General features: G+C 38.9%; 1 long non-coding RNA gene across 1 annotated transcript; it reads right to left on the minus strand.

The window, feature by feature from the left end:
• Positions 1-23075: 23075 nt before the first annotated feature.
• LOC139593125 (uncharacterized) lies at positions 23076-56623 on the minus strand. Its single transcript, XR_011680203.1, has 6 exons — positions 56499-56623; positions 42512-42610; positions 39143-39239; positions 32850-32955; positions 31055-31096; positions 23076-29166 (listed from the first exon to the last, which is right to left on the minus strand). It is a non-coding gene; the product is annotated as an uncharacterized lncRNA (long non-coding RNA).
• Positions 56624-72089: the final 15466 nt, after the last annotated feature.

Genomic DNA, 72089 nt, shown 5'->3' on the forward strand with positions numbered 1-72089 from the left:
GGTTGTTTGATAAAATAACACAACAAGCTCAAGTTAATCAAAGAAAGAAAATCAAGCTGACCACTGTCACTACTCTCAGCAAACTGGAACATGCTGAGAAACTCACTTCTCTAAAAATGAGCCCACAGGACTTTTCATGTCTGCAAAGATGCATTTTTAAAAATTACATCTGGATAAAACCTGCATCATTGGAGGCATCTGAGCTACTTCTTGTTCTGTTACTTTTCTCCTAAATATTGGCTGCAAAATACTTCATTAGCAGACAGGAAAAAAAAGACCTGTGACAAATTTAATATTAAGGAACACATTCATAATAATTATTTTCTTCATAAAAGTTGGTATGCCTGTTTTAACTGACTTTTCTGTTTTTCAATATTTTCTTGCTTCTGCCTACATCTGCAACAAATTTGGCACATAATGTTCACAGCTTTGTATAAGGCTCGGGTGCCTTGTATTCACACTGATGGAGTATATGATTGTGTACAGATGCTTGTTTTCCTTTTCCAACTAATTTTTCTTTCCTATCCAGACTACTTCTGGCAGTGTTTAAAGTAGAAGAGGGGCTGAGAGGTGAAGCAAGCTAAAAAGGGCAGGGTCTTGGGAAGAATTACATGGTGTGTATGTGAAATAAATATTTACAAAGGCAGCAATTTGCTGATCAAAAAGAAATTAAAACTGCCCAGTTCTATTTACATACCTGGGGAGAGTCTGCAGGATTCAGTCACCTGAGCAGCTGACAGAGCTTGGATTTCACCATGTCCTAGTGCAGGGCACTTCAGCTCCCCCTGTTAATAAATAATTTTAATTTTGACTGCACTTTTACGTTATTGATGGGATAAGGAATTTATGAAATTCAGATGAGCTGGACAGAGCACCAGTCACACCAGCTGCTGGATAGGTTTGGGACAGGAAGCAGCCAAAATCCCCATCCTGGCAGCATCCCTCTGTCACACCTCTGTGTCACACGATAACTTGTGGAAATGCTGAAAGAATGAATAATGTTATGAGTTAGGATTTAATGCCAGAGAACTTATGCTAGCAGGCAATTTTGGAGAGCAGGGTGCTGAGAGCTGTGTTGTGTTTTCAGCATTGCAACAACTTGTCTCAGCCCTCCACAAAAGAGGCACAAATTTTTCCACTCATCACTTTGCTTAGAACAAGGCCCTGAACAGAGAAAATGTGAAATCCCAGAACTGCAATCCTCTTCCTGGGTCCTACCCAATCTGGAAGTTTAGATTAATCAAGCTCAAATTTCCAGAACCTCATAGTTCTGAGGTGCCCTGAATCTTAATGGATTAGATCATGTGAGGATTGCCAGAACTTCAGAAGCTCCTGGTGCTCTTAAACGAAAAACTTAAACAACACAGTCCAAAACAAAACCCAAGTGGGGAACGCCAGGCAAACCCCACAAATCAGGCTTTTACAATACTGTCTGGATGTTTCCCATCTGCAAAAATGACAGCAAAATCCTATCCCAAGGCAAGATTACCATCAGATATTTACTCAGACTGTGGATGAAGGAGGCTGTCTCCAAACTTTTATGAAATTAGTTTTCCAAGGAGAAAGGGAGTGAGGCACATTGTGTGTTGCTCAGCTTGCTATTTCACAAACCTCCTTGCTTTTTGAATAATTTTTTCAGAATAATTTTCCTTCCTGCATTCTCAATTTTGCTCTGCTCAGCTTTCATGGAAAGTTGCTACCTTAGTCAGAGCATGGAAAAAATTATCAGCACTGTATTTTTATTGCCTTTTTTTTTTTTTTAATTTACACAAACTACACATCTGGCTGAAGCTTTCATTTCAATTATTAGGTCTCCACAGCTTCCTGTAAAGAGAACAAAATTCTTATTCAGGCCAGAACTTGTCCAGCAGAGTTCAAACTCTAAAAAACAATTCCAGCCAAGGTCAAGGAATACAAAGTGAGTCTAGGAAGGCAGGTTGCAAGGAAGTCAGTAGATCTGAAGGTGATGGATGACATCTATAGGTACCTGTCCTCTGGTTACTCTTGGAAGAACAAGTTTATATCACAGTTGTCAAAGATGAAGCCTTAGTTTAAGGAGTTCATGCTAATCAGGCAGTGACTGACATTCTCCTTGGGTCTCCTTCCAGAGAAACTCCACCTGAATCCGAGACACCGAGGAATCTCAAATGAGGTGAAATTTGTTTGGTGCTTTTCACAGACATTTGTTCTGTAACAGCTAATTTTGTGCTCATCATTTTATACCAGCAGGCCACCCCTTTGCCACAAGCCTGTTTAGGCTTTGCCACTGTTTTCACAGAGAATCAGACACCCACAGGAGCTCTCAGATCTCCTTGGGAGCCATCAGTTCTTTGTGCTGTCATTTCCTGAATCAACAGATCCCTGCTCCTCACAGCCTTCTCCTGAAACCTGGATCTGCTCTGCAGAAGGACATGGGCCGAATGTGATGCATGGATCTAACAAATGTGATCTAACCTACATGGATAATTACCTCTGTTGAATAAGTAAATAAAGGATAATTGAACTGGGGACCAAAGTATCTCCATACTTACCACACCATTTCACTTTCCAGTTGTGATTAGCATCAACACCATGACAGGGAAACCTCATGTTCTTTGATTTTGTTTTTCTCCAAAATAGATCCTAGCATAAGTTACAAGATATTTAAATAGAATATTACTCTATTTTGGCAAAAATCTATTTGCACACATAAAAAACCAACCTTGATAAACATATTCAGTATTCTGTTTTAAATGGAATAATTTATTTCCAAGGCACAAAGTGATGGACCAGATTTATGCAGAGTCATACATTCTCACACCTTCCCTGTCCTACAAATACAAACAGGTTTGGCTGCCCTGGGGTCCTTCCCAGCTTTTGGAGTCCTGAGGTGCTTTTACAAGACTGAATGTTCCTATTGACTCTGTTCCTGCAGCTCCTGGATATTTCTAGGAAGCCATGACTTCAGCTTCTTGTGCTGCCCTGATTTAATCCAGATAATATTTCCACTCGCTTATGAGGTGGAATTACTTAAAGTTTTGTTTTCAGAAAGGGTGGTTTGTGGTTTTTTTCTTCTTGTTTTAAATATGGGTTTGGTCATCAAAAAAAAACCCACACTCTCACTGAATTAAATTACTTCTGATTTAGGAAGAAGTGAACACACACAAGGAAAGACACACATCTGGAAAATACAGGAAATGCAATTCAAGCGCTCTGAGTAGGTGGTTCAAGTTACTTTTCCCAGGTAATTATTCTCCTGCTCCCTTTCTACTCACAGACATTCAAGCACTTCATAGACTTAGAATAGAAACAGAAGTCTTTTCAGCCTGTAAATAAGCATGCAAACCTTCAATTTTCTATGTGTGCTGAGAAAGGATGTCTGCTTTCATTGCAAAGGAAGGCAACTTCTACCTGGTTTGCCTAAAAACAAATTTATGTCTTCTGGTGCTATGAGTTACATAGAGCCCAATTTTAACAATCTGTCTCCTAAGAGTTTTCAATATGCCAACTTTTCACAGCATTTTCATTGCCTTTGAATTTCTGTATCCTTAAGAAATTTACCTAATCCATTACAAATTTCAGTTGTAATAGCTATGCTACTGCAGAGAGAGTGGGTACATGTGCATACTTTTGGCAATTTGCAGTGTAAATTGCCATTTTTCAGTAAATGCAACTCTGTTTTTCTACCAGTGAAAATATCTTCATTCAGATTTTCAGTCTCTGTATTTGCTGAAATACTGAGGATTAATGGTATCTCACCCTACAGAGTTCCCAAGTTCCAAGGCATGCATCAGGAAGAATAATCATGTTTGCCTTTAGCTTGAATTAAACATTTCAGTTCACTCTTAAAAATGTCAAGTAATTAGAAAGTAGTCCCAGAAATCAAGCTGCATTTCAAAGTAATCCAACAGCTGAGGTGTGGCAGAGGCAAAATTTTGTACCATGGAGCTTTGCTCTGCATCATTACTTGAACCCTGAGCCTCAAACATATCCTAGAGCAGGATTGCGTGAATCTTAGCCCAGGCACCAGCAAAGGAAGCTTGTCCTTGTTAAGGAAGGCTTTCAATCTTTGTTACAGTCACAATTAAGATATGGTGATTAATTAAGATAACCCAGGGGTGAAATTTTGCCTTTGCTGATTCATCTTGCCCCAAGCACCAGCAGAAAATGAGTTTCTCCATCCAATTTTGCTTCCCCCACAAATGTATCCCTAAATATTCTCTTACAGCCTTCCCAAAGGCAGGGATCCCTTTCCCTTTTCAGTAGCCTGGGGATAGAACTTTCTGTCATTTCTTTGCCATTGGCAGGGAGTTGGCTCAGAAATTAGGCTGGAATATTCCCCTTCCCCCTCTGGGAACTGAATTTGAGTTCCCCTGCTTCTGCAGGGAGCAAGGAAATCAAGAAGGGATTTTCTCTCAGTGCCTCAGATAAACATCAGACAGGAACTCCTAGTCTCAGCATCTGGCCTTTCCAAAAGGAGCCAACCATAAGGTCAAAAAACCCTAAATCATCACTCAGCAGTGCCTTCCAGAGTGCTGGCCATGCTCATAAATTTCACAAGCAAAGGGAAGAGACAGGTTAAGAACTCACCACAGTCTCAAATCCACATTTATCCTGAAGCCCCAGTTTCTCATTTTTTGTTGGCCTCCTGGTTTCTGAATTTGACTCTTTTCAATCACGACAATGTGATCCTAAATAATTCACTAGCAAGAATGAAGCTGCTTGGAAATAAGAACATGCCTGCAATTTCTTTCACAACTTGTCTCAAGACCACCATTTCTATTAGCAATAGCTGTATTTCAGGAGTTTTTATCTTATTTTTGTGGCTTCCTGAAGTTGCCATTGATTAAAATACAAAGCATAAATCAATAGTGAATATAACCATGCAGGATTCTTAGGATGTCATGGGAATGGGTTTTCTCTCAGCAATTTTTTTAGGAGCTTACAGATCCCCAACAGCTCAACATCTGCTGGTCCTGCAGCTCCACAAAGGAAGTACCAACCTTATGCCAACAAAAAACATCACTGCTGAATCAAATACCTGGTTTAATCCACCCCACCAAGGAACAGCAGAGCTGTGCATCTAAAACTATTCTCTTAGTGTGAACAGGAGATTCTCAATACCTTTCATGTACATCTCACTCACCAAAATATTCACAGGCAGGCCAATTTTAAACTCACAACTTCCTAAAAGGTTTCAGGAAACTGGAGAAGACTGTGATTGGTATTTGCTTTAGCATTCATAAATGCCAGAACACACCTAATCTTCATTCCTAATAGTTGGGAAATGCCTTTGCAGATCTAGCTTGGATCTGTGCATTGAAAACTTTCCATTGAAAATCTTGCTATTTTAACACTGACCTCTGATTGTATATAAATGAAAGCATTAAAAATAATTTAAAAAATGAGAATGCTTAAAAATAAATGCAGAAGGGTAATAATCTTTAAATAAATTATTGAAATTGTATTACCTTTCTCAAAATCAAATCTTATTGATTGTCTGTAAAAATAGCTGTATTTGAAGCTGACTGTGCTAGCTAAGATATTGCTGAATGCAGAACTATTTTACTGAAGACTCCATTTGATCCAATTTATGGTCACACAGAGACCAACACTTGAAACCCCACTCACTTCACAGGGGCTAGAATTCAACTTGGTTAAAATGTGCATATGATCCCTTAGACTTTTTACACACATATTTTTCCAGAAATTCCTTTTAGCATTCAGCAGCGAGTGCTATGATTTGTGCAAAAGAATTAACTGGAATTTTAAGACTGATTTTTTTTAACCTTTTCAGTGAAGGTAGGATGCCAGATTGATTTTATCTGTCTTTCAACTCTGCTCTCTGTGCATTTGCACATTTTTCTTTTGATTTTCCTAACATCTGAAAATGAGCTGCAAGAGGCTGTTTTCTATACATGAAGCAGCAGAAATTTCTTCCCTGGCCAAAGACACCCCAGCCACTGCTGGCGGCACTTCAGAATCTGATCAGCCTGGGTGTCTCCACAGGCCAGGAGTGACTGATATCACCCTGGGAGAGCTGCCCTTGTCATGCAGCAGCTCCTTATTCCCACTATGCCTTGCCATCAGCTCTGTCCCCATCCCACCAGGTGTATTTGCCTGTCTACAACAAACTCGAGCTGGGCTTTTCCCACCCCAGCCTTTCATTCAAGCTTCCCTTTAATTCCAGTAGTGGCCATTAGAAATGTCACTTTGTGCTCCCTGGCTCTCTGCCGAGGATAACTCCTGCTCTGCTCAGTGCAGATGATATTAAAGGTGCAATCTCTCATGACTCTGGTGAAAGCAATCCCTGCTGGAAACCCCCAGTTTGCTCAGAGCTGCCAACAACCCATAATGGGAGGCATGCTGAGAGAGGGAACACACAAAAACAAAGGGGCAGCCCCTGCCAGCAATTAAAACACCCCAGGCTGGGCATGGCTGGCAGGCCAGAACAAAGGCTGGCTGCCACTGTGGTGGGGCCAGGCTTGGAAAGTGCCATCCCAGAGCACGGCATGCTTCCCTCTGGGGTTTATCTTCTGAATGGAAACCACTGTGCCTCCATCCCTCATTTTAAGAATGGGAGAAAATTGCCCCTTCCATGGCAGACCTACTGATCTAATTGCCATTTATAAGAAAGCCAAGTGACAGTCACTGATGCAACATTAAGACATCCTGAATGTAATTCCTTCCCACAGCCAGGGAGGAAAGAACAACAGAAACAAAAAGTGCCAGCGAGATCATTTAATTTGCATCCCTGCTTATTGACATTTCCATAGCAACTTCATTAGGAAGTCATTCATTTTAATTCTCCTGCTTGTTTTGTTCACAAATTCCTGCTCAGTCCTCTTTCTAGTGATGGTAATTTGCAGGAAAGTTTGTTTTGTTTTTTTTTTGTGGTATAAGTCAAAGAAGTCACTCAGAAACAGACTGACATGGTTTAGGGAGCTACATTTTTCACTAAAAAAAAAAAAAATAGAAAATAAGGAATGTGTTTGGTTTACCTTGGGGGAATATTATGCAGATCATGATTCATGGAGGCATTTAAGCACATGCTTCACTCCATCCAAGGCAGGGCTTTAACTCACTTGACTTTCACCTGAATAGGCACCAACATGAGCCAAAAAAGGTTCTTGAATCAGGGCTTTAAAACATCTGTCAATCATCACTTACTCTACAGGTCTATGAAGTATTAATGCACCGAGGCCAACACAATAAAAAAATGAAGCCAATAATGTACAAACTGTTATGGGCAACTAAAGTAATTCAAAACATATGGGTTTCCTCATGATCATAAAGTCACTCTTAGTTTTTGTGTAGAGAGTATACATCAAGGCCTTTCCTCTCTCCTGTTATTTGAGTATCTTGGTAATCATCCCACCTGAAAATGTCACATAAAATCCATAGGCCTTTTTAAGCCCCTTGGGCTAAAGTCAACATTTGATCTTGGAAAGGAAACCTAAATCATCTTCTCTGGAAAGTCTTTCACTTGTATTTATAATTTTTTTTTCATGATTGTACTAAACAGCTAAAAAGTATAATGGAATCACTGAAAATTTCCTATAAAGAAGAAATCATAAGGACTGCCCTGCAGAGAAATAAGCAGCAATGCAACTAATGCAGTTTCTCTCTTTGAATTTCTCCGACAGTCTTAGGTGAGGAAACCCAAATTCTTTCCCCAAATGATTTAGCTGGGAACAGACTCAAATTAACAGATGGCAAAAGCCAATCTCATTACAGGACAAAACAGATAAAAGCAGAAGTCCAGTATGTGAAGGATAAGAAGAAAGCATAAATGAAGATATTGAAATGGCCCTGCCAACCACCTACTGCATGCAGTCCAGAGAAATATCTGCAGATCCATATTTTATATAGAAACCAGCAGACACCTGATTTTATAGCAAAGTCCCATAGCTTTAAGTCTGTCTGTCACATTTGAATGTAAGTTCTTAAACCAGCTAAAGAGGAAAAGGAAATGTAAGACATTTATTGATCTAACACAGCATGAGAATACAGGATATTGTGAGAATTGTTGTTGCTTTTGAGATATGCAATCAAGTAAAAAAATCCATTCAGGTAGCTGCTATAAATGTGGAGTTTTCTGCTCACCCATTTTTCCACACCTTGTGCTTTCTCAAGTACAGCATTTGAACAGGACGAGTTCTTAACCTAAAGTATCACAAAACTGTAAATCAAAGACTTCTGAAGAGTTGCAGTGAGATTTCTCCTGAATCAGAGATGGCTTCAAATTGAAGAATTCACATCCAGACCAAACTAACTTATTCTTACTAAATAAAATCTCTTTACTTATGCACAGCCATTTAATTCCTCTTTGCTTTAGGTGCTGCTCCAACGAGAAAATCTTAGGAAAAGAGATTTCTCCCACTCCTAAGATGTACAGCACATGTTGCTTTGTGCTGAATGTGTGAACATGGCACTACTGAGGTCTTTCAAATAGCACATGCTAACACCTGAGGATTTCTTGGAGCACAGCTTAACAGAAAACTCAGGAATACCATTCCATCAGAGTTCCCCACCTCCTCCACTTTCCCTGAAAATGCTACTGTTAAAAGATTGCTTTAATATCTCTGCTTTGATTTATTTACACTCTCCCATCCCTCATAACTGCCTTGTTATGATTCATCCTGCCTTCCCAACATTCCATCAGTCATACCAGCTCAGGGTGCAGCTGCATTTCAAGCAGAGATTTGCACAGAGGGCACCAAATTTCTCAGCACCAGAATCCAGGACATGCCCCACACGCGCATTCCACTCCTGCTGCAAGGTCACCAGGAGCAGGGGGGCTGCTTCTCTAACAAAGAAGAGGGGGAAAAATTAAAAATCCAGGCTGCCCTGGGACAAGGCCACTTGTTTTCTCCACTGTGACAGAGTCTGACATTTATGTGATGTCAGTATAAACTGCATGACATTATTCTGTGACACACCATGGCACGCAGCAAGAATTTATGTCCTTGTCTGACATAATCTATGGGCTTGGTTTTAAGCTGGGAAAAATAGACACTGCTGATCCTTGTTTGGATGTGGTGCCCCTGGAGAAGGTATTTCCTGCCTTGTAGCACTTTTATCACTAATTGTGACAGTTGCTGTTCAAAGGGCAGCTTGCATTCAGAAAAAATCATCCCAATTGTATCTCTGATACCACATTTTGGTCATTATAAGTGAAAAAAAGCTAATTTTTCTGTAGAAATCATTAGCCTGGAAGAACAAGGAGAAAAAAAAACAGATGAATGATCAAATGAAAATTGAAAAGAGTTAGTTTTGTCTCCAAGGAAGTCTAGGTGTCAACAATGCAAGTGAATAAAGGCTTCCAAGAACTGCATTTATGCAGTTTTTAGAACTTTCTGTTGCAAAATGGAAAAAATCGCCAAACAAATAAAAATCTACTTAGAATAAATAAAACTTTAGCTGTTATGGAATTAAAATTTCATTATGAAATTTTTAATCTTTAATAAACTTACATACTATAAAAACAGTAAGAAAAAATGAAGAAAAAGTACTATAGAAATATTAAAAATCTTGAAGCTTACTTGTTTTAGCCATTATCCTGCAGAAAATAAAATATCTTAGTTAAATTTTCTGCAAAATGCTTTGCTTTTCACAAGATTTCATTTCCTAGTAGAAGGCACTTCAAATAAAAATTTTCAAGTACTGCATGGAATTTATAGGGTTTGACAAACAGTACTTGTCTTGTACTTCAGGTTTCTGTGTCATCAAGAGCCACCATGACACAGATGAGCAATAAAATAAACAGTGTTACTTCAGAATTGATTTTGGTTTTACAAAGATTTACAGATTGTTAGTAATTTTCCAACAAATCCATCTTTCACAGAGAAGTTTGAAACATTGAGACTTCTAAGCAGTGCCAGCTGCTTTGAAAAACACATTTTGTGATCCTTTAAATTTAAAGGCTAATAAAATACAGATTCTGGGAGACGGAGAGCAGGCAGGGAGCTTCTGCCTTCTCTCTAAGCATGGATTATTGTAAAAAAAAAAAGGTGTTAGGATGGATCTCACAGCAGTGGGAAAGAAGAAAAGAGAGGGTAGGCAAACAACTGGGACAGTGTTGGGTCAAAATCCTTGAGTGACACCCTGAAGGAACATGGTGGCATTTCCCTGGGAGCCTGGTGCAGGACGGTGCGCTGCTGATCAGGATGTTCATTAACTAATTACTTCAAAAGTGTAAGAAAAATAATTAGTGAAGCTTATAGAAAAAAAAAAAAAAAGGAAAGAAAAGCTGCAACAAATTCTTTAATGGTGATGATAATTCAAATTGCCCCAAAAAACGGGAAGCAGATTTTTTCATTGTTAGAAATTTTCCCATTTGAACGTGATAGTTTTTTAATTTGAAAATATTCTAATTCAAACAAGATTCATTTAAGTCATAAGATACTTGATTTGTGAAACAACCAAACAAAAACAAGTAATGTCACCTTATTAATTAGCTAAATTAGTATTTCCTTTTAACTTTGCCTTTCTTTCTTCTTGGAGCTGGAGAACCAAGGCCCTGGCCCCTGCGTTTTCCACAAGAGCACACTGTACCAAAGATAAACCCCCCCCAGTTCTGTTGGGAAGAAAAGCTGAGTATTTATTTTGATTTTCTGGCTCCTGCTTATATGTTCTCAGCACTCAGGACTGGGAGGCAGTGCAGTCCATAGTACAGGGATGAGGGGATCCTTTATGTCATCCTGAGTGACAAGAATTTCTGTTATCCAGGTTGGACCTTTTGATCTCACCACAGCTCTTGTGTAAACCTCAGGACTTCCTTCACACAGACAAAATCAGAAAAACAAAATAAACCCCAGTTCCATCTCTATTTTGTTTCCAGTGAACTCTGTCTGTTTAAAGAAGAGATGACTGTTTTCCCAGAAAAGAATAAATATTCTGCTTGGAATTTATTTACTTTTAGGTGATATTGGCAGAGAGATTTTGCCCTTCAATTGAAATTTCCATATGAAAGACTGAAACAATTAAAGAGTTCTTTACCTTTATCTTATTCCTACCTTGAATTGAAGAAATGTGTCTGTGAAGACACATTCTTAGTAAAAATCTGAGTTAAATACTGGAAAGACACCAAAGTTACCCAAACACCCTCTCTTTAGATGTCTGTGCTTCTCAGACTCATCAAGCTGTTTCCTCCTGTATTTCCTGGCAAAATACACCAAGGCAGAAATTAAATTGCCTCTCTTCCACTTGGAAAGCAAAAACCCACAAAAGTTTCTATTTTAATAGAAACCCTGTCCCTGTTCTGCCCAAACTTCAATGAGAAGCCCCCTGACACACGATCCAACCGTGGTTAAACACATCGGGGCAGGATGGCCCATGCCAGAGCCTGGAGTCACCAAGAGGAACCTGATTCCCTTTGTCCCTGGGTGCCACGGAGAGCTGATGTCATGGAATGCCTCTGAGGAGGAATAATACCATCAGCACTGTTTATTTAATTAGCAACCAGGGTAAAACCCTCCTAATGCAGCTTGATCAAGGGTCAGCTCCAGGGGCCTTTATCCGAGCCTGGGTAGCCTTCAGTGGCTGAGGCTTAATAATAATCTCTAGACTTCAATTTCCTACTAATAAAGGGTAATATAATGTAGGGTAAGCCCTCTTATTTGTTCAGATCTTTTTAACCACTGAGGAGCTAATATGCAACAACTGAACAAACAGTGGCCACACAGGTTTCATTTTTAGAAGCACAGATGACCTCTGATGAAAGAAATGATCAGTCAAGCTCTGAGGCAAGGATGGAAAGCCAGCTAGAAAATGCATTCTCTTTTTTTTTTTTTCTTTTTGCTGTGCACCAAAAGAAATGTTACTTTTAAATAATCATTTATGATATCAAGTGAAATTGCTTGACAATAACTGAGGAGTTATTACACCACAAAACTTTTAATGAATTTGTGTTCTAGGGTCCTAATGAACATCACAAGTGTATTTTACTAACTAGAGTCTGTGGAAATCTCTGCAGTTGTTACATTTCATTTGTGATGCAGCTGCTGAAGCCTGAACATTGTCTCTGTACAATTCTAATACCACCTAAGCTTCACTGTGTTGTTTACTGCCACACACACTATCCCAAATATCTGCCAAAGTTTAATCTGCCTCGGGAAACTCCTGCCTATGCAGCTCAAATACAAAAGATTTTTCCCACTACAGAAAAACATGATTAAACCATGATTTTGCTCCTTTTTTTTTCCTTTTTTTTTTTTTTTTTTTAAATTCCAAACTCTAGATACTGCAGTAGCCTCCAGATGTCAGGGCCAATTTCAGCACAAATGCAAGAGAGCAGAGACATGTCCAACAAGCCAACTTGCTGGAGGGGGGAAGTATTTCTCTTTAATCCAGGATTTTTAAGAATGTGTTCCAATTTTTTTTCTTCTTGAAACTTGTGGGGTTTTGTTTCCAGTGCACCCACAGGTGTCTGAGTTTAGCTTGCAGTTCTTCGCTTGCCCACCATTCTCTGGATGCCTCCTTCCTCACCTTTCTTCTTAATTTGCCACCTTCTAACTTACCTGGGTGGTTGCTCTGAGGTCACCCTCAGGGGTGACCCTGAATTCCCACTTCAGAATTTTAATCCACTGTGTCTTTTTCTCTGGGGTGAGTGATCAATACTGAGAGTCAGATTTATGTCCCTCTAAATGTATCAGTTGTGAAATAACCATTGCTGTATTATCAGGAAAGAGGTGCAATAAAAACAATGCTATTATGGTTTTATTCCTCTCTGATCAAAATAAATTTGAAGACAAAGTTGTTAAAATCAAATATTGAAAATAATTGTAAATATGCTGTAGTATTTTATCTACACGATTCTTTTTACCTGTGCATAGAAAGAAAGAGAAGCAAATTAAAGAATATGGGCTCCAGTGAAGAGGAAATGTAAATCCTATTAATGCTTATAGGAATTACACATACACATTTAAAGGGCAGTATAGAAGACCTTTAAATTGATTACCTAACAAATGGCTGTAAAATGAGAATAATTTTTTTTCAAACACTACATGACTCTATTTCAAACTACACATTTCATGGATTTTACAGCCCAGGAAGCAGAGTTTGTAAAGGTTATAAAAATGTGAAAAATATAGAACAATGGACAATAGCACAAAAACTTAGTGTTTACCAAAATAATAATAATAATCATCACTAAAAACTATGGTTAATTCAACATCAATAAAATAGGTGACAATATGGTTGTAATCAACCAGGCAGGGGAACTGTACTGGATAAAGAGGGAAGCTCTGGTGGTAGTAAAGTAACTTAAAAGCACCTACTTAACAGGCCAAAGAAATTACACAGCAGCAAAGCTATGGAACATATCTGGGAAACCTTTTGAGAAGTCCAATATTGGTGCAAACAGCAAAAATCCTGCAGCATGTGAGAGAGAGGGAGAAGGGCACAAAGGGGTGAAATTATATCAAATCTCTCATTTAACAAAAATATGATCTGAAGGCACCTGATGAAATTCAGTGACTCTGACAACCTCATGCTTATTTTTTCCTGAAAACATCCTCTAATGGTGCAGAATTCTCAGCATTCTATTCTCATTCTTCCCTTGCAGCAACATAAGAAGGATTATTTAGCATATTGGCAGGAGCAAATGCCTTGCCAATTCCTTCCAGAAAAGTTTGATTCCAATGAATCCTGACACAGTGAGAATTTAGATTATTTCAGATAAGGTTACTGACAAGGTATTTAAGGGTACATACTCTCTTCAAACCTCTTGATAGCACAGCAGTTTGCTTTCTGTTCATGCATTTCATAAAAGTTTTTTGTTATCAGCACCACCCACCTCTCATCCCAACCCTTCTCTTTCATATCTTCTATTCCTCCATGCTATGAATTTCTGGTCCTCATTCTGACTGGTTTCTACAAAGGCATTATCAATATTTTTTCCTCTCATCTTCAGATTGACACCATTTCTCGTTAGTGACCTGCAGTTGGATTCCCACCCTCCCATCCCCCTCTGATGGCAAGCAGGAAACTTTCCCCAGACAGATCCTCAGCCAGCAATGATGGAATAAAACTGTTACATCACCTCCCATCCTTCCAGAGCTCCTAAGCCCTTTCTGCTTCATTTTTCACTGTCATTGGCATGGCATAGACAGTGACTTGCTAGATTGGAAGAGGTTGCATTGCACATTAATAAAGAACTAGCTAAAGTAATTAGCTAAGGACTGATTGCATCCTATGTCCTCAAATGCTGTAATCAGCCTTCAAAAGCAGGCACAAACAGCATCAAATCATTGCAATACTTGGGAAAAGAAAAAAAATCTCTAATAAAATAACCCAACTAAAACCCACAGGCAGTCTTTTCTCAGTCTTGCTTAATAAGCTACAAATTTATTCCTTGACAAAAAGCAAATCCTATGATCACATATAAAATGGGTGAATTAAGCATTTACTTATAACACAATGCAGGATGTTTCTTACATGTAATATTTGTACATAAAAATATCATTATCATTGAGTTGTGCAGGTCAAAGAGATGTCCAGGTTAAAATATCCTGTGGAATTTGGACTGCAAACCTCTGCTTTTCAAATTGTTGACTTTCTGCAATGCAAAACGAAATAAACATGAAGTCCTGTATTGCTTGCACAATCAGATCATTAGATAATTAAAACAACAAAAGACACGCAGAAATATTGGCTATAGATGTAAATCAATTACTCCAGAAGCAATTACTTTGGATCTAAATTAGCCAGGGTTATATGGGAGATATATAATATTCAATTTGCTGTATGACTCTGGCATAAATCCAGACAGCAGCAGCAGCAAACAAAAGTCACCACTTCTCATTCAAGGTAAGGAACAACCCAATCACTCTCTGCTGGTGACTCCAGCTTTCAAGAAAAGATGTAATTAGTGCTGCAACAAGTTCTGGCATGGAAAGAAAATTGTCCCATCCCAATTCAACTCAGAATGAAAAGAGCTGACCAGAAGGCAGAATGAGAACTGGGATCACAAACCCTTCCAGGAGAAGACAAAGTGAGGGAGGGAAGATTTCTTTCAAAAGTGTTTCCTCTATTTTGGAAAGCTCCATCTATTTGCTCATGGCAAAATTCACTGCAACATTCATGTTTCCTTTTTTCCCAATCTGAACGTGTGCTACATTTCTTATGCCTTTTTACAATCTGCTGCTTGGCCCCCAAACCCCTCAGTTACTGCCCTGCTCAGAGCAAAGCTGGGATTTTTTGCATTAGGGATGCTCAGGGTTCAGTACCTGGTGAAGAGCTTTGGGCAGTATTTTCTGTTGTTAAGGAGGACCTTACACAGGCTGTGCTCTGGAATTTTCAGAGGAAAAATTTGCATTTTCACCTGATTACAAAAAAAAACAATTAAAAACCTTAGTCTACAGCTATAAAAAAAAGTCTTTGCTTTCTCAGCCAGTCACCCAGATTTGGCAAGGGGTGCTCTGGCACACAGCCCAAGTGCACCAGGGAAAATCTTCACCATCAATTTCAAGTCACTTTCCATGAGGGGAACTGCACAATGAATGGGTTTTATTCTCCAAAAGCAAAAACCAGCTGCAGCTCTAAGAGCTCTGAAGGTTGGTTGATGTTACTCCTTCCCCAGAAGGAGAAGTCTCTGTAAGTGACTGCTGAGAACACAATCCAGAGGTATAGCTGGCCATTATCAGGGCAGGTAAAACACACTCACATCAGTTGTAGGACATTTACAATCTCTCCCATGTCCCCAAGTGCTTCAAAGAGCTACATAATTTCAGATAAAAAAATAATTTTTGTGTCAGGCAAATGCAAATCTAAAGTCACAGTCAAGCCTTTTCTGTTTGGTGGGAAGCCCAGTGGAGCCAATATGAAGTTTCATTTTAATTCTCCCTCAGAGTGAGAGGATGTGGGGGAAAAGAGAAGAGTTTGGATCTATGGTCAGAAGAAAATAAAGGTAATAAAATCCTACAAAAGGAGAAGGGTAATAGCTGCAGCTCATCAAAAAGAAAATTGCCCAAAATACCATAAGTACTTCTAAGAAAACCTCAAATCCCCCTTAAGAACTTAAAATAGGACAAATCTGGGGTTGGAGTTGTTCCGAATATCTTAGTCTGTGCTGCTAAATCAACTCTCTTTCAGTGCACATTTAATCTGCCCCTCTATAAACAAACATTTGGGTGAGTGAAGTTCAAGGACAGGGCAGGGATGCAAGAAGGTTCAGTTTTGGGAGCAGATCTCTCCAAAACAGTAATTTCAAGACAGGCTTTGGAGAGCTAGACCCTTCTAACACACTAAATGAAATAATCTATTAATCAGGGGGACAGAAGCTTCTGTCATGCCTGTGTCTCACCCCCCCCCCCCCCACCTCCTGATGAGGGGAGTCTGAGCAAAAAGCCCCCATCCTTGATCCTGTGCAACTACTGGAAAAACAAATTACCAAGCTAGGAATGTGAGAGAAAGAGCAATTAAATTTTCCCCCACTTTTTTAATCAAGGACTGTTTTGCCTCTGGGGCTTGGAGGGATAGGAAATCAGGCTTTTCAAGCTTCTGCAGAGTAGGCTTTGGAAAATATCTGTAGCAGATATCCCCGTCCTTTACAGATTGTGCTCTGCCCTTTTTCCTTTCCCTTATGGGCACACGTGTGGGGGAAGATTTGTTAGACCTTAAACTTGTCACAAATGTAGTTGCTAACCATTTACCCCGGTGTTCAGACGCTCTCTCGATTGCTTTCCCCAGTAATTACTCAGTGGGAATGTCACAGCGAGCTCCATAAGTTACAGCTAATCACTCTTAAGTGCTGGAAGCAGGACTGTATTTGTGCAAAGAAACAGCAATCAAATACGGTAAGCAGATGGCTGCTCCTTGTCCTGTTACCACACTGAGCACAACAGATTAAGCCATGATGGATTTATCAGCACTGATGGATACATTAACACCATAAGCTTTTATGGAATAAATAGCTCCTGACATCTCGTCATAACTTCTGATGCCCCAATTTTTCAAAATCTGGGTTGGTTTTTCTTTCCTTTTTTTTCTTTCTTTTTTTGAAATGAAATCATAGCTGTTTCCAACAAAGTCTGCAGGTTTTTCTATGTTCTCCTTAAGAGCTGCATCTCAGCATCTTATATTATGAGCTGCATCTCAGCATCTTATATTATGAAAGACACCATTAAAACCTCAGAGGCAGTTGAAGAAATCCATAGCATTTCTCTCAATCATAAATTCAGTATTCTACAAGCTTTGTGACAATCAATTCTTGTAATTGATAAGTGCCAGTATTTTAAACTCATGAAAGCATAAGCTGATTTGCCATATCTCGAGAATAACATATGATATTATGCAAACAGCAGTAAAACAAACATAAGTATCCAAACGCTTTTTCTTCCTGATTTATAGGCTGACCTGCAGGCTGGGGCAATGCATTTGAAGGCTTAACTGCTATTTTGCAATCCTAGCAGAAAACATACCCTCAGATTTTTCAAAAGCCCTCATCTTGTGAGATGCAGAAGGGATAAAAAGTAAAGCAATTTTTGAGGAATGTGGGTGTCAGCTGCCGGGGCTGCTGTCAGCAAATGAGCAGGGAAATGTTTAATGGGTGCATGGGTGCACTGACACTTCAAGCCAGGCTCTGAGCAGCCACAGCCACCCTACAAAGGCTGCAATGGGTGTTAATTTCTAGTCCTGCTGCCTCCAGAAAAGCAGAGTGCTGGCTGATTAAACTGCAACCAAGCTGTTAGCAAACCCCTGTACTCTCTGGGGACAGCAGGCATTTTGGGGTTCCTATTCAGGAGCTCTCAGTGGGAGAAAACAGGCAGAATATCCCATTCAGTGTCACCAGTGAGAGCCAGCTGCCTGTGTGTGTGCACTGCTGCACCTTGTCCACTCCTCCCTTCCTGTGAGTTCCTGCACAGGTCATCAGCCTGGCGTCTGCTAATTGCCTGTCTGCAGTCCAGGTTTTAATCACCTGATCCATCAGAAGCCCTTCTTCCCCTGCCTGTATTCATCTTGTCAGTTAGTGACATCTTTTGTAATGAAAGCAGCAGATCTATTGATAGCATCCCTCAACAGAGTGGAAGGCATCCTGCATTAGCTTTGTCTCCTAAACCAGCCTGTTCTATTACAATTGACCTTCTCCTCTTGATTACCACACAAATCACAGTCCTCTCCCCACTCCTCCCCCTGCTTCCCTTCCCTCCCACCCCCCAGTGTCTCAGATTATTTTTTCTGTAGCCATTCAATTGCCTGACTGCAGCTGGTAATTGGATTCATGTTTGGAGCGCAGCTTTCTATGTACAAGTCTGGAATAATTCAAGTAGGACCCTGGCCTAGGGCTGAGGCCATATGTGAAATTCAGATTTGAGTCTTTAAAATCTGGACTACCCTGAGAGAGGTATAATCCACTTAGCAGCACAAAATCCTGTCCTGTTTGGAACCTGCATTTACTCTCCTCTCTGGAAGTTAAATTTCCCTTCACTACTCTTTAAAGGTATTAAGGGCAAGGCACTTGGTGAAATGTAAAAGTGATGTTACTTTGGCAGCTGTCTTGACTCACTCTAGGAAACAATTTGAGCAGTTTTCATGATAACACAATAATTAAGCACCATAAAAAAAATAATAACCCAACCTGACAGCATTCTTTGTGTGTACAGCAAACCATGGTGTCTCCAGAGTCTGAAACTCACCACTGGGACCAAGCTCAGCGTAACCAAGCTGTTACACTGAAAACCTTAAATGCAGTTAGTGGTGTCAGTTTTCCTGCCACACATATTGTACAATTTCAGCACCAATTTACTCACCTGAAGTTAAATAATAGGGAAATGAAATGCAGTCATGTTCATCCTGCTGGAGCTCTGAGGTGTGCAGTTTCTCCCTCTATGCCTCTCAGAGAACCAGCCCTAGATTTCGTAATGACTATTAACTAAGCTTATAGAATTCAATTTACCAACAACATTTAAGGCTCCTGAAACATTAAAAAAAAAAGCCATAATCTCCTCTTTCAGTGTTCACATCATGAGAAGGAAGTAGCTGTGCTTCCATCCATGGTGTCAAGTTTCCTACAAGTTTCCAGCTCTCCAAAACACAAGAGATTTCCTAATCTCCTAATCAAGAGTTTAGAAATTAGGCTCAGGTACTATTATATGCTCTCCATTAAAGTATTTTCTTCTGAAATCAGTCCATTACTTGAGTTACTCAGTGTGTTCCAGTTTGAGACCAGGCTTCCACCTTTACCCCTCTGTTTTTGCTGCCAGGGGAGCAGAGAGCTTTGAAAGCTCCTGTGCTGCCTCCCAGCTGTGTGGTTGTACAGGTGGACACCAAAGGTGCCTTCACAGACTGTCAATCAATGAAACAATCAGCCTCAAGCAACTCTTTTTGGCCTCCACATCTTCCAGAATATCTTAAGAAAATCTTTCATCTTAAGAAAATATTTCAAAGTTTTGACATTTGACTGAGGGGTCATCTCATAGCAACAGAGCAGCTTTTGATTTTTCTGGTGATAAAGCACCTGCCTGAGACGTGGAGGATCTGGGTTATGCTTCCAGCTGTTCTGGATTCAGAGCAAACTGGGAGCACAGGGGCCTCTTGACATCCCAAAATGTGTTCTTTCTGCCCTGCCAAAATCAGCTTGGCTGCTCCATTCCTGCAAGCAACTCTTCTGCATTTAGCATGTGCACATTCTGCAATTCCTGGTGAGGTGCACGGAGCTCAAAGCAGCTCCTTGAAACTCCCCTATGGAAAATTCAACTCCCCCTTGTTCACATTTCGCTCCATGTTCATTTCCAGGCCAAAATGAACTAAATTTTCTGGCCAAAAACATCACCCAAGGTGACAGATTCCTGCAACAATGTTCCTTTGGACAACTTTTCATTTCCAAATGGCTTTTCTCCAGGGAAGGGTAGCTCTGGAGCAGCACACCACCTCAGGGATCAACCCAAATTTGCCAAAGTGCCACCAGAATAAGAGAAGAACTTGAAATCGGTTAATTTTTTCTTCTCCTCCCCTCCAAGGCTCCTGCATAAATTTGATTGCTGCCATCTCTTCCTTCACTAAAAGACTAAACTTTAGGTTGATAATGGTCACCTGAGCCCTTTGGCTCATGTTATCTATTTGCACCAAGGTGAGAAATTAAACTGCTTACTAAGCTGACAGAATTCAACTTATCAACAACACTCAAGATTCCTGAAACCTTAAATAAAGAAAAAATTGCTGTATTTTCTACTTTTAGTGTTCCCATCACGAGAAGGAAATAGATGTTGTCTCCATCCATGGTGTCAGTTTTCTACAGCTCACCTCTTAAAAACACCAGAGATTTCCTAATAATTTTTGAACTGCTGATTTCTGACTTTTTTTTTTTTTTTTTTAACCTTCTTTGCCTCTGGGACTACATAGGTAAAATCTGTCTCTGAGGTTGAAATGCTGGTGATGGCCTGATTTCTTCAGCTCTACAAACAGGAGTCAGCAGTAAGTAGAATTTATCTTTTCACCTACATCTATGCCACAAATAAAATGGGCTTCCTTCTGCACTACCTGATTGAAAGCGTACTGAAACGAATGGAAATCTGTCTATTGCTGACAACACCAACACCCTTTGTGGTGGATCTTGGGTCATTTACTTTCCCTAAAATTGCAGTTCCTAAAAGTTAGCAATGAAGTAAAAACTTCATCTTCCTCTTTCTCATTTTCACTTACCATTCACCCTGGGAATTCCTACCACTACCTCACCCTGTAAGCCTGAAAATGTCACAGAAGTGAGCTTTAAAGCCATTAAAATCACAGAATAAAAAACCTTTTTCTTCCCTTCGTCCTACTATTTTATAGCTTTTAACTCCTGGCAAGCTGAAATGCCCTCCAAATCGGGATGAAAAAGGCCATTTCTGGCCATGCAGTGATGGAGAGCCTCTTCACAGGTGCTGATCGACTTTCACCTCACAGCAGGAGGTTGGAAAGGTCTGAAAAGGGACCAAAGAGCTCCTTCAGACTGCAGGGTGTGATTCAGCTCCTCACAAGTCTTCTCATTACAGGTAGACTCACTTGGCCAGACATTTCCATCAGCTTTTTGGGCTGAAAGAACTAAAATTCATTTCAGCAGGGGAAAAAAACCCAAAAAACAACCAAACAAAAAACATAAAAGAATAAATTCACTTGTGACAGATTGCTTGTCACTTGGTGGTCATGCAAACAATTGGAATATTAAGAATACAGGTGCTACCATTTGTATTTTCTTAGTTTGTGAGATTTGCCTTAAATTTACATCACAGTGTCTCTACTAATGTAACTAAACCATAATTCTGTCTGTGGGAAACAAAAACTGTCAATGCACTTATAAAACGTGCCTTACTGCACTTATCTCAGTCAACATTTATTCTGTGAGATGTAATCAGGATGTTAAATGTTTCTGGGAAGTTTGAGATGCCATATTTTGCCATCTGTTCTAATTATTTTTGAATAATTTGGCAGATCTTGCTTTTGTTGCTGAACAACTGAAGCAGATTTCAGCAGTCTGAATTGCATTTAAAAAAACCACAAAAAAGAGATGGTATTTAATTCAATACTTCCACATTAAAGGATCACATACCAGCAGGATGCAAGCAGAGGTCCAGAACATCCTGGATGGAGATAAAGTAGAATTAAGTCTTCACAATTCTCTGTGGGGTGACATAAAAGTGAGGGGAAAATAGGAGACATAGACAGGTTGTGTCATTATATTGTGCAGTATATTCTTCACTTCCTGGCTTATTTACCTGAAAGAACACTAAATGAATTTTTTTAATTACTCACCTCTTGATCAGAGCATCTGACACCCTCACCCAGACCCTCAAAAGGAGAGAATCATTATTGCCCTTTTTTAGATATGAGAAAAAAAACAGGAGGCAATAAATGACTTCCCTGGGGTCACACAGAACATCTGAGGGAAAGCTGAAAGCAGCACCCAGGGCTCTTCAGATCCAAACTGGAATGTCTGGAGTTATCATGGCATCTTTTTGGATCTGCAAATGGAGCTGCACTGTTCTAAGACATGGATAACCCACTGAAATGTTTGGTTACAAAGTCCTACTGCAGCACAAAGGCTAAATACACAATATTGGGCTACTGGAAAAAAAAATAAGGAGCAGGAAGACCCAATATGAACTGGTATTGAGTAGTGCACAGCAGATTGCCCAGTTATTTTTTTTTAAGATAACTCAGTCACTTCAATTTACCTCATCCAAAACCACTCTGATTTTGAAGGAGAAATACAGAACAAAAACAAAGCCCAAAACCCAGCTGGCATTTAAGAGCCATGAGCTCTGATGCAGTTTCTGACACTGCTGGGCACACGACCTTCAGCAGGTCCTTTCCCACCCTGCCTCATTTTCCCATCTGTGAAAGAGACCAGAAATTCCTCCCTCTGCTGTGAGAGCTGATGGATATTTGCACAGCTTTCTGAATGTAACAAAGGCTGGGAAGAGACAAAACATCATCTGAAGGCTGACCATGGCAGGGTTTTTGCTATGATGACTCCCACATGTATTAAATTTTATAGAAACGGCAAACAGTGGTTTCAATAACAGCCCCAGTAAGGCTGCCCTGGCAATTTGTATAATGTGTACATAAATGTGCTTGGTTCCGTGCTTGAATCAGAGACAGAAAGGATGAGTGTACAAGGCTGCTGTGTTTGGGCTTTTTTTTTCCAGAGTGTGCCAGTGCTGGTTCATGATCAAATCAGTGCTTTCATCCCCCAGGCTTAGATCAGGCTCAGGTGCAATGTAGGCTTAGATCTCTCTGCTCAGCCTGCAGTACTGCCCTTACAGCCAGAGCACTCAGGAAACAGAGGCCCAGGAAGGCTCCCTTTCCATCAGCTGGGGAAATAATAACACTTCATTATCTTCTGTACAGAGTGAACGTGCCCAAATGACTCAGGAATAGCAGCACTGCTATTTTTGTCACTGGAGCAATGTGTGGTGTGGGCAGGAGGGATGAGGCGCCCTCCCTTCCTGACTCTGCTCTGGCACCACTACTAGGGTTTGACACCAAATTCCTCCTCAGAATTCCTCCTCCCTCTGCCAGATCACCAGATGATTTCCATTATTTCATTGCTACCACTGCAGGGATCAAGACTAACGAAATCCTTTCTGATTTCAAACTTCAAGACAGTTTTTTTAGTATTTTCAAAGACTGCTCTTTATTTGGGGTGTACAATGTAAGGTCTGGCAGGGCCAATGAGTCATTGTTAAAAGCAGAAGTACATGAGCAGGACGTTATTAACATGAGTTTCTGTGACATATTTCTCTAGGAAAACCAAAATCAGTCTGTGGTAAGCAAGACACACTACTCTCACTCATTATGATAGCATATGATAAAATACTGACTTCTAAATTGCAGTAACTTCTTTCAGCACCATAAAAATACATATACAAACAAGGTATTTCAGTGTAGGAGACCACATTTATATGACTTATGTAATTTTAAAAATTCAACTAATGTAGGTTTTTTTCATTTGTGCCAGTCTCAACAAAATGCTAAAAAAACTCCCAACATTTGCTTGCAGTCTTTCACAGAGAAAATGGGAACAGTCCTACAATGTTCAATGGAAGCATTTTTAGAAACTTGTTTTTTGTGAAACACTCCAAATGAAAAAATTTGATTTTCTAATCAGCTGTAATGGTAATTGCAGTGCTAAAGCAGAATTCACTCCAGACACAAAGAACATGCAGAAACAAGCAGCATATTTGGATCAGTCAGTGGATAAAATTCAGAGCTGTGGTGTAAGCAAAAGCTTGTTAATTTTACTGAGAAAGGAAGCAGAAGATAGCATGGAAAGAGAGACAAATAAATGAGAACTCAGAAGGGCATGGCAGATTGCCACTAAGAGAGGGAGTATAAATTCAAGTTTACATAAGGGCAAAAAAATGAATGAAGATCAAAAGGAAAAATTTCCCCAAGCTGTCTTAAAGGTGAGATACTGAAAAGTTTTTCTTGTTTTAACAAAAAAGAGCAACAATAACAGCAATTTTCCTCTAGGAAGCACAAAACCAACCATTAACAAGATCTGGGGGAAAACAGGAAAGACTTGACGTATTTCTTGATTTAGAACCCCATAAACCAAAGAATAAAGAATGTAATTAGGATAAGTCCACTCTTCAGACCTAATGCTTACTAAGATGTTTCTGCCAAGCAGAAGTGCCACCAAGTCCCTGCTTTAGAGATGATCAGAAAAACCAAATACATCTCCTGTGCAAGTGGGCATAACCCTCACTATCTTCAGTTCAAATGACAGAGCTAAGATACAAAAAGAAATATAACTTACAGGAGAATCATGGGCTTGAGATGGCAGCTAGGGAGGTGGCTGCAGCATCTGGGTCCTTTCCTGAGCCCCATGGAGGTCCCAGGGTGTGGGGGATTTCAGGCTCACCATGCACCTGTAGGTCCAAGCTTTAGCCCACAGCTTACAAATGACATTTTGTTCCTCTTCAATCTGTGTTCTATTGAAGCATCCACTCCCCCATGCCCAACAATCATTAAGCATGTTCACTTTGTCAGGCAGATCTAGATTTGATACGTTGAAAAATTGTGACATTTCCTGCCAAGTGTGGCAATTCCTGTTCCCATCAAGTGCAGCTAAGCTCCCATCATTCCTTTCCACTCAGAGGTTGGGAAGACACAACGTTTTTTGTTTTGCTTCCCATCCATCTCAGTAAGGAAATATTAGCAGCAAGACTGCTCCTTTGAGGTTAGAAGTCTATAGAGAACAGTCCTGTATCCTGCAGAGCAGTCAGGACATAACTTCAAACACAAATACCAGCTGTCTCTGAAATGCCTCCTTAACATCAAGTCCATCAATGTTCAAATGCTTTAAAAGATTTTTATGTTTAGCAACTTGAAATCCAAGCCTTAACTAAAAATATTCTTATCTAGTCTTTATATCATCAGGGAATACTCAGCTATGCATCCCTCTCTTCCTAAACCAGCAGCACTAAATCAATTGAATTTTCATCTCAGAGACATTTGAAAAATAGCATCAAGAAAATATTAGAACACGAGATGGAAATGGATTCAAACTATTACATCATTACTTAAAAATAGGCCTACAGAGAAAGACTCAAAACCTCTAGCCTTGACTGTGGAATAAACCCCAAGTAGGTCAATTTTTGTCTTTCAGATTCCAAGAATTATATGGCTGGAAAATTGTATCTAATAAAATGTATAACTCAGCTAATTAATATCGTTGCTCATAAATTCTCACAGAACTCACCCAGCAATCACAGTAAGTGCTGTAAGTGTAGGGTGAACAGTTCTTTCTATAAATCCATATCTGCCAAAGTGGGTTAAAATACATTTAAGTGAAAATTTTAACTGAGGAACTATTGCATCGTTTATATTAACACATGTAAAAATGTATTCCCAGAAGGACACTCTCACATTGCCTCATCCCAGACTGTAAAGTTCTTTGCTGTGTTTATTTGCAGCAGGAAAACACAAAATGCCAACAGGAAATCCCACATCCAAAGGGGGAAAATTCATATTTAACAGGGGAATTCTGCATCCTCAAATTACAGCTGAACGCAGTACTATGATACATTCTCCAAGAACCTATGTTTTTTCAAAGAGCTGAACAAAAATTCCTCAAATAGAATATTGGAAGGCCTGAGACTGCTCAAAGTGTGTAGCACAGAAGATTAGGACCACTTGCTGCTGACATTGTACCAAGCACACAGGCATGAGAGCTGAAATTAGGCATGTCTTGGCCTGCTCAGATTAGCTATTTATTTATTTTTATTTTTTTATAGTTTATATTTGAAGACCTGTTTGAAATGGAGCTTGAGAAAGGATGCCTTTGTACAACCTTCAATAAAGAAATATCCACATCAGAGACAAAAATGTAATTGAGCTCCTTTCTAGTAATCTATACAAAGAGGCAGAGGTCTAAAGGCAAACACAGATCAAATGTCTTAGAAGTGCAAAATAACTGCAGACAAAAACAAAATCAAAAGAGACTACAAAGTTAGGTGAGCACAGAAGTGTAATAAAAATCTGCTATGAATGTATGGTTTATGAATAAAATAATGATTTATTAGAGCTTGAACACTTCTTTAGTTTTTTAAATAAGATTACATTGTGGTTTTCTCGGTCATCCACACTTTCCTAATCTCATGCTCTGGATGCTAAATGGATTCAAATATTAACTACCACATACAGCAGAAAAGTTCTCAAGTTCTTTGTGTTTTGAACAACAGCCCAAGAAGGAGGGCTCTTAAATAAACCCACATTTTACTGATCGGGTTCAGAGAGAGAGTGTCTTGAAATTTCTGCGGAACACAAGAAAAATTTAGATTTAATATGTAGTTGAATACATTATAATAAGGAAAACAAAAATGCCCAGCTCCAGGAGAGAGATAAATCTGATCCCACACTCCATCACCACTAAGCAGAACTGCCACCAAGTCCCTCTTTAGAGATGACAAGAAAAACCTTCTCCTTGTTCAGATCAATCTGCAAACCCAGTTTGAGCCTTGCAACTGAACCAGGCATGAAAAACTATGTGGGGACAGCTTCTGGTGGGAACTGAACTTGTTTAAAGATGTGACTTGGCTTAGCATGAGCATTTAATTTTGGGAAGGGTGCATACAGGTTGCAAGGGCTCAGTGTCTGTCCCTACGCTTGGATGAGCTTGTGACACAGGAGAAATGGAGTGAACAAGAGTGGTAGGCACTGGAACAATGGGTGGGAGCTTCCCCAAGCAAGCCTGAGCACCTCTGTGTCAGATTTATGCTCTCCAGAGGGCTGTAGCAAACACAGGGGCCCACAGCCAGCTCTTACTCCCACTAATGACATTTTTAGAAGGTGAAGACCTCATTGAATCCATTGCTGTTGACCCACGGGGCTCCATCTTCTCTGTGCTGCTCAGTGAATTAGGCAGGCAAGTGCTATTAATGAGAGAGGAGATGTGTATATCCAGTTTCTGACTCTCAGGGTTGCCAGCACACCCCATAATTTGAGAGAATTATGTCCTAAAGGCTATGCTATGATAGGGAAATCACTCATGATGAAACAATGCTTGAGTGGTAGAAAAAGCTTTGTTCTAATGTTGAATGGATTCTTCTGACATGGACTTTCAGGCAAGTTTTGGATGAAAATCTCACACTTGGAAATGCCTAATTTAAAATAAGATCTTATGTCTCAGCTGCTTTGGAATATATAAATGAGGAGGCCCATCCCTGTGAAGTGCCTGTCTCAATTCTTTTTGTCAGGAATGTGCTGTCCTAGTTAATAAAAAAAACCCCAAAACCTAAGACATAGACAGTTAGGGTTTTTTAAGTGATTATAACGATTAAGAGTGGGATTTCTGTACTGCTTTTTGCAAGAAGAGGTGGGTACCCATAAAAACCCAAGTGACCTACCACCAATGCCATTATTTTAACTGACATCTGTGAGCATATTCTCTTAGGTTGCATCAAGACAGATGAGGGTCCTTTGTGCCCTTCTGACAGTGATGGCAATCATTAAAGATTTACCAGGGTCATTAAAGTGAGAAATAGCAGCAATGCAGAGTTGGATATCACCATCCCATGTGGATTCCACTGAAGTGCAAAGAAAGCCAGCACAGAACGAGCCGAGATCCTGCACTGTCACCTTAACCTCATCTTACAGAACAAAAAAAAAAAAGGGGGGGAAAAAAATTCACCAGTTTGTCTAAAACACATGAGAGAAGCACATTTCCCTTGTAGGGAGGCATTGCCACTAAAGGGCACAACATTTCCCTCCTTGTTAAAGCATTTGGCAGCCCAGCCAAGCTTGGGGACTCTTGCACAGCTCCTGCCTTCCTCTCACTGCTCTTTCCTCTGAGCACAAACCAGATTTTTGCTGTTCATTATTGGCTGTTCAAATCCAATGTTGAACCAACATCCCACTATACCTTTGAAATTTAGTTCTTATGAAGGCACTGGGGCTATTTTTAGCAGAGATCAAAAGAATGCAAAGAAACAAACAGCTGCAGATTTAATCAGCTTTAACATGTTCACCTACAAGCCTGATGACTCAGAAGGCACACACCTTGTCAGAGCAGGTATATGTAAATCATTCTAAGGTAAAAATAATAAGGAAAATTTCTAAAATCGTTACTACACATGTGTTCCATTATTATAACACCTTGTGAAGTGACATCACAAAAATTGCTGGGAAAAAAAAAGGTACATGGGGCTTCTAACCTTGCTTTGATTCTGCTATTCATTCTATCAAATGAAACAGGAAAGTGATCTCCTACGGAAATCAGTCACTGCTCTTGTTTTAATCCCCCCCTTTGATTTCCCTAGCAGCCCAGATTAAAGGTAGACCTTTCTCCTGGGTGTGATGTGGTGCCTGTGGGCAGAGCAGGCACACAAAGCCCTTTGTCTGCCAGGGCTGTGCTGAGCAACCAACCCTTGTCCCAGGGACAGTGCCAGGCTGCTCTGTGCTGCTGGAAAAATGTTCCCTGTCAGTCACCTGAAAAATGAAACAATTCACAGCACTGGGCAGGGGGAAAAAATAATCATGGGTTAAAAATAAACACTGTGGAGATCGCTCTGGGTGTGCAAACACACGCTCATGCACAGCTACATTTGTGAAAAAAAGGAATAATACACACCAGCTCTGAATGCTCCACTTGAGCCAATTCCACATGAGCACACTCCTGCATTATGGATGTTGGGTTTGCTGAAGCTGTGGCACTCTGGAGCTCAAAGTCCCTTTCAAGATAACTTTTGCCAGTCATGCATATCCCAGTGAAAACAAAAAAAAACAAACCCAAACACTTCATGCTCCTATCTCCTCACACCTGATACATTGGTCCTTCAGAGTCAGACATAATTATCACATGATGCACAAGGCTGAACATGTTTTAAACATCTGTTTGACATGCTGCAATCAATCACAGAGCAGCTGATAGTGCTGATAGTTGGTGCACAGTGGCAATGCCCCCCAGGCCTGTGCAGTGCTGAGATAAAATGCCTTCCTCAGGTCACTGGAGGCACTCACTTCACCTCCTGCCTCATGATCCTTCCAAGGAGCATGTTATCTCGGGGTAACACATGTCTGCTGCTACCTGGCTCTTCAATTACTGTACACAAAATTCCAAATCAGAGTAATTGGCATCTCGAGGCACTGCCGTGCGCTGCGGGGTCCTCCCGACGTAAGTGAGCGACTGATGCAGCAAACAGAACAACCTTGATAGAGATTTCTCCCCAAAACTGATGGCATCTCAGGACTTTAAAGCAATACCTGATGAAGTAAACAATAGAAATATTGTAATTACATTTTAAGCCCAAAAGCTCACAATGGTTTGCAATTTGTTTTTAATATGTAATTCTTCTGTACAAAAGGTACACTAATACACTAAATACACTAATCAGGATCTCTCAAAATACTTGCTTTAGATCATTTCTTAGCCACAGTGCATGTCTCAATCATTCTTTGAGATAGCTTTGCACTTTATATAAAAAAACACACACATTCACACTGACTTGAGGTAGGGGAGACCCAGCCCTGAATTTCCAGCACACACAGGCACAAGTTTACACCTGAATATCTGATCTCTGGGGTTTGAACATCCAGAACACCCAGCATCTGCTAGAGACACCCAACTGGTTGTACTTTCCTTTTAGGAGAAACATGGTCTTGGAGTTGAGATGTGTTTCCTCCTAACCACACCCATTCTGACAAGCAATAGGATCCCTGATCAGTTGCTGTTATCCATCACTCCAAAAAGAACTAAGGAGCAATTACCTCACTATCCATGTGCTTCCAAGTAGATCAGAGAAAAAAAATTTAGTAATTCAGTCACATCAGATTTCCACTGATTTTTTTTAACACTCAAATATTGGGAAATATCCAGACACATTTATTTACTATAAATCAGGAACTTTGTGAGCAAATGAGGAACTTCACGGAAACAAAAGGCTTCATATAATCTCTGCAGTTCTGAACTACGGTTGCACCACCAGTTCTATTCTGACCCCAAGAGCAATTGCTCCTGACTTGTCATGGGATGAAAATCTATCACTTGAATTGCTTAATATTTGGGATGGCAATCCATTATCCAGGATGCTTGATACACTGGACACCAGACAATATCTTACTACAGCTCACTAAAGGAAGATATAGAATAAAAAATGTAAAAAAATTAAATAAATAATAATCTAAAAGAATTTTTAAAAATATATTGAGCCACACAGAATCAATAAAGATGACTTATTGCAGTCCCTAACCAAAGAGCAGGTTCATTAACACCTAACCCTATCCTGAGAGATGTTTGTGCAATCCATTCTTTTACATAATCAAAACTGCCTTAGCGTAAATGAGGAACCAAGACACAGTAACATTTATAACTAAATAAAGGGACTAAAAGGTTAAAAAAGTAGCAACAACACCAATTAGCTCCTAAAAAGCAATAGTCACTTTTTTTTTTTCCCTAGAATCATGTTATCTTCTAGAAGCACATGACTCCTTCTAATCAATTATTTATGAATACATGCAAGTGGAATTCTGATTTTGTTCCTACTTGGACAGAGTCTTTCAAGACCAACCAGGACTTCTCTAAAAATTGCTCTTCTCTTTAATCCTTCCCTCTTTTTTTTGTTGTTGATATCTCCATCTGTAATTAAAAGTAATTTATGAAGATACCCACGCCTACAAACTGGGATTTATTTAGTGTCTATCTACCTTTACAAGTCAAACTGCCTAGAAGGGAAAGATTTTTTTGACAACCAGGGTTGAGACAAACTAAAATGTCTGAATCAAAATTAAATTGGTTCCTCACAATTTCCTTGTGCAAACCGCTGTTTCTGAGACCCTCAAATCTATGCTGAAGGCATTTTAGGGGTTTTCCTTTGACCTACAGTCTGCCTGCCTGAACATCCCCACTGATCCCATGGCTCTGAGATGGTTTAAAAAGACAATTACACTAATTTCTGAGGAACAGTTAAATTCCCTCTTAAAAGAAGGTAGTTATAATAAAGAGGCTGTTTGTAGAAGTGCACACACACAAAAACAAGCCAACCCACCCAACCAAGCCCAAACATACAAACAAAAAGCCATCAAACCCACAGCCTTTTCTCTCTTGGATGGATATTTTTCAGCTCTAAAAGGTGTTGCCACAACTCTTACCCACCTGTGATTTTTCAGTGTCACTTTCCATTATGATCCTTCTCAGCTGCAAGAAAGGAGAAGAATTATGAGCTCTTTCACAAAGGATTTAGTTTGATTTTACTCAGGATGAGAAATTAAGGATGCCCTGACTGACAGCATGTGGTTTCTATTTCTGTTTATAAGCAGCCTTACAATAGTAGGTCAAAAGGATTAGAGGAAGGTCAGTGTAACTGTTTCTAGAGGAAACTAGGAATTGTAGGTTCCCTTCAATATTCTTGCTTTCCAAAGAAAGTGGAAATCTTTATGTGAGAGGGTTTTTCAAACACCTGCTCTTATTCACTTTTTCTTCAGCAATTGAAGTAAAGGAGAGAGTTGTGGGATTATTTACTTTTTTTCCCACTTTCATCTACTACAAAATAAGCATTGTACATAGAGGAAAAAAGTTAATTTGCTGTCTGATATAGGCCCTGGATTTTTTTCATAACTACAAAGGACAGAAACAATAATATCAGTACAACACACATACTATTTAAGGCATGGAGAAGCTATACTATCTCTGAGCAACATCACAATATCACAAAAGAGCTAAAAGTTCTCTGCAGTTCAGTGTTTTCATCTTCCAGCCTCACAACAGGGTGATCTTGCTGTTCAGCAGCACCATAGGTGGAAAAAAACTGCTCAAGTGGTTTAACATCAGTTATTGATTTATTGACAACTTGCAAATAACTGCCAATATTTTGTCTGTCTATGCAGATCAACTCCAACAACAGAGCAGGTGAAACCAGTATTTTGGACAATTGAGAAATGTTAATTTGTGCTCACAAACATCCAGGCTTCGTGCTGGTCTGTCATTTTTTTTCAAGCTGAGGCCTTTTTCCAGTTTCCCTGCAATTCCCTGGATTTTGTTTAATTCAGGTGATGGTTGACTCCCTATTTAGCATGATGGGTGTTTGGTGTGAGTGGAGAAACTGCATCCTCTACAGAGCAGAGCAAATGGGGCCCATTTGAATTTTCTGAATTGCACAGCTCACTCTATTAGGAGTTATTTCTCCTTCCAGAAAAAAAAAATTTAAAATACTGCAACGCTCCAGTTGCTTTTAATGGTTGAAAAATCACATTCCCCTGAGTGAGAAGATAAGCTGAGAGGATTTTTAATTAAAGCTCATTCTTCCTCATCTCTATCACAAAAATCTGGTTTGTGCTACAAGCCAATCATTGCCTGACACTCCAGATGTCTTGCAAGCCACCTGGGTGCTCTCTTTCATAAAAATCAAGGTTGCACATCCCAGACACCTCCTGAATTCAACTAAACAAACACATTTGTGCCAAAATGACATCGTTGCTCTGCTGCATGGAATGGATGCAGCTCATTTCAGAGTCATCCAGCCAAAGAACTGCTCCAGCTGGGAAGGGCTGAAGTTAGGGGTGCCCCCTGCAATGCCAAGCAGCAAAAATTTTTTTTCCCTAGAATCTGCTTCCAGCAGTCTTCAAAATATTCAAAATATCAGGCACACATCCTCTAGTTCTTGGCCCTGGGATGGTTTGACCCTGGAAGTACAGATTTGCAGAAGGAAGGGGTGAAATGATAGAGAAATCCCAGGGAAATTAAAGAAAATAATTAGTGGGAATGGGCTTTTCATGGATACATCACAGCAATTCAAACCTCCTAAAGAATCAGTGCTTGTCCAGGGACTTCACTGGAGTTGCTCAAGGCATGGAATTTACCCCAAGGGGTAGGAATATCACTGACCAGAACTAAACCAAAATTAACAACTGGCAGGTTGAAACCAGCACCAGATAATTAAGTCAATACTGACCCAACTCCAAAATTCTGCTTCCAAAGGCAGAGGTCCTCTGCTCCTCTGTGAAAGCTGCACTATCTTTTTTGTACAAATTCCATGGATGAATTTGGCTGTGCTCACACTGTAGCAACAAAAAAAAAAAAAAGTGGGTAAAAGTCTTGAGAAAATCTAGAAATTCATTTACTGTTGCCCTCAATGGCAGTGTGTGCTTTGTAAATAACCTACTTATGTAGGGTTTTTACATGAAAAGAACTGAAGAAGCAAAAATAATATATAAAGAAACAGCTAAAGGCTAGAAAAAGTAGGTGTGTACTTAACCAGAATACTTAAATATGGTGAACTGAGCTCTTTTTATTTGCCTTTTCCTCAGTCTGTGTTTATATCATGGGATTTTTGGAGGTGAGGAAGGAACCAAGGTATTGGGAACACAATTTTCACTGCTTTTCTCCCTCCCCCATTTTTAACCTATGTTTTGTTTAGATAATGTTTTCTTTAGATAATGTTTTGCTAAAATTGGCTGAGGTTTTTAATTATTATTTTTACCACAACCTTGTTTATGCTGCAATTTTCATGATTTTACCCTGAACTCCTTTGATTACTCATCATATTTTTATGATTTCCATTTGCAGCACTGTTATCTTTTGATCTTCTGCTGTCTGCCCGTATGTTTAAAGTTTTCCAAACTAATTAAGACAATTAACTAAAAAAGACTAATTGCATTCATAAATGAAACATGGCATTTCTGATTAGCAGGTGGCTCCTTTCTGGTTTGGATACATAAAAGCAGATGGAAATGTGGCAGACTTAGTTATATTTAATGTGCCCACTTCCTTCCAGACTGCTCTTCTTTTCACTAATGACAATAAAACCTATAAAATCTTCCGATTACTCTATTTTTTTTTGCTTTTGCCACTTCTCATTTGAAATTCTGCCCATTCTCAACTAAGGCTTTCCAAACTGTTTTTCCTAAATGATTTGTCATTTCTATTTACAGGCTTTAAGGTGCCTAGAAGAACAAGAGGATCAGAAATACTCAAAAATAAGAAGTCTGCTCCTCAATTTGATGTGCAATCAATAATATAAATAATTTGTAGTGATATTTTTAAAGAAAAGATGCTTTAAAAGACAGTTCTGTTCTTTCTTTTCTACATTTCCATATAAAAGCAAATGTTTATCCCTGCTGTTCCTATAGCCGAGATTTTTTTTTATTATTTTCTCCAGTGCTCCAAAATCACTTTTCAAAATTCATAATTAATTGTCAACCAAATGCACTGGGGACATAAAGAAGCAATTTCTTTGTTGCCCTGACAATCTATGACAATTTTAGCATTGCACAAGTGAAAAAAAACAAACAACCAACCAAAAAAATAACAGTACAACCACATGACAGTGTGGGAAATTACCAGTTAGGATGCCTGAGGAACATTGGTAACTTACAAATTTTATATCTAAAATACACTGCCTTGAAGTTCAGGAAAACAATTCCACAGTTTAAGTGTGTCTGGAGAAAAGAAGTTCAACATGAATCCAACACTGACTACCCAAAATTTTAGTGCTTATTGTATAAAACTCTTTTCTATACAATTTTATGAGAATAGCTCTGCAAAAGATTATCTGGGATTTATTCAAGCAAATTTTGTTTCTATTAGCCCAAATTATCTATTTGACACTAACTTTTGGATCATGCAGCACTTTTAAGTGGAACTATTTCAGAGTAAGTGAGAGGAGCAGAAAAAATTTAAAATCTGACCATAGAGACTAAATTATGTTGAAGCAAAGCACTTGAAGTTCATCCCTACCAAATTCTGGTGCTGTGATTGTCTGCAATGCATCTGATCACACAATTTTTATGTAGAAATAGAAGAAAGCAGTGAAAATTTTGAGATGGTGCCTAGCAGCTTCATTTTTGTTTTATCATTCAACCAAAAGCTGGTTAGAGGGTAATACAGACAGAATGGGACACATCATCTGCTGTTTAGAGTAATGTGAAAAAAAAGAACAGAAAAAATCAGCTGATAAACATGTCAGGGTGGTGATGGTCCAGATTTTCACCTGCATCCAAGAGCAAGAAGGATTCCCCTCCCTGACTCTGGGACTGTTTTATCTCAGTTCTCCTCCGTTCAGAGACACACAGTAAACAATGGGGCTGAAATGCAAAGATGTGCAGCCTTTCAGATAGCAGTAATGAGAACGTGTCCTAAGTCCCAACCACAAATTAAAAGGATGCCACAGCATTCAAATCAGAAAAATGTCACACCAGGGGATTTCCTGAATTCAGAGCTTTGAATATATCCAGTAAATTGTTGTGACTCACAGTATGCTAGGATTCTAAAATAACCTCAGACTGCCTTGCCTTTAATTCTTACTCAAGATATCTGTCCTCAGCAAAAAGTTGAGATGCATAAGGACTTGAGGATTTCATCATGAGTGCAGCTCCATAAAAATACCAATTTGCTGTTCAATAAACAAAACCTGAAAGTTATGCTGGCCAATAAATCTGAGTAAGTGCTCTTAGTGCAGATGCTATTGAGCAGGAGCATCCTGCATCAGCTGTTTTGAGCCCTGCTGGAAGGAGCAGGATGACTCAGGGAGTTGGTAATGGGATCCAGAGCCTTTCACCCCCAGGTCAATTGTGATAATCTGAAACACACCAGGAGTCAATGCCATGGCAGTCCCCTCTGCTGCCTGCAGCCAAATCACCCAGTGGCCTCCAGACAATTCCTGCACAAGAAGCACTGGAACCACAACAGAAAGCCCTGGCACTGGTATCTGGCACCAGCAAAAGAGCTGGAAAGCCAAGAAATCCCCTGGGGAAATACTTATTGCTTTAAAATAAGTAAGGGGAAGTGTTTCAGTAAAGAATTAGAGGGAAAATGGTTTGCAGCAACTTTTCATCTTTCTATGGTGCTGGCAAACCTTGTGGGCTTGAAGCTATTTGAAATTTAAAGCGCTCACCACTCACACAGACTATCAGAAAATGCAAATTTTGTGTCCCATCAATACTGGGCAGAATCCACAACCTGCACACATGGATACACTCTGTGATGTCCCCTCTGTAACTACACCCAACCTTCAGCTGCTCTGACATAGCTCAAACCTGCAGAGAGATGTGTGTCACCATTCACAATGACAGGCATTTAGACTTATTTTCAGATCTGTTTATAGCTTTTTTTGAGGGCTTCCAGGGATTTATTCCCTGTTCTGATCTGTATATGTCATTGTGCAGCCTCAACCTGTTGCTCCATCACATCCACCTCCACTCCCAAGGCATCAAACTGAACTGCACAGTCTTTGCAGAGTTGAAATTCCAAAATACTGAACACCACTGCTCATCAGCAACAGACTTCCCACTATGGTGGGAATTATCAAAAATAGGAAGGGAAAAAGGATTAGTTCAGTCATTCTGTATGGATCTGAAGCATGTTTAACTTCACCATCACCAAGAATATCAGAGAACAAAACATCAGGATTACTTTTATCTGGGGGACATGATACTGATGGGCTGCAGGTCTTTTCTGGAAAGAGGATCTGGATTAATTTATTCTGGTATTATTGGTAAATTCCAAGTGCAAGCACTGGGAGCCCTGTTAATCTTTAACTGTGATGACACTGACAAATCTACAAATCTGAAAAATACTCCAGTGTCTCAGCTCATCATGCAAAATATTTTAATCACCAGAGGAAATGTATCAGGTTATCAGAAACTTCCCTACAATCACATAGATGGACTATTGTCATTGTACTTAATGCTACTCTGAATGAGCCAATAAGATTTCTTTAGATGTTTTGTATCTTTTAAATTTATAAAAGTTCAAATGTGTTAAGCAGGAATCATGAATTTTTAAGATAATTTATTTTCCTTTCATAAAACCTGCACTATTTACCTTGATTACCAAATGACAAAGCTCAGCTAACAGAAATTAACATGTTGGTCCCCTCTAACCTCCACAGCATTTTTATTTTTCAGTACTCTTTTAAAGCAAGTAGTAACCACTGTTAATATTTTTCTTCGTGTCTATGGAAGCTTTTTTCATTCCTAGTTGTGACTCATTTCTTGGGAATTATTCATGTGAGTAAAATGTATAGAAATGTTTTGGTTAAGTGGAGATTAAGCTTTGACTATCTTTTCTTCACCCACTCTTTGAATGTAAAAACAGTCTTTTGGTGATGAAAAATAAAGTACATTTCTTAATTTTCAATATTTTCTCCTAGTTTATGCTAATGCCTACAAAGACTGGCAGGTTCTGTCCCTAGAAATAGTTTTAACTAGAACAGCAAGAAAATTAATTTTTTGGTTGACTAGTGGGATTTTTTTTTAATTCCCTTTAAAATGAAATTTAAATAAGAGAAGAATATCATTCCAAAATGAAAAACATTTTAAAAAATTCTTAGGTGGGTTTTTACTCCCCATCCCCACCATTCATTTTGAAGTGGGCAAAGACAAAAAGACATAAGAAAAAGAAAATACTTTGAAACTGGTGTGATATCAGCCAGTGCCAGTCAGCTGAAGAGGCATTTGTCTTTCTCAACTCTCTCTGGAGATTTTTGGTGCAGGCAGATTTACAAGGTCAACAGGAAGATTTTGGCACCTGTTTTCCCACCAGTTTTTTTAATGAGAGCAGAGCATCCAAATCCTCTTTGGACAGCTTTCAAAACAGCAGCTCCAGCTTCTCCATTAAGCTTTTTGGGGGACACCAAGGTGGCCAATTCCAGCACTCAGGGCCATGAGGAGCTCTCCAGGGTGGGGCAAGCAGAGGGAGAGAGGCACATGAGAATTCGGAATGGGAATTAGGGAACAGCCAACTGGGAATTAGGAATACCCATGCTGGCAGGGACTCTTGGTAGGCAAAACAAACTCACACACACTCCCTCCAAAACCTCCTCCCAGCCCTGAATCATGTTTCTACCCTCTGGAAATGCATCCCACTCCCCATGGCATTTCCTTAGGTCATCCCTCTAACCCCACCCCTCTCTCCTGTACTTTATTTTAAGTTTCAACATGTACATATAGAGGAAAATGATGCCCAGCTACTTAATGTGTTCCCTTTTCTGAATTTGTCTATTAATGTTGGATCTTTTGCTGTTGCACATGCACCTTAAATTTTTTAAAGTGCCTTTTCCTGTAGCTGTCATGCAAATAACTGTATAGTTTAGGTCGCTGAGATCATACCTAACTGGGTTTCCAAACTTGACTTTGATCTGGCCAAGAGGTGAGCTGAATTTCCCCCACAGGATTGCTGCTTCCTCAGCCTGCCAGCCTATTCCCTGGCCTGTGACAACATGGGGAAAGGAAAAGGGGCAGAAAAGAGGAAATCAGACAGGGATCTGGCTCTCTCCCTCAACCAATTCATCCTTGCTGAGCTGAGGAACATCATTCCCAGAGATTGAGCACGAATACACTTCTCACATGCATTTGCATAAACCAAATTATCAGCTGCTTGTTGGGTTGTTGGTGTTTTTTTAAGCAGTCCCTTTTGCTATTCATAATCCCCATGAAGATAATTCATGGCATTTTTCGTCCAGCTTGTGGAGCAGAGCTGGCTGAACTCCTCGCAGAGGGCGCTGGATTAAATGCAGGTAAGGGTTATGAATAGTGAGCTGTAATTTACTGACAGACAGAGGGCATAGTGTGGTTTTCAAGGCATGAATTAGAGTTCTCTGGTGAAATGAGGGTGCTTTGAGCTGATTAAATTATAAAAAAATGTGCACCTGGGCTGCATAAAGATCTGACACCCTCTCCCTGGAGTCTGGCTGATAATAGAAGTGATGTACGTCATCATTTCTGCATCATCTGAAAGTTTAATACGTGTCATTGTGAGCTGCTTTTCTTCTCTGAAATTGCAAACACAGCAAAATTGCAGGCTTGGTGCCACTGATGAGTCATTGTTGGCCTGCTGGATCTCTATTACAATGGCCAAACACAAAGAGAAGCATGACACGCCAGTTTACCATCATTATCTGTTTCCTTTGCAGTTGTTTCCACAGCTGAGTAGCTCAGACACAGCCTGGGTCAAGTAGCAGGGGGAGGAGGTGTTGAAATTAAGGGTAGCTTTTAAGGGAGATGAGTTAGGTATGATCTCAGCCATCTAAAATACACAGCTATTTGCATGGCAGCTGCAGGAAAAGGCCCTCACACATGTATAACGTACATGTGCAACAGCAAAAACTCCAGCATTAATAGAAAAATGCAGAGAAACGAACACTTTCAGTAGCAGGGCAGCATTTTCCTCTATATGTACCTCTTGAAATTCAGAATACAATATAGAAGAGAATTTAGCCCATTTTGCTAAAATGGCAGCTAAAGGTACCTTAGTATCCACTGAAAAAGTCAGCAGTTCAGTTGTTGTAGCACTCCATTGCCAATGATTTCTTCTTTAATCTTGTTTTCATCACAGCTCCAGAAGTCTGGAATGTAAATGTAGACACATTATTCTTTTCAGACACTCCAAATCGGAATTTAAAAACCCCACATCTTCTAATCTGGAGGTTAACAGCACTTAACAAAAGAGTATTCTTTCTTTAGTATTAAAGTGGGGGGAGCTGAAGAGAAACATCCCTACATACTGGATCAAACAGTAATATTCAAAATTTTTAACATTTAAAACCAGAAATATCTGGGGGGGAAACAGCCCAGGAAAGGATAATCTGCAGTGTATAATATATACTTGTATAAAAAGATCAAACTTGATGGGCAATATCACCATGGAGGGAATGAACTCCTTGAATCAGGCTCATACTCCCTCTTTAATCTTGGAAAAACACATTCCTCCGAATCCAAGCCCTGTGGTAACCATCACACAGCATCCCTGGGACTCACACCAAGGCCTGGATTGGGTTCACTGATTATTCAGCTCCTACACAGACAGGGGAGTGTTTCTCACAAGTTGTTGGGCATTGAAACATCACCTGGATAGATTTGGCATCTCTATTGCAAAGAGGAGACACCAGTAAAATGCATAATAGCAGACAAATTTTGATCTTATTCTGTCTGACAATGGGCAGCTACTGTTACTGACTCCACAAAAAAGGGAAAACAGGCACAGATTTTGCTCTCAATTTTGCTGATGTAACAGTAAAACCTCTTTTGTTAAAAGCAGAAATTTTGTTCTCTAATGCATGAAACCTTCAAGGTGGGGAATTTATTTTAACATAACTCCATCCTAATTAGAATAAGAATCCAACCTACGGTAAAGTCCCCCTGGTACTGAGGCTTACCATAATTTCTTCTCCAAATAAAACTGAAAGCCATTATTTTCTCCATGAAATGAAGTAAAAATAAGGAAATCTGAGAACCTGTACAAGTTAGATTTAAGATACAACCAATAGCAGCTCTTATGCTGTAAACACTTATAATTTGTTTTTTCATTTATTGATACAAAGGGAGAAGTCCAGTGTAAAGTAATCAGGTGGAAAATCCCATGGAAATCGCTGGACAAGTGCTCTGACTAGAGAGAAAATAATTGTATATTGCATTATTTTTCTTCAGTCCACAGAACCAACTAAGAGACAATGTATTGGTTTTGGAGTTGGAGTCTGGCTTTCTTTTTTTTTGTTTTTTCTGAACTAGACAGATAGGTATATTAAATCAATGTTTATGAAAAAGAGCTAGTTAAATTTTACAATTATTTCAGAGAGACGACACTTCTATGATCTGGAATAAGAAATTGAGGCCTGGCAATATATGGTTGTGGCATATAAAAAGAAAAAAAGCCTTACTGTCACTCGGTAAATAAACATTTTCACTCATCCCGAACAGTGACAGCAGTCTGGACAAAATCACTGCACTCCAGCTGGTGCTTTAGCAACCCTTTTTTTTTTCCCTACCAGATTATGAGAAATAATCAGACAAAACAAGGCAAAGGAGCAAAGTGTTGAAAGTAGGCTGGTCCTGGGAACAAATCATGAACTGGACACAAAGACCATTGAGCCATAAATGAACAAAGAAGGACACAACTGCTTATTTATTAAACAATGCTCTTACTTTCAGTCCACAGTGTCTTAAAACTGCCTCATTGGGACCATTACCAGAGCAAATTACTGCTCAACATGAATAAATGTGGAGAAGTCTGGGTCTAAGCTTTTAAGTGGTTTGGGTTTTGGTGGGGTTTTTAAACGTTTTAATGCGTTTTAAATTGTTTTTATTATTATGCACAGCTACATCATAGGGGCAATTCTCTACAGATGAGGCTGAGCTGAGCTCTCTGTTGAAAGGTCAAGGCTTGCAAGTGTTACTAATTAGGGACACAGGCACAGAGTTATGTTTCCTTAGATAAGGAAAAGGAAAGAGAACCTAGCTGTTGTTTAACATTACATGAAATCATTTTCTGCTTCTCCACAGCTAGAGTTTAAAAATATCATGTAACAGATGTCCTGGTTCTGAAGCTGCCCTACCCCATAGGTGCAGAATCACAAAAAAAAGGCAGGTATACACTAGGCTATCTCAAACTTCAGAGGAAAGCTTATCCATCACAAAGGTTTTGTCAGTCTCCCAAGAAGAGGGGCTAATGTGGGAATTCTCTATCAGAATGCAGCTCAATGAATCAAATGTCAGCCTGGAGGAGGAGGTGATGAGAATGCACCGTGCCCAGGGAAAGCAGGAGGTGATACACAAAAGATGAAAAGTCTATTTTGTGAGGTCAGAGAGGTGACAGCTGAGATCACTGAATCAGAATGATCTTTTTCAGGCTGCAATTCTCATCAGGGTGAGGGATGCTTTCTGAAGGAAAAAAATGTTACAACTATTACATGGTACAGCTTGTACTCAAGTGTAACTGGAAATAAGAACAAAAGTTCACTGCTGCTGGCGCCAGCTTTCCTTACAATAACAGAAATATCTGTGAATATTTGGAATTTGGGAACTAATGGCCTCTGATGGCCATCCACAGTCTAGTTAAAGGGTAATGCCTGCTACTCAACTTGTTGCCTTTGCTATGGGCCCACACTTTCATTTTGTAACACTTTCAAGCTCAACACTTTCAAGATCACCACAGCTTATTAGAGAATGAAAGGTAATTTTTCCCTTCCAAATCACAAGTTAAGCCAGCAGGTTGAGAGTCACCTCTAAGGCAAACATCCACACCTGAGTTGCTATTATTGTGGTGATGGACACTATGATAATTTACAGAAGTGAATGCAGAGGTTGCACTCCTGACAGCTTTAGATTGCTTTTGTCTAAATTAATAACAACTCTGAATAAAAACCATCAAGTCCAGCTGTACAGTCTCACACTTAACTTTTCCATTAGTGTCATTGGCCTCCCAGGAGTCTCTTCTTGTACTTCATAAGTTTATGGACAAGACATAAATGACCCCATATGCATCAGCTGGCCTCAGTGAGCATCTCTCTCCCTCTCCTCCTCTGCTATCCATCAAAACTCTTCCCTGTGATTACACCACATGCCAGAAACACAGTCATACCTTGAAATGCTAAATGAAAGGCCTACCAGCTAATCTGGGAGTGCTTATTCATGCAGGCTCGGTGTGAAGCAGGGGCACTGCAGCTGATGAGGCTGTCGCACCTGCGTGCGTGAGAGGCACAAGAGCCTCTTGCAGACAGATCCCTCCCGCTTCCCACTCGGCTTTTCCTTTTCCCTGCTCAGCAGGCAGGGAGTTAATGAGAAATAGGGGGTGTGCATGATGAAGGCACACACAGAATGTGTGAAATAATAAACCTCTCACCTCCACTCGAGGCACAGCTCCTGTCGTGAGGCTTTGGATGCGGCGCCAAGCTCTCGCTCAAGGATTCTTCCCCAGCCTGAGATGGGGTCACTGGGCTGCCTGAAGAACACAGGTCACACTGGAATTCAAATCACCTCTGAGAACATCTCTCTATTCTCATGGATTGATTTATTTTGTAACCATGACTCAAAAGATCCAATCATCAACAAGGGCTGTTGTCAAATGGGTGTTTCCTGAATATATTAAAATGCTCAATTCTGCAGTTGCACTTAGGGCCTTAAGGGAATTTCAGGAAGGTCTCTGAGAAAAAAATGCTTTTCAAATGGGCCTGAAATTCCGGACAAACTGAGCTTGGCTGCTCCCAATCAGTTCTGCTGAGGGACACAAATCGCCCTTCCCAAAGCTGCCTGCTGATGTGGTTAGCAGCTTTTCTGTGGCATTTACTGTTAGCTACACCATGTGGCCTGATGGCTTTATGATGTGGACAGACAAGCCCTAAAGAGTAAAACATTCCCATAGAAACTCATTCCCAGTCTGACCTATGGCAGGATTAAAGTGAGGTCTCCAAAGGTGGAAGGGGAGTGCATCCATCACCTGCCCCTTTTAAGCACCCCCTGAACCACAGAGCTCACATCCAACACAATTAATTGCCAAATCAGCCTCTGGACACAAGATAATGAAATACTATTTATTGATTTGCATTCTCATTGAAAGGGAGGAAAAGAAGCCAATCAAGCTGGTTTGGTGGGGAAATTTCAAAGCATTAGTCTCATGTATAGATAATACATTGAGGTTTTATTGACACTATAAATAAAATCTTGCAGCCCATAAATATTAGGCTTTCTCCTCTACAAAAGGAAAGAAATTTCAGCACAACAAAGCACGTGTTACAGATGCTGAAATGATCCTCCCTGCACACTTACTCCAGATTTCAGCATGCTGTTCATTTTCTATGGTGGCACTTGCAAGAGGCCTAAACTAAATTGAAATAAAAGACAATATCAATTTAATTTTAAATGCACTCCATGGTAACACAGAGTCAAAATACCTGTCTGCACTGCAGGAGGTCTTTCAGGCAGAAAAATCCTCAGAGGAAAAGCTTTGGTGAGTTGCCTAACTACAGGTAAAAATACCTCTGAAACAAATATTGGAAATATACCAAAAATGAGCATTATTAAAATTCTGCTTATTAAAATTTCTTTATAAAAAGAAAACTTCAGAAAAAAGGCAAAACAAAAGCCTATTATAAAACACCTTAATGGTTTCTTCTCTAGTATAAATATAACTGTTTGTCAATACAATCATGCAAACAGATCTTGGCTTTTATGGAAAATTCAGCAGTAGAAGAAAAAAGCCAGAAAGAGGAAAACTCTCAGCACCAAACTCACAAAACGGTTTGCCACGCTCCTCATCCTGTTTGGAGGAATCCACAAAGACTGCAAAAGCTTTGTCCAATTGGGTTTAAGAAAAAAAATTAAATATTTTTCTCTTTTTTCCTAAAATTTGCAGTGCTTTCATCAGGCACAATTTTGCTTTATGCATTTTAGATTCTCTGATTCTACAGAAGGTGTACAAATACCCTGAAGTCTAGAGACACCCTCAAGTCTCTGACTTCAATGCAAATTAAGCCTGGATTTGAATGGGTACTGCATAAAATAGGTTATCATTGTGAATATTTGGAATTTGAAACTCACTTCCCATTTTTGTCCCACAGAATTAGCATAACATTTATTGCTCCAGTGAATATTCCCTTTATAGTCCTTAGAATATTCATGGAAATTAAATGGAAGAGAGGTACAATCAGCTTCATTGAAAATTCAAATGAATGTTTTCTATTTTTGGCAGCACTCCTCACACATCATTAAAAACCAAAACAGTTATTCTGTGTGAAATGCAAATATAAATAAACAAACAAAAAAATGCCCTGGGACTCCCTTTCCCTGCCATTGACACTGTCCCCTCCTGCCACCCTCCTCATTCCCTGGGGACACAGAAGTCACATCCTTTTGGGACTTGCTGCTTCCAAGAGATTTGGTTGATGTGGACCTGCAGCTTCCAGGAGAAGAAAAAAAGGTGGAGGGTACAAAATTATTCCATAAAACAAGATAATAACAGAAATTACCACAACCTACTCCTCCCCTTATTCATTTCCTTCTCCCCTTTCAGCTGCACGTAGGGTGCCTAATGGGCAGGTGCCTAAATATGGCAAAAATAAATTTTAAAAAATAATTTTGTGATGGGGTGATCCTCTCCAAAAGGAAAGTTGCAAAATAAGTGATTGTGTCGAGCCATTCAATTGCTTTGTAATTTAATTTTTTTCCAACTTCTGCTACTTAAAAACTGTCTTCAGGCACCACTCTTTGCAGTAACATCAGAACTGTCTTTCCACATCAGCACTTGAAATCCCTGCTACTATAAATGGACTGAACCCAATAATGACCTCCAAGGAAGTGGCACACTGGGGTTCCACCTATAAGGGATGGGAAAATTTATGCAGCACCTTATCCTGGCCCAAATCAGTTCAGAAACAGGTGGCAATGAGATCACCAGCTCAGCCCATGGGACACACAACCTGTTGGACACTGAAAATCAGCTCCCACTGTGCCCAGAGTGAGAGGAGCTCATGGCTGGGGACACCTGGGTGGGTCAGGGAGCTGTTCTCCTAAACCAGCAGGACATTGCCCACAGACAAATCATCCCCCTCTACCTGCAAGTCCATCTTTCCTAACCTCAGTGTACACAAATCACCTTAATTACTTCTCCCTCAATATTTATTTTGGCTTAAAATATGAAATATTAGGAGAACACCTCACACAACATGTTTTTTGCAAAGCAGCTCAGTGGAGGCCACTCTGTTAAACCCCAGATTGGCACCAGTAGCCATGAAAGGCTGCCAGAGATCCATCTGAAATGTCAATACTTCATGTCAAATGTTCTCACCCACAGCTGCTTGAAGCATCCAAGGGCAGTAAATTCAAAGGGAATGTTCTCCCTTTTTTCAGGGAAAAAAATAAATAAAAAAAAAATTGAGTGAAACTTCAAAAGCCAGCGAAGAGGGAGACTGTGTGTGTTTCAGACAAGTTAAGTGAGGAATCCAGGACAGAGTGATAGGCCTGTCAGGCCTAAATCCAGCATCTCAACTCAGAGTTAGAAATCAGAAATGAGCTAGAAGCCAGGTTAGTTCTCTATGCACAGTGCCCACCTCAGAGAAGAGCATCCAAAAGCACAACACTGGCAAAGGCACTCTCAAACTCCTCTCCTGAGGGATTATCTACAGAATATTTGGGTGAGACCCAAAGCTAATTGTGAGGAAAAAGGACACCCCAGCCAGGACATGCAGCTGATGCTGCCTAGAAACCAGATTAAAAGTAAATAAAATTCAGTGCTTGGGGGCAGATTTCTTTAGGCATCTCTCCCGGCCCTAAAAATGCAAGACAAAGATCTTGTCTTGCATTTCCACCCTACCATGGTGGGATGGAAATTACTGATGGCACCAGGGGCTGGCATGGGAGGAGCTCAATAATTCTGAGATATTCCCCTCCTGCTCCCTTCCTCTCTTCCATGAGAGCCCCTCTTTTTCAGGCCTCCTTCATTTTCCTTTCCCTAAAAGCCAGTCAGGACACAGCTGGGATGCAGGGGCTGAGTCTCTTTGGGCTCTCTTCTCTCTCTTTGAAAGCACTATGGCTGTTGTGGTGCCAAACTTACAGAGACAGGGACAGGAAATCTGTACCCTTCAACCAAGCCAGCCAGCTTCACTTAAAAGAGAGAAAGCCCCTGGGAAATAGAAAATCCTGCATAGAATAAATATCCAGAAACTCAAACAAAAGTTCCCTTTGGAGTTTTTCCCCCCACTGGTTTCTATGTACTTGCACAAAGCCTGATACCACTGAAATTCATGTGGTATTTGAGAAGGATGCAAAAATGAGCATAGAGGAACAAAATACCATGCAAAGTCTCTGTTTCTGAGTTTATATTGCCTGACATTTTTATCTGTGTAGGAAATTATCTATATCTTTAATGTGAGATTAATGGAGTTGAGCACTTCTGAATCATTGGCACTTGCTACCGTACTGCACAGATATTTTTGTACTGAAATAATATTAAATCAACAATAAGGCCTCCATTTGGCATAAATTTCACAAGCACTTCTGAATAAAAAGAAGGAAACACTTCATAGAATTAAATGAAAGTTCAATAGTTTTAAAAAATAATATTTGAGCAGTGAGGGAGAGAAAAAGTTATTTCTATTGAATATATGTATCCATGTGCTGAGCACATATTCTTTGATGTTATTGAATGCTTATAATCTAGGAATAATATGACTTCTTTTAAACTTCATCCAACAGTCTTAGGCACAAAAGTACTTTGTTCCTGCTTGTTCTGTTTGTCATTTTTACCCATCATGACCATATCTGTTATCCCACACTATTAAAAGTTCCTAATACTTTTTTTTTTCTTTTGAGTATAGAGACTACCAGAAAATAATAAATTTTTTAAAGTTGAACGCTTCACTTATTACCGATCACTTCTGAAAAAATTAATTATATTTCAATTACTCAAAAGAAAAAAAAACTTTTTTGTCAAATTCAATATTCTCTTAAAATAATACTTCCAAATACTACTCAAAACCTTCAACTTTTTTGTTCCATTTTCATAAGCTTTGAGGTAAAAATTCCCAGAGATGAGTGTTACCTCGAGGTAAGAAGACAATGGCCATGGAGCACACAGTGTTTGAAAGGCAGATGAATATCTCAAGGCTTTTTTCACAGCTTTATTTGCTGCTTTCATCCTCAGGCTTCTTTTCCAAAGTTCCCTCATTGCAAAAAGTGACAAAATTAAAAGGATGTTTCATTCTAAGTGATTTTCCTTTGAAGTGCTTTTTATGGGCTGAAGACCCATCCTGAAACTGTTCCTACCCCCGCAAATGCAGAAATAAATGTAGACTGCTGGAATCAGAATATTGCAAGAGTTTCAATGCAGTGCAGCACCACCACTGCACTGACACCAGTAGGAAACCTGATGAACTGCCAGTGGATTTCAAAATTGATGGTCTTATTAAAGCTCCTGATGCTGGTGGGATCAGCCAATGGGGTTCAATTCAAAGGATATTTTAAAAATTTTCTTTTTAAGCTGCAAATTCACACAGCTTTCAGGCTTTTTTTTCAAAGACTTATTGATGTCTTTTGGGGTTTTTTTAACATCTAGTTTTCTTTCTCTTTTTTTTCTTCTTTCTGCTACCAAATTCAATAATGATATCAAGATACATTTTGGTTTTCCCTTTTCTCAATTGTCTCTGCTTTCTTTTCTGAAATAATCTTTCCTGCTATTTTATAAAAAGCAACTCATACAATCCATCATTTCTCGCAATAAGGGACTAAGATTCTTTTTTCATGAAAGTGTGATTTAAAACGTGGCTCTGTTCCCCAAAAACTCCAGCAGTCATTTTTGTACTGCATCAGTTCCTTAGGCCCCAGTTGGGCTGGAGTTAAGATCTGTGCAAACACACAAATGCAGGGGGTTCATCTTTGAAGTGGTCACTCAGCATCACCCAATAAAGGACTATCAAAAAGGAAAAGTGCTTTGGAATATTTCCTCATTTCCATGTGGTGCAGAAGCACACCAGCTTTTGCTTAGTATTAAGACACCCTTCAAAGCTACAAAAGTTAAAACATTTCTTAATGCTGTATACACTGAGACAATTGGACAATACTTCAAAGCTCTTGGGTATAAATCTTTTGGTATCACTAACATTTCAAGTAAGAAGTATTTATACAACATTGTCAAACAAAAGTTATTTTGCAGCTAATCTGACATAGTTTTGGAACAGAAGATAATAAAAATCTATTGCATCCTGTTTATTTTCTGAAAAGGGTGAAACGTGATCAGATGGGGCATTTTAGCTCTGAAAAACCTTAAAAACACTGACATTGTTTACATGATTTCAGTATCAAGTATTTATCAGCTCTAAACCAGGAAAGGTGCAGAATAAAATTCAGCAAGCTTTCCAAAAGAGTGCAGGAAAGGATCAGATAAGACCAGCTGAATATTTATCAAGCTCTGAGACTCATGAGTCACTCCTGATGGGGCATGTGAACCAGAAACACAAAGATGTATTCTTCTATAAATTCATATGATTGAGAAACACTCCAAAAAATTAAGATCATGTTCTGCCCAGGAGCCTCTTACTACTTATTGCTGCCTCTTGCTTGGCTGGGAGCTGGAAATCCTTTTACCAATTCTTTCAGAGAAGTTTATGTGAGCATTTTCCTTGAGTTTGGGAAGTGTTTAATCATCAGCCTTTTTACATTCATTTCCTTCTAATTCAGCTGCTTTTGAATGAGAGGTAAATTCACCCATGCCCGTTCATGTTCAGCCTTTCCTTTCCTGCATCACCTCCCACTCCTCTAACAGGCAAAGACTGATGGAATAGTCCACACAGCAGCCTGAAAAAATAACATGAAACCCACCACAATCTACCTGCCCCTGCGGCTTATGATGCTTGTAAATATTACTGCTCATTTAATTTTTTAAAATTTCATATGGTTTCTTGAATTTGTGCTTTGGAAATCTAATAATTCATCTCTTCCAGGCATATCATTAGCTTTACAAAATAAAATAATTCACTTTATCTAATGTAGTAGATATTTAAATAAGACACTAACTAGACAAACCAGAGAAATGGGCAGGATATTGGATGAACACACAGGAAACTCAAAGACATGAGCTTTCAATTCAATCAACAACAAAAATGTTCCCCTCCAAAACAGCTTTTCAAGCTTTCCTCCAACAATCATTTCCTCATAAAAAGCAGAGATATTTACCTCGAATCTGTGTTTGAAATGGTTTGACATTGGAAATCAACCTAGAAAAAGGAGATTTTAGCACTATTTTTTAGAGCTGGATATTACCCTTGGACAGAAGCACACAGATGCTGGAAGTCTTGACAGTTCCCAACCCATTGACCATCTCTATTTGAGGAGGACAAGAACTTCCCAGGGCTGAGACTGAGCCCTTGGGTTGGATATGGGGCCATGCAGCCCCCAGGTTTCTGAACTCCCCATCACAGTTGCCAGCATCAGGCTAGGTCTCAGTGAGAGAGAATATTTATTTTGTTTGTAGTCAAAAGAGAGTTGTCAGGCACTGTGGAGTCCCAGGCAACAACACTGCTCAGTGTTCTCCATCTTAGGTGAAATGAGAAATCAAATTCCCAGTTTAACTTCAAGATGTGCATAAATTGAAGGCTCTCTTTAACTCTGAAAAACCCAAGGCATTGCAAAATTAATTTCAAAACTGAAAACCTGCCTCATCCTCAGCATGATTTTCCTTGAGTTTATCTTTCACTGTTATTCCATAACAAAGAATTTTAAATTCACCTTCTTGAAAAAAACAAAATCTTTGTTGCATATATTTGATCCAGTCTTGTTTAGACTACAAGGAATTACAATAAAATCAACAAAAACATTATCATGAAAATTAAACACTTTGGTTCAGCCCCACATCCAAACATATTCAAAGTAATTTTATAGAGATACTTGGAAAATACGCCTCTCTTCAGAAGAACACAACTTTCACTGGACAACACTTATATTCCATAGTTGTCTAAACAATAATCCCTATTTTAATCAGTAATTTACTCTTTCTCATTTAGATTTCATAAATCAAATACAACATTAACAAAGATATAACAAAGTTTTTCTGAGCAGAGACTGTAGAAGCAGCAAAGTAGCTTCTATTTTTCAGTTCTATTTTCTGCTTTCCAAGCAAGTTAAGCAGATCCTAAGAGTCACTGAAAGTGACTTTTGAAACCCATGCAAGAATGTCAGCAACTCTGATGCTTGTACATAATTTTCTACATCCTGAAAACAGTAATTGACATTGGAAGCAGGACTGAAATGTCATGACACAGCAGAAATACAATTGCTTCGATGTTTAAACTGTGCTTTTCCTGTTTTTGAATGTATTTTGGTTCTCTTAACGATGAGATTATATCCTAAATTCCTGAGGTTTATGAAAATACTCTTAGTAGAATTACCAAAATTCTTGTAGTTTTTAGCAGCAAAAGTTTAACAATTAAATTATCAATAAAAAAAAAACAAGACAAACCTTAAGCTTTGTTCCAGCTTCACTTCTGGAACAAAGGCAAACAGATTTGATTTTCCTTTCACTTAAATATTGCAAGTGGGAATCAATAGAATCACAGAGCCATCAAGGTTGGAATAGTAGCTTTGAAGTCATCCAGTCCAATTGTCCATCCAGCACTGCCCCTGTAGCTCCATAACACCTGAACCGTGAAAAAATTTTGTCTAATCTCTAATCTGAATTTCCCCTGTCTCACCTTAAAGCCACTTCCTCACATCCTCTCACTGCAGGCAGTACAGAAGAGAAGGAAACCTCCTTTGATACAGTCAGTAAATAATTAAAAAAAGCTCAACTCACATTTGAAAAGGGCAGAAATCATCAAAACAGCAAGAAGAGCAGCAAACTTTTCCAGATATTACTCTGGCTAATGAAGTGAGAGGTGAAACTAAACTGTCTGAAATATATTTTGCTATAAAATTGTGTCCTGGAACAATCTCCTGCCAAATGAGAATATAACAAAGAGGCCCTGAAGGATTTGTTACTGTGACTGATTTTGTTTAACGGGTTCATACAAATTGTTTGTAAAAAATGAAAGTGGCTGTAACTTGTCAAAAACTGCAGATTTATTAAGAAGAGCAATAATAGATGGAACCCTATCAGGGTTAGGAAATAAACATGAGGAATCCGACTAGGGTAGGACAATAGGGATTGAGAGATCATGTGCAGTGTCAGGAGATATGATATAAAGCCTTTAGGGAGGCCCAGCAAAGGATTAAAAATAACTCAAGTTTGACAAGTCACAGAGAAGATGAATCATGGCTAATGACGAAAAGAAACAGCACACAGACAGGATCACACAATTTGTGTCACGCAGCAGTAAGGAAGTCAAAAGGTCAGTGAAGAATTGGGAAATGAATCAGGCACTTGTGCCGTGGATTCTCATCAAATAAACAGTTTTCAACTTTTAGGAGAGCATTTACAGACTCTGTGTGCTTTTTAAAGGGAGCAGTGATATTTTTCTTTTAGGGAAAATTCATCTTCAGCCTTGCCAGGATTTTTCTCCTTTTTGTTATCAAGGCTGCATAATACAAGAAAAACACAGTTGGAATAAACACTTGAAACAACTTGGTCACTGATTACTGTGATGTACATACCAGGGGCAAGGGAATCGCAGCAAAATGCTCCTTTTGGCAGATTTTCTATTTAAGGGACTGCTTTACAAAATGTTTGCTCTGTTTTAGTCAGTTCCTTTGGGAATTTTTTTATGGCAGGGAAAGGGGGGAAAGAAGAGGGGAAAGCAATGCTCATAAATCTCTGGAAAGGGAAATATGACATTGCCACAACAGGCAGAGCAACAAAAAAGCTCTGAGAATTGCAGAGTTAGAGGACAAAAATGCTCCATCCAATGAGATTCTAGGACTCTCATATTTTCAAATCCATGCACAAAAATACATACTGACACTCTCTTGAAATCCCAATTTTTTCAGAATTCTTCTTACCATTTTCTACAGTGCTCACCTTCAGTCTTAGTCCTGTATTCCATTATAATAATTCTCAATAACCACACGTTCTAAAGTCATGTTTATGCCACAGAATGAACTAATTGTACTTACTATACCAATGAGAAATATCTATTATGGTGAAATTATACTGCAAAAATTTACTAAAAAACAGATTTTTAACTGTCAAATAATGGTTGAAAGTATATTTCCCTCAGAATAGCAAGATTTTCTCTTTTTATTTCCTTTTCTTTAAAAAGATATGTACTGGCAATGTGAATTGCATCGTTTTTAAGTAAAGCAGCTTCTCTGTTTGAAGGCATAAACATTAAGTATTAGCTGTTACTTAGGTGATAAATTGTATTTATGTCACTTACAAAAATTAAAATACATTTACATTTTATTTTGTTTCAGACTGGTGGGATTTACTGACATTTTGAGTGTTTTCAGAAAATGAAATTACAGTTCCAGACTTGGTTTCAGGGCAGGCTACTTCAAAATCACAAAACCAACCTATTAATGATGGGAAAAAAGAGCTTGTGGTTCAATGTATGTGTAGACTCAATTCATGCAAGTCATACTTCAATTTCCATGTGAAAGCGAGTGACCAGAAACAGATTTGCCAATAAAACCAAATTATTAGAAAAACCTCCTAACACATTTTTCTTAATTCTTGTTTTGCTGTGAAAGTGACCAGTCCATGTTGTATTCTCAAATGTTTTTCTGGGCAAAATTGAGACTAAAAACAGTTTCAGTAAGGAAAAGGCCCCAAAACTTCAATTCTCCATTCTTATAGGTAGAGGGATAACCACACAATACCTGCAGATATTAAAGTCATTTGTCATCTTCCCCGGAATTTCCAAGGACATTCCTGTGGTATTTAATATTTATTTTTATTTTAATGATAAGTAATCTTTTAAATCTTTCATGTAATTAAATAAAATATCATGATACTCCTAAGGATTGCAGTATTGCTGAATACAGTAAGAAAAGAAAGTCAATTAATTTAAAAATATGTCACTGGAGAGTGAAAGCAGAAGTTTTCTGATGTGAGCTCTGCATTCCAGTAGAGCACCTTGATTCATTGACAGAGCGTTTTTCTAACAGAAACAAACATTAACTGCAAAACAGATGCGAACAAAGCAGTCATTTCAAGTTCAGTTACTATTTCTAGAGAGCTACAGCTACAAACACTGAAATTAGGATTATAATTCCACTTCAAGTAAGGGAAAACCAGCCAGGTAGGTGGCCTGCACACACTTTTTGGTCCATTTAGAGCTCCAAGTTCTTTGGTGATATAAAAATCATCAATAACCCTCTTAGGTCTATGAATTTTGTCTTGAAAAGGGCTCAAGCAGATATTCCCTTTAAAGCTCCATCAAAAATAACTTCCTTAATTCCTCTGCTCTGGGGTTAAATCTTGGATCTTTACCCAGAGTGAATAGACTTGTTGCAAAGTAGCTAAAAGCTACGCTATACATATATATAAATGTATAAATGAATATGTGTATATATAAAATAATATTTCTTCGAATAATGCAACCCTTATTGAAAAATAAAACATGGTATTAATCAATTTGTGCCTGTTCTGACTGTGAATTTCAATGCTAATGCTGTACAGCATAAGCCAAAGCAATAACTAGGGATAATTTGTGGGTTTTTTTGACACAATCCAGGGGTCAGGTTTTATTTTTGTTTCAATTCACAGCACAGCAGACCTGTGTAACCCAACTTTTTTTTTTTATATTTACCTATTTGGTTTCCAAATCTGGCACAGGGCAGACCTTGCCTTCTCAGAAGTCTTTCCCCAGAACCTTTTATCCTATGCCCACTATCACCAGCCTAGGTGTGACCCTATGAACCAAAATTAGGAAAATCAGCAAGGAAATAGTGGGAAGAAGTTGGTTTTTCAGAGTTACCCTGCAGCAACACCTCAGCTCTAAAAGTAAAGCTGTCTCCTCGAGTCCCTCCTGACTGCAAATTCTCATTAACACTTGGCAATTTGAACAACTGCAATGGTAATTTCATGAGAAGATTTGGCATTAACAAGAGACCAAGGAATAAATAAAGGGAATGGAAAAGGTTTTTTTCATCCCTGCTTCTTTCAGGTTTTTTTTTTCACTATTTAATGCCACCTTCTCTTGTACACATTCAATTGTGCCCCAGCCTTGCCCAGGATGGTTACAACTATAAAAATGCCTTAAACTGAGCACACACATCTGCTCATAGAACAACTGCCAAGAGAAGTTTCTGTACTGATGCAGAGCCTTTTATTGTCCTGAAAACTTGAATTTTAGCCCTTTTGGAGGGCTATAATTATGGGCCAGATTATGTTTAGACAATTTTTCCCAGTTATCTAGAAAATTGTGTCTAAGAATTTATGGGAAGTACTGGGAAGGAGAGAAAGGCAACAGTTATGATTATTAAATTCTACTTCATATCAAGAGACTTAGGCTGCATGATCCTGTCACTTGTATAAACACAAAAGACGATGCAGCATCTGAAGCTAAAGACCAATCCTGTGAGAATTACTGGAATGCCTTGGAAGAGAACAAAACTGGCACCAGATGAAAAATGAGCTAAACTTTACACTACATCTAAGGCATATTAAATATTGGTCCCATTTTGCTGTCAGCATCCAAGCTGTTAACAGAATTACCACTTAAGGTGCAAGGAACCATGTGCCCTTTTGGCCCAGGGGATGCAAAGGAGAATTATTGAAATTTGATGACATCAAGCAGATGAAGTGAGATGCTCTCAGCTCAACACTGGCTGTGACAAGCATCTGTACAAGAAATTGATGATGGGTGAAATCAGCCTTACATACTTTCAGATAAGCCTCAGCCCATACCAATACCAAATCCTCTTTTTTCCTTTTCTTTCCCATTGTTTACTTGACAAAAAAAATCACTTCTTAGGCTAATGTATCTTTATTATCTACTTTCTAACTCTTTCAAGGAGTTGTTTCCTCAGCTGTTGGACAAACCCTGCTCATGCAAAAAAGAGAAGATATGTACTTTATAAAACTTTTTTTTTTAACCTACTGAATGGATATTTTAGAATAGCTGCTGCCTCCCTTTCCCATTAGAGCTGGCCAAATTCTGTGCAACTGATTGCTTTATTGTGGAGTCCAACTTTTGGCTCCCTGGTGCCAAAAGGCATAATAGATAAACAGCTGGAGCATTCTCTTCACTTGGAGATTCCATTTGCCAAGAATGCTTTTGACTGTGAAAGCAAACACACACACAGACATGCACAGGCAGACACACCAGGGAGAGGCTGAGAAAATCATCTCTGGAAAGCTGTAAACATTGCTCATTCCTTCTTCTGGAATGTTCTGTTGTGATTAGGAGTAGGCTGTGGAAGCAACTCATAGTTCAGGAGAAAAACCACATACAGATTTGGAAAATTAATTCCCTAAGATCATAAAGAGCAGCTAAAACACAGACAGGAATGGAAAGCGACAACATCCATACTCTGATTTCCACACCATCCATTCATTCATTCTCTCCCTGTTCCTGGAAAATTTGGATTTAACTCCTTGTGGATTCTGCCTCTGGTTCAGCACATATTTACTATTGTCTATGTCTCCACACATGTAGGCTATGAAAAAGGAATTATTTTAGGAAATATCCATATGCTACAAGCTGAAATCCTAAAGAAAGGAGAAGCAATAATACAAAGAAGAAAGGGAGTTAATGCAACCAATGGGTTGCAGGATTATTTTAGCACTTCAGACCAGCCAAGCACAGTGGTAGCAGTCCAGACCAAGGAAAAGATGGGAAGATGTGACTGCTTGGATTTAGGATCCTGGGAACAAGGTCTGGAGACCATTTCTGTGTAGTCAAAGGGGACACGCAAGCCACATGTCTGTCACTGAGAGATGACCTCCAGCAGGAAAGGGTGGGGGATAGATGGAGCCAAGATGAAGGTGCCACCCTAAAACCTGCACTGAGGAAACCTGCAGGGGTGGCAAGAAGAAAATTCCAGGGAAGTATGTAGGAAAGGATGGCTTGGAGAGAATATGAGGGGAACCTGGAGGGCAGGAGCTACAGACAGCACACACAGAGACGTCATTAAGGAATTCAGAAGTGAGGAAGGAAGTGGACAGTTTTAAGAGATGGAAATGTCATGATCAAATTTAAAATTACTGTCGTTGGATGGGGCCCTGAGCAACCTGAGCTGATTGCAAGCTGCTCACTGCAAGGGTGGGTTCCACCCTCAAAAATCCCTTCCAACCCTGTGATTCCATGACAGATTTTGACAGAGTGGACTTTTACCGGGAAAAGGAACCTGATTAGAAGAGGTTTGTTAGGATGTGCACAAGGGTGGGGGAGGTAGGATTTGGGCTAAGCTTATTGGGAGGTTTAAGGATAAGGCATGAAGACCATCTGCCCCAAAGAACTTACACTTTCCACAGCCCAAGTTCTTGCCCAAGCTGGGGCTTTGCAGAGATGCAGCCTTTGTTAATACATGGATCAAACTCACAGAGCAGCTCCGAGTGTGAAATATCCCATCCGGCCCGCAGCTCTCACCAGCCCTGAGACAGAAATAATAATAATGTGGTGAAATGGGATATGGCACACACCATCTGGCAGCTGTGCAAACAAGAAGAAGAACCCTATGAAGAACATTATGACACGTTTGGGGACCTGCTGATTACATTGCATGTCTAAGGTTAGACATTTTGGTGTGTAAAACTTGAGAACACAGTCTAAATCGTGGATAATTTAATAGGTTGCACATGGACTTCACCTCCAGTTTATTAATTCTTTTTTTATTCAGCAGTACATCCCTTTTTAAAATACTTTCCTGCTTTTGTGGTGAGCTGCTTAAGATGTAGTTTCAAACACCTGAAGCTGAAAAAAATAATTACTTTTCTGTAACAGTAAGAATATGTAAAATGGTTGGGTCCTATCAAGGTGTTCAGCATTGCCATAGAGCTGAGAGATCAGATTTCAAATTAATCTGTCACCTGCACAGACAGCAAATCCTCTTCCCCTTAGAAAGACCAGAGGGTTTTTATTCATACCTTTTTACCTTTTTTTCCCCCTTCATGAAGGAGAACAACAGAAAGTGATTAAGGAGAGTGTGTTAATAAAAAAGCTCTTTAAATCAACAAGCTTATGGATTTTGAAGGACTGCCAGAAGAGTCATTAACAGAAAAATATTCAAAAGGCACTTAAACGTGTTCTCTGACTTCAATAGATTTGTTTCTGTCACCTCACAAGAAAACAGAACAACAGAGAGCTCAGTCTCATCCCCTGGCTGGTTCTGTGTGCTCAGCAGTGCATTTCAATTACCCACTCAAGCCTGCCTGTGCTGCCAGAATTCCCTCTCTTGCTACTTCTCCATCCAAGAAATCCTCATCTTTCCTTCCCCTACCTCACATGGACTATTTCTGCTGCTTGAAGCTCTGGCTTCTCACTTCTTTAAGCCATCTCTATTTACCAGGACAGCATTATTTCATCACACATGACTTGTACGTGGTCCCTTATGCACTCCTGCATTCTTTTTTCAATCTCCCCTCACTGCCTCATGCCAAATTCCTCATCTCCCTGAAATGCAGTGAGGTGTACATCAGTATGGTGCTGCAGCAGATGGTGCTTGGGAGAAGAGAGATCAAGTTCACAAATAAAATGGACCAATCTAAAATTGTAGGTGATTCAGTTTTCCAGTTATGGAGGAGTTGTTTAAATCAGATACGACAGTAACTTGGAAACAGATCTCAAGCATCTTGAACCCATGCTCCTACAAGTAACTGGCCTTAACATCACCAAGAAAAAAAGTTGTCCTCTCAGTTCCCCTGTAAATGCAGGAACATGATCAGCCAATATTGATTTATTCCCCTGTTCCTTCATCATGCTGTCTCAGGATTTTAAAACATTGCTGCAGAACGTGGAGCTGTAGCAAACTTGTTTTCAATGGAGTTCTGTTTCCTCAGGTCTTCTGTCACCCCCATCACAATATCTTTACATCTTTGATTTATCTCCTAGCCTAACGCTATGGTTTTCTGCCTCATCTCATCCTTTCTGTGATTGTCATAACCCCAGCTCCTTCCCTCCTGCTTTTTACTCTTCAATACTCAGCTGTCTTTCCACTATTGGATAAAATTTTGGGGTTTTTGACTCTCTTGGCAAGGAACAGAACATGCTGTGACCAGTCCAGCTCTGTGCATCCTCATGACCACTGCCTTGCTTCTGCCTAGCACAACATTAACCTATTCTCTCTTCTGATCCCAGATGCTGACTTCCACAAAATTCTGTCAAATTTGGCATGTGGAGTGACTGCTTAAGCCTCATTTCCTTAGGAAACCAGCTAAAACATTTCACTTCCTTTCTCTAAACTGGATTAAATAACTGCAGGCTGGATGGTGCAGCAGCAGGACAAACATGACCTGGTCAGGAACGGTGCCAGAGCTCACAGGTGCTTCTCTCCAAGCCTAAGGAAAACAGCTCACGGTGTTGACTCATCTTTCAGCCCTCAGATTCTCTTAATTGCTCAGTGAATTATTCACCCCAGCTTGCTCCACCCTCCCTCAGTCCTCTCACACCTATTTTGCCCTTCCCCTGCAGCACCAACAATAACAAAATCAAAAATTTTGCTCCCATTTCCACAGCACCAAGGACAGACTCTTCTGAGGGTTGGCTACAACACCTGGAAGACAAGGCAGAGAAACTTTGAAGTCCTGAAAGATGAGTGAACACATTGTAATAATCAGGGCACAACTGCAATTAATAAAATATCCTTCAGGGGAAGGAAGGACCTATTGGAGAAGAGCTGAAATTGTTCAAGTATTTGTGACAAAATACAAAAGGAGGATGGATCAGCATTAAAGCACAAGCTGACACAGCACCGGCCCTAAATTTAACTGGGATAAACACTTTTTTTTGCTGTACAATATATTCCTTTAAAATATACAAATCATGTAGCACCACAGCTCTTCTCCCACTTGAGCAAAATAAATAGCATTTGAAGTTACCTTCTTAGTAGCACTCAAAGCCTAACATAATATCCAGTCAGAATATTGAAATCAAGGGTCTGAGCTGTTTGAACCAGTCTAAAAGATGCAAGAAATTAAATGCTGGCTATAGGATCCTGGTTTTCAAACAGCAGAGTTTGTACACGCAAGGCTGGAATAAACAGCAGGTCTGTTTCCCCAGATCCTGTCAGAGAAATATTTCAGAGAGGTTACAAATCTTAATTGACCACAGCAGCACATCTCAGGAAAGGTAAGTAGTGTCATTTGTGTGCCAAGGAGGAGGAAAGGAGGACAATGGGAAGGAGCAGGAGGTCAAGCCTGGGGAGCAGGACAGCCTGGATTAACAGCCAGGCACTGCTGGATCTCAATCCAAGCTTAAAAATCACAGCTCTGACAACAAACAAAAAAATTGGTGGTCAAATGTGATTGACTTTGAGAGACTGTTCTCTAATCAATCATGACAAGGTTAATTCTCCTAAACTCTCACTAGCAGATGCTAATCTACCCTGGAGTGCATCCATGATTCCAGAATAATTATGAAAACAAAAGCAGTTTGTAAGCAAAGAATTGTGTACAGCTTTCTTTTTATATTCCTTTGCTCTACCTCCCCAAATAGTGAGGGACACCCAAACAAAACATTCACAGTAAAATTAAAATAAATACCACACATAAATAACATCATACCCAGGAGAGGTGATGACTATACAGATGGATTTAAAAAACAATTGAGCTCAACAAATTTTGAAGAAAATTTTGTACTGCCAAAAAAAAAAAAAAGAAAAACAAGAACAAGCAAATCAAAACACAAAAAAGGACATTCCAGAAATCCAACACAAAAATAACATGTTCCCTATAACATTTCTACTAATGTTTGGAGAAATAATACTGTGAGTACACAGTCAAAATCCCATAGTCATAAATTCCTGCATAAAAGATAGATGAAAGAGGAAATTGATAGAGAAATTAGCAAGCATGAGAAATTCTGTAAGGAAAAAAAAACACACAAAATTTAAATTATGGAATTAAATGAGAAGGGAAGACATAGAGCTGTTATCTCCTTGTGGTGCACTGATGTCAGTGAAACACCTTTATAAGTGGAAAAACCCAGCATTTTTTCCCCTAAAATGCAGATGGCTTTGCTGCCTGTTCTGGAGGGACCACCCTCACACTGTTCAAGTTGTTGTCCCCTACCCACTAGCAGACAGTAAGGGTTTTATGTCAAGCATAACACAGGAAAGCAAATGAACACCTCCAAAAACCTGCAATCTCCTGGAGGGAGCCCATCCCAGCATGAGGAGCTTTTCCACACTGATTGCATCGTTCTGAGAACAAAATGGTTGGGACTGGAGCATGGCTGGTTAATTCCCCAAACAGAAGTCACTAAGTTGTTTTTTCTGAAATTTTTTTAGCTTTTTGTGGCCTCTTTCCCTCACTGGCCATGACAAATACAATAAAACAATGATAAAACAATCAGATCATTCTTCCTCATCTGAAGCGTAATTTGGGGTATTTTCTCTTATCCCTGGACATCTCTTAGTAAACTTACTGAACTTTGAAAATTGTTGAGACTTCAGTTTCATTTTCAAGTTAATTTAAATCAGAGGAATGAATTTCAAAAGAGTTTGGGAGGGAAGAAGAGAGAGAGAGGATGGGACTGAGAAAACAACTCATCAAACTTTGTTTCCTTAGGACACAAGCCTAAAAAAGCATCTCCTGGGAAGCTGGCTTTAGAACACAAGGTTAGAGTTTGGGCTCTGTAGCAGGCAGCATCAGCTTGAGAAACAAACTGAACCTAACAACTAAAAACCCAGTTATTCTTAAAAATATCTTGGGAGTCACAAGAAAAAAAGAAAAGGAAAAAAGAAAAAGAGGGGGGAAAACCCCACAACACCCCAAAAAATTCCACCATTGCACAGTTATTCAGTCTTCAAAGACGGGCAAGATTCTCCAAAGGTCCCTATGGTTTTACCCATGCTTTCTCAAAGTATTTTGAACTTTCTGAGTGCTTTTCATTTGTCAGAATTCAAAGGAATAGAGAAAATGTCCACAGATATGGATTTGAGAGGCAGGAAAACAGGCAGAGAATGAAGAACTGAATACCTGGAGGTGACTAAAGCAGCATCTGCCCAAGCATGGCTATAATATTGTTATTTCTGCAGTCAAACAAGCAACTGGTTGCCTGGCATCAAAGAGAACTATTTGATGAATGGAGAGGTGTGAATTTGCAGAGATTTTTTTTTTCCAGAAGTTAAATAATTTCATTTCAGTGGCAGTGAGGTCAGTAAAGCATAAATCCAAGAATACGTCTGTAATTAAGTGATAAAGCTAATTGGATCTGAGTTTATTTCCTGATTAGAGGCAGCACTGCTGAGATAAATGCCAAGGAAAAGCTGAGGGAAAGATTTCTCTTCTTTAAACTCCTATTGAGGGGCAGACTATGGTTTGATTTGATCATAACATTATTTTTAGTGTTTAAGATGCCTTGAAACAACAGAGATGACATTACTTTCATCAGTTAAGGAGATGGAAAAAGCAAGTGAGCTGATACACAACCATCACTTGATTCCTGAGCTCTGAGGTTTTTAGTTACAAAAAAATCTGAATGAATGAGAGCCCATTGAAATACAAAGAAATGCTGTGCTTGCTGTATATTAAATAAATAAAACTTCAACTCTTCTGGTTAAAAACTAGGGAAAAATAAATAAAACCACCACAAACAAACAAACATCCCCCACCCAAAACTTTCTGGTATTAACTAGAGTCAAACAAATAGCTTAAGTTCGTTTCTCAAACAGACACTGACTCTTGTGGAAAATCTAATTTGATTTTACTCAGGAAGAAAGAAGCAAAAAGCCAGTGAGGAATTTGATCAAGTTAGTATTTTGCTTAAGGACACATTTCCCTTGAAGTGCAAAAACGGTGTCATGGACTTTGATATTAAACCATCTCACTGGATTGCATAAAAGTGCTAAGTTCATTGCAGAATCAACCCTGAAATCTCCAGGTGTAACAGCAGGAAAGGAAACATGGATGTGAAATCACAGAACTGCAGCAGAAATGTCTGCCCAAGTCTAAAGGATTGGCTCCAAGACGTGGAATTTTCCCAGAGGTCTCAGTAAGGGGTTAACTAAGATGCCAAGCAAATATAATTTAGATGTCAACATTGTTAATTATTTAATTGCTCATAAAAGCACAATTGGTACAGACTCAGCTATGGATGACATCTCATTGCCGAGGCAAAGCTGGGGGGAAGGGAGGTTTGCTTTGGGAAATATCCCAGTTTGTGTTGCCCCTACATCCCCCCACTGCCACGACCACGGGAGGCAGCTGTCCCCAACTCCCAGAGGGGGAGATTCTTCCCACAAAACCCCTTGGAGATCCCATGGATTCACCCACTCCCACAGAAGGGCTCAGGAGTGTGACAAGCTCTGCTTCTCGTCCAGGAGGAAGCCAAAGCCATCAACACCATTTTTGTGTTACTTTTGATAACGTCTGGTCAGCAACAATTCGACATTTCTTGGAGTAATTGCTCTTCCTCACAGATCTGAATTTATGCTTCTGTGTTCATCCTGAATGTGATATATTGTTCTGTGAGACCTCTCGTTTGGTCTGATTTTTAACCACAACATCTCTGAGCTGAATAAAAAAAAAATCCATTCCACACTGATTGAAACTGTTTTTCACAAATAATTTTGCTCTTAACTAAAAGATAATTTTCACAGAATAACTTCTTGAAAAAAAAAAAAAACCTTTACCATTGTATCTGAAGATGTACACATCAAAAAAAATATTTCATCTTCAGAAAAAATGAAAGCCAAAAAGTGAAAAAAATTACTTTTCTCTTCTATGACATTCATGACTCTTTCTCCCTGGCTGGGAAAAATGCCTGGCTATCTGCTATAGGTATTGCCACACATGCATAGCTATGAAATTCATTTTATTATGGAAATCTGACCTGCTTTTGTGCCACATTTTGCGCAAAAAAAATTATTTATATACATAATATATATATAAAATATATAAATCCTATAGATTTATTCCACACTTAACAAGACTTATTAATGGACTTGTCAAAGAAACCCAAACTAAACCACAAAACAAAAAGAAACTGTGGTTGTTAGGCTAATTTAAAATCATGTATGATTTCCAGTTGAAGTTTTTAAGTTGCCACTTTGGAATGAAATAATTAGCAATTTCAAAACATAATTTTTAAATTTCAAGTGAAATAGCATAAAACCAGAAAAACGTTGTAGAAAAATATTCAGTATGCTAAACAGATGAACTCTCTCTCCACATATTTCTGTATCCTACAGGAATCAGACTTGTTCTGCTTTACACTGTGTCCTAAAGAATAGAATTAGACTTAAATAAAACATACCCATCCCCACCAAAAATCTCAACAATTTCCTATTTAAATCACTTCACAGATTTAAGATTTATTCATATTTTTCCTCAAGAGATTTGGATTATTTCCAAATTACCAGGTAGACTGATAAAATTTGGGCATTACAGGTGAAAACCACATGGCCAAAAGTATATTGGTGGGAGGATTTCTTTGAAAAGTGAATTTCCACTGCAGGTAAGCTTTTGTGAATACTTCCTATTATCTCATCAGCATGTTTTCTGACCTCCAGACTTGGAAATCTCTTGCACAATCCGGATTACTAATCTCATTTAAACCCATATTTAAATGCAGAATAACTGATTAGCCAATACCCTTTGTGCTACATAACAACACATCTCATGCTTTTATAATGAAACGCGTCATCCATTGCTTTTAATTTCTCCAACCTTGCAGTGAAAAAAGCCACAATGGGGTAATACTCTTTTTCCTGCAAATTCAAGGGTTTGGGTTTTTCCACAAGTGAAACAGAATTAAAAACACACTTTTCTTCACAGATGTTTGCCGGGCTAGAGAGTAACACTTCATATTTCCTATATATATGAGGTATATTCAGAGTTGAAATTTTGTCTATAAACTTCATTTCTTAAACTATGATACTTGAATGGATTTCACAGCACTTACAAAACGGTCTTAAGTAAAACAGATACTACAAGATCAAAATTCAAGTTTCTTTGTGCTGGGTCTTCTCACTGTTCAAGTGAAATGGGATTCAACCTGTACTTCCTATATTCTATTCTCCATAATTCAATGAAATGACATAATTTGAGTTAAGAGATACATATTTCCCTCTCAAATCTCAGAAACCCTAAATATTTTATAGTTCAAATTAGATCAATTTTAATATTGTGAGGGACTCACAAAGTATTTCTAAAGTGAAACATATTTGGAAAGAGTTATGAATTGCTTCCATTACTCTCTACCTCTTTTGTTTCCTATTTTGAATTGTAGGACAAACATTTCTCATTCTTTCAAAGCCACCAACGCATCACTCAAATTTTCATGGTGGGAGTGACATTAAAATCAGTTTCATATGGGAAACTATCAAAATCAGCTTCATTTACATCCATTGCTTTACCATTGCTGCAATTACTGTGACTTTTTTTTTAATAAAAAAATAAAGTCATAGTAATTGACTTTTTTAGTAAATCAAGGAAAATTAACAAAATTCCCTCTTTTAATTCTCTAAACTTGGTTTTTGTATCATTTTGAAATTAGCAGTTACATCTAGAAAATTCTATAATGATCCAACAATTTTTTTTTTCTAAAATGAAACATAAAATAAAAATAATTTTTTATAAATAGCATATCCATTATTATTTGAAAATATATATGTATTTCTACTAAAACAATATTTTTAATACTAAAAACTACACCATGGTGTAGATGTTAATTCAGAACAGGCTTTGAGAAATGCAACTGTTAATTTCACACTGAGTTTCACCAGGGATGTCCTTTAAAGGCTATATGCTGATTATTACCGCACAGGTTTATGATTCAATTTGTGACCTTCATGTCAGGATTAAAGCTGTGCACTGAGATGGCTCAATTAACCTCATGTGCAAATAATTTACAACACAGAACACCACGAGTGTGATACCAATACCTAAATGTCTGGGTTTTTTCCTGTATCAAAGTACACATCCTCTTAACTGCCATTAATGATGTTGGTATTTAAAATGGGATTAAGGATTTCACACTGGGGAGAAAAAAAAAAGGCCAGAGAAATTTTCTTTCTTTTAATTCAGTTACATTCATTTGAAAAAGAAAGTTACGGTTACCTAAACTGAAAACAAGGGCCAGAGAATCATCAGAAGGGGGAATCTCTTTTTTTTATCCAACTTGAGTTGTGCAGCAGAATATTTCTGTTTGCTGACAGATTCAGCTAATCCCTTATTCTCTTATTCTACCACTAAAGCTACTCCTATCCTCTGGTGAAAGAAGATGGGAGCTACCATGGTTATGAAGCAAAATAGGTACAGCACATTTTTAATTAATTATATCAGAGTTTGAATTTCATTAGAAATACTATTTAAGGAGCAGAGCAACAAATGTACAATGAAGAGCTAATTAAGTGATGCCACGTACCACTCGGTGTCACTGTCATTTTCCCCAGCTTTTCTTAGAAAATAAATGCAATTATCAATTTTAAAAATATTTACATTTCAAATATAAGCACTAGTTTTTAATCAATTGGTGCCTCACAAGTCACTTGGTAATTGTGGTTTTGCTTGAATATTAATTCTAGTTTAAATTTTTTTTCTTTGCCTGCTCCTGGCAGTGATTTTCAGCACTTTCATGTGCCTGCCCTCACCTTTTCCTGGAGTGAAAAGGAACATTGTGCCTTTAAGCCCAACTCCTTGTGCGTGTCAACAGGCAAACACTCCACAGACACCTGAATTATAAAACTGCACACTCAGCCTGGCAACTTTTCCTCCTCCCAAACATGTGACAACAGCAAAGCTTTGGTGAAGGGGGGAAAAAAAAAAATACAAAGGGAAGAGAGCCCCAGCCTTGTCTGGCTGTGTGGGCTGCTCTGCTGTGGTTGCGTGATGAGAGCAGCGAGGAAAAGCACGACAGAAAATCCCTGAATACCCAGCCTTTAAATATGCAGGAGCCTCAGGCACGCAGCAAATGCATCATCCAAACTGGAGGTGTGCAGGTGACAGACAGCAAAGCCCCTCACCCTCAGACAGCTTCCAGCTCCTTTGCTACCAGCAAAAAATTCACAAATTAAAGGGTCAGGGACAAGTAAGCAAAGTTGATGTGTGATTTGTGGCCGTAACAAAGCTGTCGCTTTTCATATTTATCTAATGAGCAGGTGACTTGCCAAGACCATCAGGTACGTGCTCATCTCCTCTGTCTGCACCTACCACCCTTGTAAGGCAGAAAAGAGAAAATTATCATTATTTGGCTCTTCTATATTAAACCAATGCTTTTCAAACTGCCAGGCAAAACTAATTTAATGCACATACTGCACCTAGGAAAATATCGTTACATCCAGCTAACGAAACTTGGAAAGAAATAAAATTCCTCACCTACATATAAAACCCAAGGGTGTTCTCAGAAGGAGATGCACTCTGCACAATGCATGGAATAGAAAGCAGTATTCACCAAACTCAGAGGTCAGCACATTGGCTGAAAAACAGTTTCCAATGTAGGAAAACCAGGACTCTCCTGCACTATTGCAGCAGCAACCTCCCTGCACAGCCTCTTGAAATACAAACATTCAGCCTGGCTTCCATCTGCAGAACCAGAAATATGCAGATAATTTGCTAAGCAATGAGTATCAAAAGATGACTTTCTCCTGCTGGATTTCTCAAGGGAGCAGGTTAAAAACATGACCGAGTGCTCTCCAAGTTCCAAAACAGTGTCCCAGATTCCCTTCTCTTCTCCCCATGCCCTGCTGGAATCCCAGGTCAAATCCCACCTGTCCCCCCAGCCCTGCCATGTCCATGCCAGACACTTAAACTTAATTTTTTAAAAAGGAAGGAGTTTTTAACATCATATCATAATGGAGAAAACTGCAAGTGTAAATACAAGAGCTATTAGACAATAGGGGGAAGCAAATATCATCAGCAAGCAGCATCAAGATTGTACAAAAAAGAAATACCAGCATAAAACATAAACAAAGTTTTGCTTAATCACAATGATAACAAAATCCAATTATTATTTTCACAGTGGTTTGGCTACCATTAACTAAAAATGGCTTGTAAAGAGATTTCCCATCACACAAGGAAATAATTCTAGCTATGTTTCACAGCCACTACAAAGCAAATTCCCCTCAGTTCCTTAGCTAGCAGTAAAGCTAAATGAGCTCCAAAGAACTCAGCTTCTAATTGTTAGTGAAGCAAATAAACCAGAGTTAAAAATACAGTCTCAGTCACAATATTTCATTTTATGGTGTTATAAAAGCCAAGTATACTAATCACCCCAGCAATTAGATGAAATCACACTTAAGTGAATAGTTAAATATAATGAAATTCACTCTTCTTCCTCCCAGCCAGGGAAAGAAAGAATGAACCTACTTCAGTGTGTTAACTGTGAAAAAGAAATACCTATTTAAACATTTTCTCTATTAAAAATATAAACGCACAAACAAACAAAGTCTTAATGATAATTACAGAGTGCATGGATTACGGGCAACCAAAGCAATACAAATTATTTCCCTCCACAGCATCACAGAATAACATTTATTTTCCTTCCTATAACTTTTATTTATAAAATAACATTTATTTTCCTTTGCACACAAAGTTGCAGAAGAAACGCACTGGGGGACAAACTCCAAACGCTACTAAAACAAATTATCCTGATATGCTGCTCCTAATCAGGACCAACACATCAAGAGAATGCTCTGACTAGTGCTTAATGTAGCTTTGACCTTGGCAACCTCTCTTAGAGGGGTAAAAATCAGGGCTAGAACCAGAATTTCATAAGGAAAATTGAAACTTTGTTCACTCTGTCCTAAATCCTGCTGAAGGTTGCATTGCAGCTTGGCATTGCTACACATAATTTTTGTGAGATTGCTGCTGTTTGGGGGTTTTCTAACTCAAGTTTTGATTTTAGTACTAATCATCCCTCTATTTGCACACAAAAGGTATAAAAAGGGGTAGCAATGGAGTCTGTTCCACCTTCCCAGAGATAAAAAGATTTTATTTGAAATACAAGTAGCATTATTTTATTGTGGGCCGATAAGTTCTAATATAAGAAAGTGGAGTAAATATTGAGTCACTTTATTTAACATTAAAAACAGAGAAGAAAATGCTTCTTTTAATTCTCTGCAAGTTTATTTCACTTATCAGCTTACATCCACAACAAAACTAAACTACACTTGTCAGTATTTTCTATTAAGTTTCTCAGAAGTATTTAATAAAACAGTTGCTATTTCTATTTTCTCAACTATATATATAAAAAAAAATCAGTTTGAATTCTTGGATTTCTTCTGGTGCAGGTGCTTAATTCTTTTTAGAACAGGAGCAAACTATTGTTCCTGACCCTTCTATACCTTATAATAGCATTAATCATGCTAAATTCTTTTGGTGCTCATGTGGATATAATGTAATTATAACAAATTCCTGAAGATAATTTCTTATTCCCCTTTGGTCTTCGGGACAAATCTAAAATACACTGAATTTGTATAAAGGAAAGCATGCCAGAAAATGATAAAAGAGATGCTACATATTAAAAAATAAACAGCAACATGGAAGAGTAAAAATTATTAAAAGAAATGTGCTATATGATAAAGACAAATTCATTTCTAATGTATTTTCCTATTTTCATGTCACTATCCAAACTAAACAATATTTGAAGAACCAGATTCTGTATCAGTAATTTACAATTCTAAGAGTCCTCTTTCCTACTTTTTGTATAACACAAAACCCCCCACATGAGCTATGATCTCATTTAGGATATAATCCTTTTAAAACACAGCGAAAACAATCTGACACTGAACTTTCACATTCTCAAATAACAAAGTATACCAAATGCCCAAATTTAAAATACAAATAAAAGAAAAAATATGAAAAAAAAAAAGGAGGAACTATTAATTGTTATTATGGAAGTTTAACGTTGTGTATTTAGAAAGGAAACCTGTAGTAAGACTTCAATATGAAAAGTGTACCCAGTGAGATTTACAATTAAAAAAAAAATCTGCAGCATATCTCAATAACAATACTAGATACCAGAATTTTTATAATATATCTTAACTATATATTTTAAAATATAGTCCTAAACCAGTGTATTCTTTGAAAAAAGTATCATCTATGAGAAAATTATAAAATAACTGTGGTAGTTAATCCATAAAGGGCAAAACCTAAGATTTTTTTATAGCACAAAAAAATTAGAACTTGCAGTGCAAATTTTCCAGAAAAAGTAGACTTCATAATTTAAAAAAAAATTAAAAATTAGAAAAAATTGCTGGTCCTCTATGTAGCCTTTAATATGATTCTCTTTCTCTTAGATATCAAATAAGGCTCTACTGGAGATCATTAGAAACAGAGGGAATTTCAAGACCAGAGCAAGAGTGATTTCAGAGCAGTCAAACACACAAATAAAATAATTCTCTGAGTACATTTCACACAGTGGAGTGTGCAATTGTCCAGTTAGCAATCTAACACAAATTCTTTCGTTTTTTATGTGTTGAACAATGTCCATGAAAGTGAAACATCGTTAAGTTCCTAAGCAGCATCTTTTCATGACGTTTTAAAATCTCTTCATTTTGCACCCTTCCATATTGTCCCACATTATCTCATATCCCACAAAAAGGAATCCAATATTTTAAAACTTTACTGGCTGATACAATGCAAGCATTTAAGTTTTCATGAAAAGAAAAATCCTCTGCGAGAGAAAAGGCTGATTATTGCTTAGATTTAACATTAAAGAAAAGAGTTTAAGGCTATAAACTTCCCAGTAGCCAGAAGTATGATTTCCTCTGTTTACATGACTCGAAGCACAGAGGGTGCCCCTTCCTGCTCACACCCTGTGGATGCTGCTGCAGCACAGTAAATAATTATAAACACTTCCCTTTGTACAGCCTGACTTTGTTGATAACAGCAACTCCAGCCAGCCCCTTGCTCAAAAATCAAATAGTGCATGGCACTCGAGTATTTATTTTTCCAAGATGCAATTGGAAAAACCGCAAAGAAGGGAGCAGCCTCTGATGTGTCAACCCCACTTCATTTTCACCTTTGAGCACCACTAAAGGAGATGCTGCTCTCCAAGGTTTCCATAATATCACGTGCAGGGCAGGGCAGGCTGAGGCCAAGTGACAGAACCCACCCCATGTGTTTTCACAGCATAAAAACAAACTGAAACCAGGCATCTCCAAGGAAAAAGCAGAGCAAAATGGACACAGGCACAAGGAAACAGGGCAAATTAATTTCTAATATATCTTCCCATTTTCGTGTCACTATCCAAACCAAACAATAATTGGAGAACCAGATTCTGTATCAGTAGTTTACAATATTAAAAGTCCTCCTTTCCTTCTTTTTTGTATAACACAAAACCATCATTTGCTCAAGGCAAATCCCTCCCCTGCCCAAAAAAATAAACCAAAAATAAAAATCAGATTGCCTGTGTACCAAGCAGTGAACCTGTAAACTGCTTTCCACAAGTCAGAGGTTTGCCCTTTGTAACACAAACATCTCTGTAAAGAAAAGGTAAGCAACAGAAAGAGACACTCAATAAATCCTTGCTTCCTTCCCAGCTCTCCAGAGAGCAGGCATGGGAATTCCCTCCACTGACCCCTTTATTTGTGAGAAGCTGAAGAACAAAATTGAGCAATGAAGCCTGGAGCTTCCTTTCTCCCTGACCTCTCACTCTCCAGCCCAGTTCCCCCTTCCTACACATTTCCATTATTCCAAAGGGAAAGATGCACAAACCTCAGCAACGCATTCCCAAATCCTCATCCTACAATTAGGGGCCTTTATTCCTGCCTGGGTCCACACTTCTCTGCTACTTAGTTCAGCTCCTGGCTGTGGCTGTGGCTGGGGAGGCAGAGGAAGGGATTTCTGAGTTCCCAGACCTCCTTAAACTGCTCAGAGCAGCATGGCTAATCTGACCACGCAACATTCAGAAGAAGTGCTCGTACAGGGAACCTTCTCCTTTGTTCAAAAAAAGAAAAACAAACCAGAAAACCCTTCCCCCCTCCCAGCCACCTCGACTGTGCATTAAAAGCATTTTTTTTTCCATACTGTGGCTTTTTCCTCCCCTCCACCAGCATCTCCATTTGCCTCCCCAAGAGCCTCTTTTGGGAGGCCTGAACCAGCTGGCATTTTTGCACATACAAATAACACCCCAAAATTGTCATCTTCCTGCATATAACAGGACTTTTCACACGGGGAAAGTGCCTGAGGTGCCCTTCACAAAGAAATTAAAAAGCAATTTTTTTTTTTTTTTAATGAACTGGTCTTTGACTTTTAGATGCTTTTGGTTGGATCCATTGAATCCATCCACTTTGTGTGTTGTGTTGGCTGCTTCCCCCAGCAAGCCTTCTCTCCTCTGCAGCAGATTTTGCTGCCATTCCATCAGGCTTCACTCCTAAGTGGCTTCCAAAACACCAAAAGCAGCAGTGTGAGAGAAACTCAGCTGCCACTGAGGGCAGTCCAGCCCATGTGCTGCATTCGCCTTTCCCTTTACACTGAATGTCACGTTCTGTGCCACATTCTGGCTGCCTCAGAAAGGGAATATTTTAATATCACACAAAAAGTGAGCAGTTCACATAATTGTCACTGTTTTTTCTTCCACTGTCTGAGTGATATTAAAAAAACCAAACAAAACAAAAAAATAAAAGGAGGAGGAGAGCACTGTTTTTTTAGAAGGAATGAAAAGGAAGCATAATTTCATTTCTGTCTGGGGGTTTTGCTTGACACCCATTTGTTCACACAATGCCGCTTGCAAAAAAATATTTGTTTGATATAAAGGACATTGAATAATTTATGCAATATTTAATAATGCAGTAAACCAGGGAGAGTTCAGCAAGGCAGGCATGGCACTCTACATTATTTGCCTTGCTTTTCCAAATAAACCCCCACCCTTAAAAACCATTAGCACATGCAATAGAACAAAAAAAAAAAATAGAAACACTAATTAGGAAATTAAACAAAGCATCTAGATTAG

The sequence above is a fragment of the Agelaius tricolor genome, unplaced genomic scaffold (genome assembly GCF_023055355.1).
Source record: "Agelaius tricolor isolate 1412-34295 unplaced genomic scaffold, bAgeTri1.0.p SCAF_9, whole genome shotgun sequence".
NCBI classification, from domain to species: domain Eukaryota; kingdom Metazoa; phylum Chordata; class Aves; order Passeriformes; family Icteridae; genus Agelaius; species Agelaius tricolor.